The sequence below is a fragment of the Fringilla coelebs genome, assembly GCF_963513975.1.
Source record: "Fringilla coelebs genome assembly, chromosome: 6".
NCBI classification, from domain to species: domain Eukaryota; kingdom Metazoa; phylum Chordata; class Aves; order Passeriformes; family Fringillidae; genus Fringilla; species Fringilla coelebs.
In genome coordinates, this window is record NC_140034.1 from 15,555,678 (window position 1) to 15,627,457 (window position 71,780).

At 43.8% G+C, this 71,780-nt stretch overlaps 2 protein-coding genes across 3 annotated transcripts; one reads left to right on the forward strand and one right to left on the reverse strand.

The window, feature by feature from the left end:
• The first annotated feature begins 3,279 nt into the window (after positions 1-3,279).
• Positions 3,280-35,546, forward strand: ASB2 (ankyrin repeat and SOCS box containing 2). Of its 2 annotated transcripts, XM_084208147.1 has the most exons (10): positions 3,280-3,414; positions 9,290-9,554; positions 12,025-12,129; positions 16,524-16,690; positions 17,406-17,561; positions 19,533-19,778; positions 22,033-22,204; positions 26,887-27,448; positions 31,118-31,271; positions 32,015-35,546. In XM_084208147.1, the coding sequence occupies exons 2-10, from the start codon at positions 9,310-9,312 to the stop codon at positions 32,149-32,151; spliced, it is 1,944 nt and encodes a 647-aa protein (XP_084064273.1). In that variant the 5' UTR covers positions 3,280-3,414; positions 9,290-9,309; the 3' UTR covers positions 32,152-35,546. The 2 variants fall into 2 exon arrangements, with proteins under 2 accessions (XP_084064273.1, XP_084064274.1); XM_084208148.1 differs by lacking the exon at positions 12,025-12,129.
• A 2,990-nt stretch (positions 35,547-38,536) lies between these two features.
• On the reverse strand, positions 38,537-39,406 carry FAM181A (family with sequence similarity 181 member A; the record flags this gene model as incomplete). The annotated part of the gene is made up of 1 exon (XM_084207518.1): positions 38,537-39,406. One exon carries the CDS (start codon positions 39,404-39,406, stop codon positions 38,537-38,539), a length of 870 nt encoding a protein of 289 aa, XP_084063644.1.
• Between the last annotated feature and the right edge of the window lie 32,374 nt (positions 39,407-71,780).

The window sequence follows — 71,780 nt, forward strand, 5'->3', positions numbered from 1 at the left end:
CGTTATTTGAATGTGGGTTGTGTAGCAGGAGGCACAGGAGAGGTGCTTGTGGCTCTGGTGTTGGCATTTAATCTTTGGGACTGTCTGATGGAAGCACAGCATGCCAACACTGAATGCAAAGCTCTGCTCACTGGATATGATGCTAAAGGATGTGTACTCTAGCTCTATGCTCTCAGGGAAATGTGCCACTCAAAATACCTTGCTGTCTTTCTGCAGGAAAAAACTTCAGATTTAAGTAACAAGACAACAGTTAGAGGTAATTGGTGCACAAAGACATACTGTTCTGAGGCAAAGTATTATGAGGATTTTCTGTGCAGGAACTGTTGCTATCAGAACTAGTCATTATTTTCCTCCTTTCAGAAGAGCCACACACGTGCCAAGTGCTTGGATGCAGCAGAGTTAGTCACCATTGGCAGATACAGGCTATGGACAACAGTTAGTGCTGGTTTGTGCTGCCCATTCTCACCTGCACTTCATCACGTGAAGGCACATCTGTGGCCGCTCTGCACACACAGTGAGTCAGTAACAAGCTCACTGGTCTCCTGGGATGCACAAACCAACTTTGTTTTTTCCTCCAGCCTCAGCTGCCAGATTCAGCTTTGTAGCTTAGTAGAGCTGAAGGGCTTAGTAGTGATGACAGGCTAATTAATTCAACTAATGGAAGTAGAGACAAAGGAAAGAAATTTTAAATGTGCTTTTCTAACCTGTGTTCTTCTGGCTATTTTGAGGAAACATGAAGGGGAAAACAATCTTGCTGATTATTTTTCCATTTGTATTTACATGGTTATCCTTCTTTTCTCCTCCCAGATTCAAATCTCTTCTACTGCGCCTTGTTTCTGAGACTCCAGCTGACTCCCCCCCATCAGCATGAGTTGGCCATTTCCATCACTTCTATTTAAAGGAAGAGAACAGATCTAATATGCAGTGTCTGAGTTTGAAAACTGTCCCAGAAAATAGTAGAAATTTGCATATTTATTTTTGCAGGTGACATTTGTAATCTATTGAAATGTCTCAGAGTCAAGCTGAAAATGCAGATCTGTAACTTTGCATGCCCCAGGGGAAATATTAGCCAATCTGATGCAATGCTAATAAATCATGATTGTTATTATTATGCTTTGGATGTGTTGTAATAAAGCCACAATATTGTTTTATTGGGAAAAAAAATCAACTCCCAAATGTATGATTTCATTTCTGCATAGTATTATTTCTGTAATTAAAATTCAAACTTATATGAGGTTGTCTCTGGGGATTTCACAGATACTAATTAAATAAGGTCTTATTCAGCAGTCTCTATCCATATAAGTAGTCCCATTGGTTTCCCATCTGCAAGGAATTTTGGACTGTTCTCTGAAGTTAATGCATTTGATTATTTCCACTTCACTAATGTAGAAAATGATACACAGAGGAGTTAAATGATTTACTCAAGACAAAAGGGAGAGCTAATGGTATCTGAAAATAGATCTTCTGAAGCAGAGTCCCGTGCTTTTATTGGAAAATGGTGCATCAGCATTCATAGCAGCTTCAAATACATCAAGGGTGCACAGAGTTTTGCAAGGAAGCCCAGAAACGTGGGAGGGAAGGGAACTGCAGTGTGCCTGCTGTGAGTGGCATGGGGAGCCTCCTGCAATGCTCACAGCCCATGGGACCTCGAGCCCCAGTGTCTTTTCAAAATCAAACAGGCCGTCCTGGAAAACCCAGACATCTTTACCTTTGCAAAGCATGAACCTGCACCACAGGATCAGCAATTTTTCTTGAGTTCAATGATCAAGGGTGAGATGTTGCCAAAAAGCAAGCGGAAGAGTTAAATGTGGGAGATGCTCGTGGTTTTAAGCCAAGGCTAGTTACAATCTTGAAATAGTATCAAGGAAAAAAGCACTGGGTGTTGTTTAAAAGTCACAGAGGGTTGGCTGACATCTTGACAAGGGTGTAAGAGTTTCTCACACTCTTGGTGATGACATTCAGGGCTCCTTTTGTCTGTCGCAGTTACTGCTGAATGACTTTAACTTTGGACAGAACAGTCCCAGCACTAATTATGAGGGGCAGATTATTTTTCAGACAGCAGGGAAGGAAGATGTGCCATGTACTCACCATGATATCATGCTGGAGCAAGATGGATTCAGCATGGATGGGGGAATGATGCTGGTCCTGAAGGACTCTGAAAACAAAGCAGATGAGTTGAAAGGAACTGTACATGGTTTATCGTATATAAAGGATGATATGGTCTTGCTATGCTTTTTCTCTCCAAGATTGCTCTTGCTAAGCCTTAGATGGGGCGTTTATGCATTGACAGGGTGCCTTCAGTGAACCTGAGCCTCCACAAGGTACTCAGAAAGGATTCCAGACTTACTTCCATCTAGGCTTTATTCTCGGTGTGTGCAATGTTTTGCCATGGAAATGAGTGAAAGAGGAGCTGAAGGAAAATGCATAGGCATAACTTTGATATCCTATTATGGTTTCCCTTCATTCATTGTATTAGCTGGACAAACACATGGAAACCTTCCCAAAGTGAGCACTATTATTCCCACAATCCAGATGATTAAAGTTCTCCTATAAGTGCCTGATTCTTTTCTTCTAACTCATCCCAGGATCAGTGCTGTCTCCTTCTTGGCCAGCTTGCCTTCTTCAGGATGTGGGGAAGCTGGGTACCCCTTCACATTTATGGTTTTGAGGAGTCTGAGAGAGAAGCTATTGTTCACATTTAGGTGGTGTGAGAGCAGTCCTTTTCCACTAGTAAGCTCTTACAAATACTACTTGGAACAGGTTCACAAGTGCTGTTGTCATCTTTTGGAATCCTGAAGTCTCCAATTTGCAGCCTTAAAAATGTATGAACTCCAAGACATCAGTAATATTTGATTGTTTTGTTTAAAATGTTTGGTTGTTTTGTTTAAAAAGCATCAGCTAAAACAAAAGTAAATGAAAGTCATTTCTCCCCAAGCAAATAAAACTCTCCAGGACAGCATATTTTACTTGAAAATTATATGGCAATTTTTTTTCTTCTTTAGGTTCCAGAAACATATCCATATATGGTCTACTTGTCAGGGACAATAAATAATGATGTAATAGAAAGGTCAGCTTTGTGTCATTTAGCTCCAGGATGTTGATGAAGTGAAGTTCTTCAGATAATGCAACAAAGAAGAACTTCAGGATGGGTACAAGTTTCTGCTGTGCATCTTCAAACAGGAAATCTGAGATTGGGAACAACTTATATTTTGGCTTGTATTCGCTGATCATGGGGTGATCCAGAAATAAACTCCAGGCTTCAAAGTGAGCGTGTTTCAAAGCTGTCCTGCAGTTGATCAAAACACCCAGGCAAAGCAGGGAGACAAATACCAGCGAGGATTTTCTGATTAAGACTTAACCAAGGAGATAACCCTTTTCAACACTATTATTACCCTTTTATTTCAGAACAAAAAGGTAATGCAAATATGCATGTTTTGAACTTATTTAGTACTTTCAATCTCTCAGTTCATTATGTCTATGCAAATATTTATTCCTACAGCAGTTTGTAACCTAAAACCCTAACAGTCTTGGGAGCTTTGTGATTTGCTTTTGTTTGTTTTGGGCTTTGGTATTTTTTTCAAATATGCCATAAAACACTGCCTGTTAAATAGAACAGTAGCTCTGTCATTTCCTTACTTTTCCTTTACTCGCAGGTGGTGCCTGTATCTTTGTCCCTAGAATATCTTGCTCAGAAATCAATGCTGTAGCTACAACATAGTAAGGTAGAATGCAGCCTGCAAGGCACAGTGTGAAAGAGAAAAATGACACCAGGAAATAATTTCTTTAATTTTTAAATTTCTAGTTGGCTTGACATGAAGCTAATATTGCACTAATTTCTGTGTGAATTAATATGTTCTGAGGAGAAATAAAAGCTTACAGGTGTATTATTTCCAGTAAAGAATTTGCGCAGAATCACGATTTGATGGCATCAGGGCATATGCCATGCTGATAGGTGACCTGTTTTGACAGCTGGGTCTGAACATGGGGATTTGTTTGCTCAGAGGATTCCTTCGGGAAGCCTGGCTTTGCTCCTTCAGCACTGGGCTAGAACTTGAGTGGCTTGCATAAATGTCACTACAAAGCATCCTTGCCTGTTGCCGCAGCAGGACAGTGTGAGGTGTCATCCTTCTGATGTCTCAGCTCTGGCAGATCTGATGGGCACTGAAATCTTTCTGCTTTTAAAAAAATCATCTGCTTCCTTGTAACAGCTATCCAATATAATACCCTTGGAAAACTACAAAGGTTTATCAGGAAACTGATCTAAAATGCAGCAAAAATGTAAGCGTTTTAAGTGCTGCAAATCAGTCCGGTTTCCATTGTCCGCTGAGGATCTGTCCTGCAAGGTGCCACAGCAAGAACTGAAGTAAGATTCAGTTTGCTGAGAAGACATCCAGCCTCTTTGCCTTTCCCCATGTGTGCTCCTGCTGCTTTCAGAATAAAGACACACATGGAAAGGCAAACACGGATCTGCAGAAGCAGGAGCTCAACCATTCCTCGAAAAAGGCAAAATGTGAAGCTGCTCCTCTTCTCTCTCTTTTGCAGCCCCCAAAGACTTTGTTATGTTTTCACAAATGTGGTTTATTGCACCCCGAGCCATAAATAACAAGGTTCTGTATTCAGTTACAAGCTAACTGGAATAAACTCAGTGCAAAGGCAGGCAAAGTCTGGCTCTGTTCCCTTAATGACCTTGTCACTTATCTGCCATCCTTCTCTGACAGAAATAAGTAATTCTGCTAATTCTGCTGCCTGGGATCTATTGAGGGGGGGCAGGCAGCTAAGCTTTTCTTTAAAAGAAGTGCTATCAACGGGGACCAGTTGTTTCAAATGCTAATGGTATTGAATTGCACGGTTCTGCATGTTCAAAGCCAGCCGTAATCCTTGTTTATTTATGTTGCATCAGGGATCAGAGGCCCATTCTCCTAAGCAGCATGTTGACAGAGCTTGTAGTCCGAACATAATAGCAACCGAATTGTGTTTGTCTCTGGCTTTTGCCATCATGTAGGTGATTAGTAGTAGTCCCTCTTGTGAGTAGTACCTTTGGTTTCAGAGATCTACCAGGTACAGCTGCTCATCAACACAGGTTAGAAGGTCACAGCATGGTCCATGCACAAGTATTTTATTTCCAACCTTACCTTTTGGTCACTGGATGCATCTAAGTTGCCTCTGTATGGCACAGGCCTGATTACACATCTGAATTAAAAAATTCTCAATTAAATCGGGATGGCAAAATTAAAATCAGGATCAGACTCTATGTGGAAATGGTGGTAAGTTTATATTCCAGAAGATCTTGTCAGACTGACTTACTAAATGGCAGCACAGACAGCAGAATCCCAAAACATGTCTCTGCCAAGAGAGATCACTACTGAAGGCATCAGACCTGAAAGGAAAGCACTTTCTAAGAAATAATATGGGCCCTATACCCAGAGCTTTAAAAATCAGGTTCTGCTGTCCCAGTAGATGCTGTGTGCTACCTGCGTGTGAGGATGGGCTCTTGAACTGCCAGAGAAATGCAGAGTATAGCCAAATGTTAAATATTCCCCCAAGACCTGAAGTTAGGATGAAGAATAAACAGAGCATTTGACTTTCAAATCTAATTCCAATACTTTAAACCTACAGTGAGCTGGGTTAGAGCAAGGAAATAGATTCAAACTGCATTTAGAAAGACCACTTTGGCCAGATCTTATTATTCCAGACTTGTTCAAATATTTCTAGCAACAAAGATTGATTTTTTTTTTCACACCTTCATTACAGAAGGTGGAAAATATTTAGCTTACAGCACATTAGCCTAGTGAGCTTTTGTAAGTCTGTGGTTGGCAGTTCACTGATGGCCTCAGATGGGGTAAACTTAGCCCTGCTGTGTCAGCTGAGCCAGGCCACTGCCAGGTGATGCCACTGAGTTTGGCCTCAGGGAAAGAAGGGTAAACTGAATTAGGCTGTTGTGCATTAGCCTCCAGCCAAGGGCATGTGCTCAGCCTGTTACTGCAGCTCAGCTGTCTCACTGCAGCTTCTTATCGACATAGCTCAGACCAGTGCCCCTGTCCTGCAGCTTCAAGCAAAAGCATCCTGAGGTGGAAGGGGAGGGTGGTGGCTCTGCTGTGCTCTGCTCTGCAGGGAGCTGTAGGGAAGAAGGCATGTGCCCTGCCTCCTGCCAAACTCAGTCACAGCACACAGGCAAACTGCACACACACACTTGTCTGAGCAAGTGGAGGCAGCAGGGGGATGCAGGGAGAGCTTCAAGCCCAACTAGAAAGAACATTCTCTGCAGGGGCTCTGGGCAGCCAAGGCTGTCCCCGGCCCTCAGTAAGGACCCGAAAGCTCCTGCAGCCCAGGATGTGACCCCCACACCTTAATTATGTTTGTGCAGTGCCATGGGCAGAACTGAAAGCTTTCTCTATTCTAAGCCCGATGAAGTTTCTCCCTGCAGGATGAGTCAGTCATGGGAGCTGCAGCCAACACTGTTGTTTCTGCACTCTATGGAACTCCTGTCAAAATATTTAGATTAGGGAGGCTCACCAACACACAGGAGAGGTTCTCCCTTTTCTCTGCAAGTTGGTTGGACCCAGTTAACCCCTACAAAGGATAAAGGATGAAATAGGAGTGATCCCCACAAATCTAAAATCTTCCCTTTTGCTCCCTTTGCCTGAAGAATGTGTGAAACAAAAGGAGGGAGGGGAAGAAGGTCCAGAAGCGGCCTTTATGGCTAGATCCATTTGGGATGTAGTGAAGCAGCTGTATCAGTTAGCTCCTCTGTGCCAGGCTGTGGAGCAGTGTTGGCAGAGGTGTCCTGTACAGTACTCAAAGCCCAGGCTCCCACAGAAGGCACTGCTACACCCAGCTTGGATCACAGCAGTGATGGATTCACTGCCATAAGAATGGTGGCAGTGGGACTGGGGGGAGACAGAGGAGGGATCTGTGTCCCAGCCTGCACTGGTGCACATTCCCCTCAGAGGGGAGCAGTTTCATCTCCAGTCTCGCCTTCTCCAAGGATTCATTGTGCACCACCTCCATTAGGAGCTTAAGTTCAGATCCTGCCCTCCCTGCTGACGGCTTTGTTTAGGTTTCTGAGTCACCACTGGGGCCAGGTCCCTACATTCAGGCACTGCAGTGCTGGATGCTGCAGACGACTGCTGGATGTTCCTGCCAGCTCCAGCCGGTGGTTCCACACATCTGCAGCTCACCAGGCACCACGTGAGTTCCTAGGCTGAGACTGTGGGAGTAGTGGCCAGCATGCCAGGGGCTGAGAAAGCCCAACAGCAGCAGAACTTCTGGACAAACAAAGCTGTGTCATGGTTCCTAGCCAGCTGCTGGCTGGAGAGCAGCCAAAGGCAGGTACTGGAGCAGTGGGGGCACAGGGAGGCTGCCAGCAGGGTGATGCCTGGGCTTGGATCTTTGGGACAGCAAGGGTCATAGCAGAACTGAGGCACCAACTGGAAAAAGGAAGCAACAGCAGTCGTGAGAGATCTGGCTGAAAATAAAGGGAAAAAAACCAACCAGAGAAACAAAGAAAAAACCCACCAAAACTGGGTTGCAATTATTTGGTTTGCAATTATTTACAGCAATTGAAGGTCTTATTTTGGCATTTTTCATGGCTGTAAAATACATCCTTTGTTGTTTAAAGTTATAATGTCAATCTGAAATCTGCTGGGCTTCCCTTTAGTCTGAAGTGTTCCCACTTTTTCTGGAGTGGGCTTAGAGCCTGAAGTGACTGTTGATGTGGGAAATATCCCCATATCTGAAGTGAAAAGCCTAAATCAAAGATTTTAAGTTACTTGGCTGATTCAAGCTCTTGCAATTTCTTCAAACTGTATTTGGGCTGCCATTTCCTCCAAGTCAGGACTTGGCTGTGCACACAGCAAGCAAGCTGAAGCAGGGTGCTTTCCTGCTGGTGTGACCTGCTGGACCCCTCTGGTTTCAGTGTGAGTGCCCAGGAAAGCAGGCTGAGCTGGGTACTGGGTGGAGAGAGCAGCTGTGCAGGGTAAGGGAGCTGACAGCTCCTGCTGAGGCAGCTCTTGAGCAGTGGGAAGCTGGGTGGTTCTGCTGTCCCCATGCTCCTGACTCTGCTGGCTGGCCCAGATCAGCAGGAGCTGATCCTGGGCAGAGCAGGGCTGTGAGGAGCTGAGGGCCAACCCTGCTGTGGCACTGATGGGGCAGGGACTGGCAGCCACAGGGTGGGGACAGGCAGCCTTCCTGGTAGCTGCACTGGTACACTCAGCCAGCCCCTCACCTCTCTGCCCCTGGGGAACATGTCCCCACAGTCCTCTCCTGCTGGGTCCCTGTCCTCCCCTGTCATGTCCCTGTCCACCTGAGCAGCTTGTTCCCATTTCCCCTCAGCCCAGTGCCCCCCGTTATTTTACACAGTTCTTGCTCAGCACTGATAAAATCAAACGTATTCTGCACTGGCTGTTATCTTTAAGGAGTCAAGCTTTTCCACCTCCTCCCAGAAAATGAACACTTGGCTCTTGAACAGTGATGGCCAGAGTGCTCCCTGGCATCCAAATGAGATCCTGCTAGAGCATTGTAGCGTTCATGGTATCATTACTACCTATCACTGCTGGAAATTCTGCAGTATTTTGAATTGCCTCTGCCTTTTACAGTCCTGCAGTGGTGGTTCACAGTCATTCTGTGATTGCTGAGTGTGCCCAATGTTTCCCACTTCTCTCATTGCCATCTCACTCATGACCTTGAACTTTGTTCTGTGAAGAAGCAAAAACTCAGAAGTGAAACAGACCAGTGTGGTGTTGCTCTCCTCGCTGAGTGAAACAAAGTCACTTCAAAGCATAGCTTTGTATGTTGCTTGAAGATCTCCAGATAAGCTGGAAAAAATTGCAAAGCCTATTTGCACTTCATGGTGGAGAACCTGTCCTCACAGAAAACTAGCAAAAAGAAAACTTCGTCCTTTAATTTCCTGCAATTACAGCAAGCAATAAAACCAACAAAAAGAGACATCCATTGGTCTCCTAAATAAAATTCAAAAATTTGTCTCTTTAATCTTAAGGGGATTTCCTTTACCTATTTTTCTCTTGAGATATGGTAACTAGAATAAGCAGATAAAAACTTGCCTTGCTTGCAACAACTCCCCCTTTTTTAAACACCAGCTAAACCAGTTATTTCTTTGTAATTGAAAGGAGTTAGTTCACTAAGTTTACATGCAGATTTTAGCTGATAACTTGAAGGATTTCTGAGGGGTTTTCTGGTCAGACTAGTTAAGAGGCAGACCCAAATGACAGTACAAGACAGTTGAGTTTTTTTCATTTTCCAGATTTTGATGATCACAATTTTCCTTTTACAGGAAAGCAAAGAATTATAAAAATGGCTACGACAGCAGCAAATACTCAAAGACAAACGATAGGCTGCGAGGAGTACAGTCTGTACAGCAGCCTGAGCGAAGATGAGCTGATAAAGATGGCCATCCAGCGGAGCTTGGAAGAGGACTCGGCGGCTCAGCCAGTGGCCCAGAGCCCCCAGAAGTCGCTGGCGGCCCGTGCTGGTGAAGCGGCCGCCCCGAGCCGGGCCAGCCCACACAACCCTCCCTACCGCATCTACCCCTGGCAAAGGTGAGTGAGTGCCGGCCGAGCCCTGCCCAGAGAGCCCTGCCCGGCGGGGAAAGCAGGCTGCCTGTGTGTGCCCTGTGGGGAAAGCAGGCTGCCTGGCCGTGCCCTGTGGGGAAAGCAGGCTGCCTGTGTGTGCCCTGTGGGGAAAGCAGGCTGCCTGTGTGTGCCCTGTGGGGAAAGCAGGCTCCCTGTGTGTGCCCTGTGGGGAAAGCAGGCTGCCTGTGTGTGCCCGGCAGAGGAAAGCAGGATCCCGGCCCTGGCCCGGGAAGGGAAAGCAGGCTGCCTGTGTCTGCCCTGCCCTGTGGGGAAAGCAGGCTCCCTGTGTGTGCCCTTGGGGAAAGCAGGCTCCCTGTGTGTGCCCTTGGGGAAAGCAGGCTCCCTGTGTGTGCCCTGTGGGGAAAGCAGGCTCCCTGCGTGTGCCCTTGGGGAAAGCAGGCTCCCTGTCAGTGCCCTTGGGGAAAGCAGGCTCCCTGTGTGTGCCCTTGGGGAAAGCAGGCTGCCTGTGTGCGCCCGGGAAGGGAAAGCAGGCTCCCTGTGTGTGCCCGGGAAGGGAAAGCAGGCTCCCTGTGTGCGCCCAGCAGGGGAAAGCAGGCTCCCTGTGTGCGCCCAGCAGGGGAAAGCAGGCTCCCTGTGTGCGCCCGGGAAGGGAAAGCAGGATCCCTGTGTGTGCCCGGGAAGGGAAAGCAGGCTCCCTGTGTGCGCCCAGCAGGGGAAAGCAGGCTCCCTGTGTGCGCCCAGCAGGGGAAAGCAGGCTCCCTGTATGTGCCCGGGAAGGGAAAGCAGGCTCCCTGTGTGTGCCCGGGAGGGGAAAGCAGGCTCCCTGTGTGTGCCCGGGAAGGGAAAGCAGGCTCCCTGTGTGTGCCCGGGAAGGGAAAGCAGGCTCCCTGTGTGCGCCCAGCAGGGGAAAGCAGGCTCCCTGGCCCTGGCCTGCCCTGCAGGGGAAAGCAGGCTCCCGGTGTCTGCCCGTGCTCTCTAATTAGCTCTGCCAGGCGGCTCCTCTGCGAGTCTGTCATTAGTGTCAAAGCCAGAGCCTGCTATAAATCCAATGAGGTCAACAATCTACGTGCTCAAAGCGAGAGGAGGATTTGCTTGATGTTGTCTGTTTTTAAAAAACAAATAAAAAAAGGGGCACAGCCACAAGCTTTCCTGAACAGCAGAAGCCCTCCCAAAGCCAGCTGCTCCTTTCCCCCGCTGTATGCCAAGCTTAGGTTTTGTCAGAGAGGGAGCAAAGCATTTGTTATGAGAAAACATAAAAGAGGCACAAAAACCAGGTATATAAAACAGTGACACCTGACTACCTGTTAAATACTTCCGTTTTTAAAGGATGTGATTATTTCAGATCAGTCTGACTTCAAGCACACCACTCTTAACCAAAAGCAACTCCAGACACCAAATCGTGGCAGCATCCCCCTCCCCTGCAATGCTGAGCTGTGGTCACAGAGACCTGCTGACAGTTTCAAACCCAGACATGGTTCCCCTTTCATTTTATAAAAGGCAGATTTCTCAAGGGGGGTGGGAATAGATTCCAAAGTCACCTCCAAAGGTTTCCTCCAAGGAAAAATACCCTTTTAATCTTTAAAGTTACTTTAGTTTTCCCCTTTTTAATAAACTGTGAGTTACTGAAGTTCTGTTCCTCCTCCCTTTTCGTAACTCCACCACCCTCTGATGCCTTGCTCATTACTACCTGTGGTTGTTTGGTTTCCAAGGCTGGGAAACAGGGGATAATTTGATGAGCAGCAAGCATGTACATAGGTGTGGAATCAGGATGCTGTGTGGCCAGCAGTCCTGCTGCCACCAAAGGCTGTGGCTTCTCAGTGTGGTAACTGTGCACCTCTACAGCCAGCTCTCCTGAGGAGACCTGATCCAGGAGAGAATAAGGGCTTCCCTGGCCATTTGGTCCTGTCCTTGTTGAAGGTCCTTTGACACCTGCTATTTTGGCAAAAAACAGCATTAGCAGTTTTGTGCATTGTCAGTCTTGCCTCAGCCCAGCAGCGTCCAACCTCTCACTAGAGGGAAAACCTTTGGAGCTTGAAGCACCAAATCTGTAGCATTGCTGAACTCCTCTGCCACCCGGGAGAGCAGAGATGGAAATGGAGCTGACATCCAATGGCTCTGGGTCCTCCTCTGTCCCCACCTCTGACTTGTCTGCCTGGCACTTTGGAGGTGACAAATGTCACCTCACCTCGCTTTGTGCCGGCTTCCTGTGTGGTGGTGGTAGGGTTAACCACACTGTTGTCTTATATGGTCATTTGAATCCCCTGACGCTTCCTCAGAGGGCCAAAAATAAACTCGAGCCGAGTGAGCAGCTGAATCCAGCGCAGAGCAAGCTGTGGCCATCTGCTTTTATTCAAAGCCCTGACCGGCAGGCTCGCTCTGTCTCTGTGGATGTGTGTCTCTGCTTCTGCCTGAGCATGACCTGCTTCTCCTACTCGGAGTATTTCTCCTTATTTCATTCATGTCATCGCCACTCCAGATTGGCGGCCCAGCAGACAGGCCGTGCTCAGCCGTCCAGCTCGGGGGCAGCCTGGGGGGTCAGGCGAAGGTGCGACAGCAGCCAGTTCAGCACATCCCAGTCCGTGTAAGTGTCTCCCTCTCCCTCTCCTGCTTTTCCCTGCAGCCAAAACAAGCCTTGCTACCCACTCTCTCTCCGAGACGTGTCTTCTGGGTGGTGATGGTGCCTGATGGGGGGAAATGTGGTGTTCATCTGGAGGAGGTCTCACTGACACCTGCACCTCACCCTCGCTGCACTCCTGTTCTTCTTTCCAGCCTCCGCACTGCCCCAGGCCATGCCTGTGCTCTTGCAAGTAACCCACCTCAAATATCCCTTGTTCTCTTCTCCCTCTTCATGTCTCTCCATCCCCCCAGTGCTCATGTCCTGGGGACTCTGGTTCAGTCAGAAGCTCTGAGGTAACAAGGACAACAGGGAAGGGCTGACTGCACTGTGGTTAATTTACATTGGCTGGCTCACTTATCAACAGAATAGATGAGGCAGGCAGGTGCTGATAGTAACTGCACCTGCAGATATTAAGTTCAGTACCTGCACCTGCAGGTATTAAGTTCAGGTCTCAGCAATGGAGAAAAGTAGGGGGAAAATGTATCACAGTATATAAACAAGGTGATAAAGTCCAGTCCTTCAAATAAGTATTTTATAAATCCTCCCAAGATGCTATACCTGTTCCCAGCCATACCTGTGCTGCCCAGTCACACAGAGGAGGGCTTACTTGTCCAAGGAGGAAGCTGTCTTGGCTGACTGATCCTCCTGGTCATGTTTTGCTGTTGGCAGAGGCTTCAAATAAGCTTATTTGAACACAGCCATGGATGAGAAAAGTAGACAGTGGCCCAAGCTCTGTCCCAGTGCCTGTATGTAGTGGAAATGTGTGGACCATGATGGGTTTATTACAGCTCTCTGCAGTGCAGAACAGATACATGCCCTTAGCTATCAGATGACAAGAGTAATGTGTTACAGGCAGCACTTCCCTGTGTCCTGCAGAAAAGCAACTCCCTGCCTTTTCTATCTACCCAATAAAAATTTTGTTTAATCCATCTCACAAGTCCCTCCCTGAATGCAGGGACTACCCTTCCACCACTCTTCTTTCACCTCTCACCTAGCTCTACAATATTCCCCACCTTCCCTTGCATCCTGACTGATTCAGACTCTGTTCCTGGCCTTTCACTGGCATTGCACTCCCTGACCTTGTGAAAACCTTTTCCTGTCCTGCTACAACATGAAGCCTGCCTTATCCCTGTCACCTGCCAGCTTCCCCTGGCTACACTGAAATCACATCCTCTCACTAGGTGCTCTGCACTCCTTACATGCCTCTTTGATGCAGTAGAAGACTTGAGGGCAGGCTGTTCTTCTCCACCAGGTAGCTGCATAGAGTTCAATGTACAAGAAAGCTGATAAACTAGCCCTCCTCTGCTGCCAGGCAGAGCAGAAATATCGCTGGGAAGCCCTAGGAGAGCATGATGGCATGACTGGAATTTTTACAGTCTTAGTCTCAGAGCTAGGCAGGGATGATATTTCACTTCACCTGGGGAAGTGGTGTTCCTTCATCCTGCCTGCATCTCTCCAGGCTGTCAGGAAAAGAAGGTACTTCTTGAACCTTTCCATGCTCCACTGAACCTCTTCTTCAACACTCAGAATTGACCTCACCATACATCTCATCTGCAAGGGGTATTTATTATCTTGCCTGCTAGTCTTTGAAATGCAGTAATTCTTTTCAGTTGCCTATAAGGTTAAGACTTGTTCGTATCTTCAAACTTCCTCCATAGTTTTAATGCTTGTATTTTCTATAGCTGATGAAATCCAGGCAGCAGAATGTGGTGGGTTTTTGTAACAGCCAACTAAAAGTCAGGCAGAAAACAAGGATTTCACATGGAGATTCATTAAACCTTCTGTTCTGATCTGGAATTTTCTTGGCTAAAGCCTCCGCAGCCTGGTCCAGCAAACCCCCTCATCTTGCTCAGGAATCATTTAAGGTCAAGGAACCCAACAGAAGTTTACTTCATTCAACATCTGAGGGCTTAAGCAGAATAGTAACTGATTCTTCACACATTTTTAACCCCAGCACAGATCCAAGGTATCCTCCTGCTTTCCCTGAGGTCTCAGATAATGTGATTTACCTTGCATTTGCTGTGAGCCGGCCCATGTGCAGACCCCTGCCATGGCCCACCTGGCATGCAGTAATTCATTAAGCACCAGTAATTATATCATGTGCCCAAATCCTGAGGTCACAGCCCTACATGTGTAACTTGAGCTTTTGCACAGAACAACAGATGGTTTCAGCAGCCTTGTGCCAGAGGTGTTGAAAGATGAAGATCCCCCACCTCCGCCTCCTCTCCCAGCCAAAAATGCCAATAGTTGCTGTCAGCAGACTTCAGCAAAATGCTCAAACACCTGTATAAAAATCCATTATATGTACACAATTAGGAATCTTAGGTTTAGTCCCCAGGGTGCCCTTAGCAGTATAGAGATAAAGCCATGTCCCTGGGACATCCAGCCAGCGGGTATCAGAAGGTCAGTCAATTCCTCCCAGGAGGGCTGTGGCCAGGACAGCAGCTGCCTGTTCTAGCTGTTATCTTCTCAGGCAAAATGCCTGGCCTTGTGTCCCATATCTCTCCTCATTCCAGTGTTGCTATTTTTGTGACCCTACTGTCTTGAAATCACTGCTTCCAGCTATAGAAAAGGAGCAAGTGGCACCAAGTACTATTTCACTTGGGAAATGGTGGTTTTTTCCCATTGTCTGGCACAAGTGTTGAGATCACCTGTTCCACTCCTGGCCCTGAATTTGTCCTTAGAAGACCAGCTTCTTTCAATGCTAATATCAGTGTTTATAGATTTTGTGCCTTTGGGCAAACTGAAATTAGTGAAGCCTGTGTGAGTTTCAGACTGTTGGTCTGTCCAGCTCCTGCAAGGCAACGGAGTTCAGTGCTGGTCCTGTAACTCCCACGAGGCGCAGAGGTTACACCAGTATACTGCTTTGTGAGGACTCCTGTGCTGACCTGCCCCTATTTTTCTGTCTCTGATAGCACTCTTGTGGTATTTTAGACTTTCCTCTTGTCATAACTGGAGTTTCTGGTTGTTCCCATCATCATTAGCCTGCGTGACCTCCACCAGATGCTGTATTCCTGCCCTGGCAATGGTAATAGACTGAGACATGCACCTCTCTCCCGCATCTCTCTGTCTTCAGGACTGCAAGATTTTGTCTGTAGAGCTAGTTCAAACCACAAATGCTCCAGTGCTTTCTGCAACTTCTTGTTTTCTGTCACTGAAACTATAGCCCATATTCATTTTTTTGCAAGTCCCCATTAGCACTGGTAAAGTGCTTCCTTCCTTCATGCTGAATCTTAGTAATTTAGTGTCTCACAATAACAAAGCTGTGGCTGCCTTGTCCCAGCACAGCTCAGCTGGAGCCCAAGCAGATGCCCACACTGGAAGGCACAGCCCACCAGCATGCACAGAGCTGCTGCCCACCATGGGCAAGGGTCCTGCCTGCCTTGGCTGCAGGGTACGAGCTCCCCATCTCCCTACCTCTGCCCTGCTACCAGCAGCCCCAGAAGGGTGGAAGGAGAGTGGCAGGTCCTGTTCAGGTACTGCTGACTTGGGGAAAAGTGGCTGTCAGACAGTGTTGGGACTCCTGCTGTGTGGGGAGACTCACAGGAGCTATCACTGTTGGTCTGCAGTAGGATTGGTGTGCCCAGGTCAGCCCTGCTCTGCAAACACTCGGAGAGCTCAGAGAAATGGGTTGCCGCCCAGAGTGTGCGGAATGCATGCTTGGCAGAGGGATCTGGGTAGGTGGAATTTTTTCAATCCTCCCTGGATAGTGAAAGGAGAGCCAAGACCAACACCCCAGTGTTCACATGCTCTAACCAGAGCTTTCTCTACTTCATAAGTGGACTGGCTAAATTCTGAAAACAGGAAATGTGTGAGGAAATAAGAAGTATCTTAAAAATACAAAAGTAAGATTTATTGATAATTTCTGTTGAAGCCACCTACAAATTGAATCTAAAAATTTCTTCAAGGATGAGCAGGGGTAATTCTCTTCAAAGCTGATCTTTTTTAAAAGATCTCATATGAAGATCATATGGATCTCATAAGAGATCTTTTAAATAAGATCAGCTTTGGGATGGGACACACAGTCATGCACACTCCAGTGTATACAGCAATGTCAGAGCCAGTCTTCCTCAACTCCCGACACCTAAAATATCAGTGTTTGTGTCAGACGTTTATTATACCTACCTAGTTCCCTTACATTCTGAGGAGAGTGATCAGTATCTCCAGACAGTGATTCTTCTGATCTGCTGACAGTAACAAAATTAGAGAAGACAAATTTTACCTTTACAGGCCCTATGGCGTCTCACTGTATAAATATGTGCTATACAGGCTGCAGGGCAAATAAAACAGTGATGTTGCTGCAGAAAGCTTCTCAGTAATGAAGGAAGCAATAACCAAGTTTTAATCTTGTTTTAAAGAGAAATTGACCCTGTAGTGGCAGCAATCAGGGATGGAGATGAGAAAGCAGTATGCAACATGATGAAGTCAGGAAAAAACCTTTCTGTACCTAATAAGGATGGCTGGATACCTCTACATGAAGCTGCATACTATGGCCAAGTGGGCTGCCTGAGCCTGTTGCAAAAAGGTCAGTGAAGTTAAAACTAACTAATTGCAAAAGGGAAAAGAAGAACATGAATAAACTAAAAGGCCAAATTAGCAGTATTTCAATCCTAGCCTGGGGCTGTGTATGAAGCTTCTTTCCAACCTCCCTGCCTGTATACTAATTTCATCTTCTCTTGGAAAGTAGGTTTCCAGACTGAAGCCTCTAAAAGTTAGGATATTTGGGAGAATATGATATGGGATAGATTCTGCCAAGCCCTGCATTTCTCATGCAGCCTTGAAGCTGAGCTGTCTCCTGTTATGAGCTGCTTGGCTGCTGCAAGCTGACTGAAATAACCCCCCTTTCCTCTGGGGAGAAGATCCAACCCGGCATCTCTTTGCTGGTGCTTAAAGTTAATTACTGTAGCTTGTTTTCAAACTTCAGATGAAGAACAGTTGCTCAACAACTTTCTGCATCACTAGTGGCCAAAGCTGAACATTTTAATTTAAACTGAAGACAGGTTTTGATACTCAACCTGAGTTATAGTAACATTATATTAATATACATTATATCTATACATTAGTGTATAGATATAATGTATATATTTTACTATATACATTAGTATATTCCTAACTTACACTGCTTATGGAAATGAATAAACAGTAAAAGCTGAAACCCTCAAGGATTTAGAAGGGTGGTGATGCTGCAGATACTTTGCACTACATGCCACAATGACTTTGGGCTCCCCGTTCCTCCCCAGCGTACCCAGGCACCATCGACCAGCGCACCCTCAATGAGGAGACGGCTCTGTACCTGGCCACCAGCCGGGGCAACCTGGACTGCCTGCACACCCTGCTGCAGGCTGGGGCTGAGCCTGACATCTCCAACAAGGCCAGAGAAACGCCACTCTACAAAGGTGAGGAGCTGCTCTTACAGGGGGGCTGAGCTCTGCTGGAAGCACCAAGGCAGAACTGCAGGATCTCTTGAGATGAGGTGCTGAAAGTCAGTGATGAGCTCTTGCTTTCTGCTTCCCTGTGGTAGTCCTCTATCTTCTATGCCTGACCTGCCATGCCACGGCCTTTTATCTCCTCCTGTCTCTGTAGACAGGAATAGCAGTTGTCCCGCAGGCTGTGATGGGGTGCTGAGGGTGAGGGGCATTTCAGTGGGGCCCTAAGCAAGGGCTGTCTGCACAATGTCCCAGACTTAGAAAAGGCTGGCCAGTGAAGGACTGTGTATGCTATACTGAACAGTAGAACCTAAATAGCTGTTAGATGTACAAGAGATGTACAACTAACATCTCTTGTGGGGAGGATTCCATACACAGTAACTGTAGACATGCCAGTGATTCATATACTATGGAGGTCAGACCAGGCTGTGTGCTATAGGAGAGTCATAAAATTATAAACAATTCAGTGAGGTAGATAAATTATTTAACACAGACGTATTACTTTGCTGCTGGTTGGAGATAACACTTTCTTCTTTTAGCAGACTAGCAATATATCCATGATATCACAAATAGAGGAGACCTCTCACACCTTCATGTCCAATCTCCTTTGCTCCTGCCATGACAGTTTTTAGCACTCTAAAACATTAAAAAACATATATTACAGGTTAAAAGAGCAATCTTGCCTCCAACTTTGGATGCCTAGAATTACAGCTGCTTTTGAAATGCTTTTGTTTTAAAATACTGGCTTTTAGTTGACATGGGAAAGGCTGTTCAGCTGTGCCTTAAAGACACAGTAATGGTTGTAGTTGTAGTAGTAGTACTCATAGTAATAATCACAACAACAATGATATGAAAACACCCTTTAACCAGAGAACTGTTACTGAGAATGGGCTAGCTTTGATGCAGTATCTTCTACACTATCCTCCAACAAGAACAACAAAAAAGAGTTAAAAAGACTGTCATAACAAAATATTCATAATATCATATGTAAGCAAATTAAATCATATGTAAGCAAATTAAACTCTGCAGAGCTATGGACAGATAATTACACAAATATCTAATTACATAGTTGCTTTCAGTATATGAGTGACACCTGTTTATGGGAGAGAACACTATGGAGCTATTGCTAAGAAGAATCAGAACAAAAAGGTGGGACCTCTGTGAGAAAAAGACACTTATTTCAAGTTTCAAAAAACTAATTGCTATGAAATGTGTTTCTCTTCTGTACATTTTACAACAGATGCTAATTGGGGTTTTTCAATGTACCCATCCTATGTACCTTTATGTTGGAGTCCTGCCATTAAGGTGCAAGGGAGGCCCCATGATTTGGGATTCAAAAAGTTATGGGCAAATTGGTAGAATAAAAATCAACAAAATGCTATTAATTATTAAGAAACTACATTTAGCTCGGGATGGTCCTGAACTATAAATTGAGAAAGTGCTACTGACTCACACAACTGTTGGTTTAAGTTTCTTATATTTTCTTGTTTACATGGAGCTTTATCTGCAGTCCGTGGCAGTCAGATAAAGAGTCAGTTGGCACAGAATTTGGAAAGAAAGTGTCCAGGTCATGTGACTTCTCTAACATATTTGTTCTTCATAAATTACTTTCTGCACCTTATCACCTCACTGTGTCCTTGGGATTTCCTGTTGGGACAAAGGTGCTGGGCTGGATTCCCCCAGTACCAGACTTGACACAAGCCCTTGCACAGGACACTTAGCCAGGTCCAGCTAAGACTGGCTTCACTGTCACATCCTTTCTGAGCCTCAGACAATGTCACTTGGCAGCAGCCTTTGCTTTCGTGTAGACCTAAATGGATCTTTGGTCTTACTATGGCCTACTTGTATGACAATGCCTGGGGCTGCATGAAGCAGATACACAACACCCAGAAGGTGTTTTTCAAAAGCCTGTCTTAGTCTCTTCCCTTTTTTCTAAAACAGCTTGTGAGCGCAAGAACGCAGCAGCTGCAAGACTGCTGGTGCAGTACAATGCAGACACCAACCATCGCTGCAATCGAGGATGGACCGCGCTCCATGAGGCTGTCTCCCGCAATGACCTGGAGATCATTGATATCCTTGTGAAAGGGGGTGCCAAGATTGAGTCAGCAAATGCCTACGGGATCACTTCTTTATTTGTGGCAGCTGAGAGTGGGCAGTTGGAAGCTCTGAGATACCTTGCAAGATGTGGTGAGTGCAGCTTACATGCATCTATTCATTTAATTCTTAATAATTCAGAGTTTCCCAGTAATTCTCCCTGACTCAGTTTTTCCGTCTCTGGAGGCTGGGCCTAGCCTGCAGAGGCACTAAGACCCTGCTGCTCCCGATGGTGGAACTGGGTAGGGTCTTTCACAGAGCATGATCTAGACACGTGCTTCTTCAGCATTCATTCATGGTCACTACTTTGAGAAGTCATGTGGTGCTGTCTGACTGCATTTGCTAACAGCTTTCTAAACCCATACTGCTGCACACATGTAGCCCAAAATCCAGTCAGTCATAAAAGGCAGCTTCAGGTGGTAATAGATGGCAGAAGTTGAACTTCAGCCAACCCCATCTGCTCATGAACATGTGCAGTGATGGGCAAGGTTAGCTGTCCTCATAATGAATCCTCTGAAAATTGGTAAAATACTACTGCAGAGTTTATGGGTTTATATCAAATAGAAGCAGAATCATTCTCCCTATGTTCAAACATATCAACAGAGTGAATTTTAATCTAATTTACACTAATTTACATATATTTTACTGCTCCAGTCATGTAAAACAGCTTTACAACAAGCACAATACACGTCACTACTATTCTGAAGCATATTTCATTTTCATAATGGACTAATATCTTCAGTGTATTTAAGACTTGGGTTCTGCACTTGCAAAACAAGAGTTTAGATGAAGATAAGAAAAACTTTTGAAAAAATTAGTATGATTAAGAAAGATATGAGAGTTAGGAAACCAAAAATGTGTTCTGCTGCCCAGCTAGTCTTGTCAGAGAGTTTTGTAAGTCCATCATGCTGCCTATGACTTAAAAAACTAAGCCAAAATGTGATTTGTGTTTCAAATTAGATAGAATTAAGATTTCCTAAAGTGCAATTTTGAGGAAAAATACACAAGAAAGAAGTCCAATAAAACTGCTCAATTGTTGTTCAGTTGTTTCAAGCCCTGGAAATCTCTCCTGTGTATTTTCCTCATCCCAGGAATGAGATCATTCATTATTTATGATGAACAATTTTCATCATAGAAAGGGTTTCTTTCTCATTAGGAACATAGTCTTGTGTTATGTTTTGTCACTGTAATTCTCCTGATGTTTCTAGCTACAACATCTTCAAAGGGCCAAACACAACACAGATGTTTCAGCTTAGGGTGAGAGCCCAGGGAAATGTTCTCATTGGCAGGGAGTTTTCATGATCAAACAGGAGACTGATCAGTTTCTTTATTGGAGTTTAGAAGCAAAACTTCAGTGAACTGTCATTCCCATTTAGGATACACATAGAGCAGCCTTCCTGAGAACACTGTGGTACAGTATATGACAGCCAAAATTCGGGCTTAAGGGCCTTAAATATCTACAACAGAAAAAGCTAGATTCCATATTGTTTATGGCAAAAAAGTGTTGTCTTTGTTTATATTTGCATGCTATTTATTAGGCAAAGTACACATTAGAGCTCAAGAAAGAAATTACCAAATAGTCCAGTAGTTCGTTGGTAATATTTCTCTTTTTTGTAGTAAAACTTACTATTTGAAGCCTAACTCCAGCCCTCATGAGGTAAAGAGATATGGCATCAGGTGCTGAGTTTTGAAATGCAATATTCATTGATTGAGGCACTCCCAAATAAAACCTTAGAACTGTGGATCATCACCATGCAGATGTCATTTTATAGAGTATTATTTTAGCCTGGATACATACTAAAATTAAAAGGAAGTATAAATACTATAAATATGTGTAATACTTACAGTGTGACTATATAGAGTATAAATGATAAATATAAATAAATATGCAGCATAAATACATATCCATAGAATTTTGGAGAGCGCCTATTGAAATAATCTAATCCAAACTCCTGCTCAGGAATAGTATACCTATATAGTGTAAACACATAAATATTAATGGAATTAGTGTGTTTGAAGGAACGACCATGCCTTTATATAAAGAACAGCCCATTTAATTTTTTTTTTTACCTTTGAGCTGAATGGAGCCTGGATTCATGATTGGGACCTAATAGTTGCCACCCATGATACTGTCCCTCATAAAATTCCCATCATATTATAGACCAATGTAAATCTATAATATAAAGGTGTATAACTGATATGACTGTGCCACCTGTGATATGACCATGTTCACATCCCCATCCTGCACATTTCATAGCTCTGGTGTCATGGAAATATAAGTATTCAAAGTATGTTCCACCCATCTCATTTTAACCTTTTGGTGCTAACAGGGTTTCTTCCTTCCTAGGTGCTGATATAAACACACAAGCCAGTGACAACGCCTCTGCTCTTTATGAAGCCTGTAAAAATGGACATGTGCCCATTGTGGAGTTTCTTTTGTCCCAAGGAGCGGATGCTAACAAAGCCAATAAGGATGGCCTGTTACCTCTTCACATAGCAGCCAAAAAAGGGATTTGCGAGTAAGTTTTAGTTAGTTTCATGGTTTCATCTTTTAGACAAGAGTCCAAAGTCCTTACAAAAAAAGGAGAATGTAATGTCCCAGGACCAATTCTGAGCAATGTGAGCAAGGCAGGTACCAGCTGAGAAGTGGGCTTTCTGCTTGCAGAGCTCAGGATGGAGAGTGTGTTTGGAGGGTGGGATGGGATGGGGTGAGCAGGAATGTGGGGTGAAAGATTCCTTTAATTTTACCAAGACATCATCTATTACAGATAAATGATATCATGTATCTTGGAAGTGGATTAAACTGAAGTCCTCAAAATATTCTTAAAATATAATAGAAAAAGTATTGGTGGGGAGTGTTAGTCCTTAATAGCATTTGCAGCATGGTGTGCAATAATTTTCCTACATGGGCCTGTTGTGATTCTTCTGCACAAGCAGAAGATGCTGGATTCTTTTCTGGTGTGTTCAGGTTTTAATAACAATAATTCAGTTGCTGACAGCAGGAAGTGGTTAAGTGAATCTCTAGGGCATTAGTGAGATTGTCACTAGAATATGGTGTCCAGTTCTGATATCCTTCCTTTCAGAAACCTTTCAGGAAATTGTAAAGGCTTCAGAAAAGAATGGTCTGGAAAATATATTTTATTAGTGAATGATCAAATAACTCTTATTTGTAACAGACGAATTTATAAAAAGACCCCCTGCTTTCTTTCTGAAATGAAATGTGTTTGGGACAGAGCTAAGCATATTTTTTTTAAACAAGGAGACAAGTAACTAGTGGAAAAAATAAGCAGAATTACCAGTCCTCTGAAACAGAGATTTTTCTGGGAATGTGACAAACTGTAGTCTATGATAAAGAATATCAATTTAGAAGATGCTGCCTGGGGATGGGATGTTGCACAGTCATGTAAGTAGCAACCTGGGACATTGCAGCCTGCTTCTGAGCCTGAACTTCAAAGCATTTACTTCTGATCCTAGAGCAAGTTTTAGTTCCTGCTTTTAATCCCTCACTGCTGGAAGAGTGAGTGACCCACAGCTAATTTTTCATTTCAGTAACAGATCCCTTTGGTGACTGTACAGGACCCTTCTGACTATCACAGTTTCTACCAAAATGTTTCTACAACAGGCAAATGAGAGTGTCTGTCCAACTGCAGTGCCTGTTTCTGGGCAGGACAGCTGTCTTTGCAGTGAACTGCTCCACAGGATTCCTACATATTTCACAGTATCTGAGGAATAAAACCTTTCAACATCACTACACCTTCACATAATGTTTTTCATTCTAGAATTTAGAATGCCAATTAAACTTCTCAAACCACTTTGATAGACCAGAGGATATTAATATTAGTTGGAGTAGGCCTGGTTCCTTGTGCAAGCTGTGTATTCTAGAGGGCGGCTCAGTGTCAACTTATGTAACAGGTTTATACACTTACATCATGTACATGAATACACTGCACTGACTAACACATGCATGATTCAAAATTTTCTCCAAGGTTTGATCTATAGTCATTTTCATGTGTGAGAGTCAGAACTCAGCTTCAGTTGTTCACTTTCTAAAAGGTTTATCTGAAAGTACAGTAAGTTGATCTGAATTATATAGAAGGTGGGCAAGCTCTCTTTCCCTCCCCTCAGTAGTTTCATATTCTGACCTGAAAAATTTAGATGGAAACTCCACAGCCTGGGTTCACCCCTGGCTTATGAAAGGAAGGGCCTGATTCAGGGCTCATATCTATTACTCCCAGCAGCCAGCAGCACAAATGAGAGCAGAATTTAGTTCAAAGCCTGCCTTCCTTCACTTGTAAAAGACTGCGCACAAATTTTGTGCATAACTGCTGCAAACTAAGTAGAAAAGAAAGACAAAAGAAAAAGATTCTCTTATAAATATTTATCTAAATGACAAAACTTTAGCCTGTTTGGCTGATCATTCTTAATTCCTCTGGTATTCAGTAAAATAACACCCTTCATGGTGACCTCTGTATTCCTGCAGATTTAGTACGTAATTCTGCAGGAATTCCACACTTCAACTTTTTGCCAGAGCACGAAGGCTCCCTACCATCAAAAAGCCAAGAATGTGGTCCCAGGGCTCAACTGTCAACTCTTGTTGCTTGGTGTTTGTTTATTTTAAATGACACCTTGTCAATACTGACCTGAAATTCATAAGGGTCATCTCATGAACTGCAAGCAGTCATTTAACTCTTTCCCCCTTAGAACTGAGGAGTTGGAAGTTGAAAAGGGAAGACTTCATGAAGCGTGGGCAGATTTATTAAGTAAATACAAGTCAGTAAACTTGGCATGCTCACACTAAGGATGCTCTGCCTCCTCCTCCATATAACCTCTAACAAATCGAAAACACAGAAGCAGGTGTCAGGGATTAGGGAAATCTTGGCACTATTTAAAAACTGTGCATGAAGCTCATCCCTGTGACAGACATGGGATGTGGTCTGACTTGTCTGGCCTTGGCTGCCTTTACGTGAGTTGCATTCTCCCTCTAGAGAAACAGGAATGCTCCAGGGGCACCGTATTACTGAACTGACCCACTTTGGAGGGTGAGAAAGAGATGCAGGTTCAAGCTACACAATTAAACTGGTAACAATTTGATGCTTCCTGCTTGTCACACCAAAATAAATGTGGGCAACAGGGACTGTACTGAGCTCTAGGACACTACAGCATTTGGACACAGAGCCTCAGTGTGGCACCCGTGCAGTGAGGTTCAGGTTCCCCTTGCAGACAGAAATGATCCAGTGCCTCTTTAACTCAGATGTGAAGAGCTGGCTGAAGCACATATGCTGGAGGGAAAGAACAAAACAGACCCTTAAATCTTCAAAACATTTGATCATGGGATGAGTAATGCTGGTACTTGGCGTAGTGTCCTCACAGCGCTCTGTGCCCTTTTTGTTATTAGGCTCTTACAGAACATTTGCTGAGGGTGGGAAGTTGCCAGCTCACCAGCACCCAAACCTCCTGCTCCCTGGCAAGTGTCACAGTGCTGGAAAATTAGTGTGATTGCTTGGAGAAAAAAAAATAATTTCCCAAGATATTTACATAATTTTAAAAGCCTTTTTGTTTAAAAATGAGATGTAGAAGTAACTTGGAGACATCAACAGTACATCACGTAAATAGGAACATAATCCTGTAAAATTACATCTTCAACCCTTATTTCAGCTCCTGGGAGCATTGGAGGCTCAGTGTTTCACAGGATCACAAGATCATCACAGACAAAGGTTTTACTGGCTTAGCTCATTATGTAAATATATGTTTGAGGGCCCAGTGTTGGGACCAGCAATTGCAGTCAAGCTGAAGATATGCAGCATTTTAAAGGAGACACACTACATGGTAGGAAAGTGAGCTTTGCATGTTTGTCTGTCACCAGCGCTGATGACTGCTAGCTAGAGTAGTCTGCATGGGAGGAAAGGAAGTGGAGAAGGTGTGCTTGGCTTCCCAGCTCTCACAAGTTCCTATTTAAGATATCACCCTCTTCACAGATATTACAAAGGGAGTGTGGGCAACTCCTGACATAGCAGGCAGTCTCAAGCTGGATGATCCCTAGGGTCTTTCTAAAAGTAAGTTTCCTTGAGGTGACTTGTCTATTTCTACAGAATCAGCCTAGGGCCTTGGCTATGTCACCCAACTTTATAAGCAGGAAATGAAGGTTTAACCCATAGGCTTGGTCATGCAGCTCCATTGACACCTGTGCAGACATAAAAATGATCATGGGTTTGTGTCTGCAGGGCTCCTGTGCATCATATATTTGAAATTCTTATTAAATATCAGAGCAGCTTGATTTATGTTGTTGTGTTTAAGGCCACATCACGCTTTCCAACAGCAATCCCTCATTACTGGGGTTTAGGACTTGGCTGCACAATTTTTCTCCCTCAGCTCAAACATGGAAACCAGCCTGGAAAATATTTTTACTTCTTTTTCTCCCTTTTACTAATTGTCTTTTTGGCTCCCTGTGATCTGGGATGGACATTGATAGCCCCATGAACTTGCCATAACCAAAAGCTGCACCGTGAAGATCTACAGGATAAGGACCAATGCAGGGTAATAACTGAATTGTAGAAAACTTATAGGAAAGGCCTGGGAACCAAATCTGTAGGTTATCCTAGCTCAGTCCTCTAGACATGGGGTTTCACCTCCTGTCTGGTGCCAAGCCTGTTACTGTGGCTGTGACCCACAAGACCTGTCAGCACTTTGTGTTGGCACCCTTCTCTGCTGAGCAGTAAAGCAAAACCTGAGAAGGGGACATACCTTCTCTCTGCTGGCACCTCAGGCTAGAGGTTGTGCACCTTTTCCTCCTACCCACAGCATGATGATGAAGGTGCAGAATATCTGGTAGTTCCTGGTTGGTCATCTGCCACTTGGGCTGTGAAACCTAAGAGCAGTTACAACAGGGTGGGTGAGTGCCAGCATGTGATCTCATAACTGCCCCTGTAGCTGCCATTACATCACAAAAAGTGGGTAATAATCTCAAAAAAATGTGTTCCTCCATGCAAGTGGAAAGTCAAACAACTCATATTTCTGACAAGGTCGGTGCACAGGGAGTTGCTGACAGGTTTGAGGTTTGCGGTCTGGTTTCTATGAGTTGTTCCTCTGCCTGAGTTAGAGGGCTCTGCCTTACGGGTACAATCACAAAGCTCTGAATAAAGCTTGCTGCAGGGTTGTAGATCCCCTAGAGCTCACTGCTGCTCACTGAGTCTCCCCCTGGCAGGATTGTGTCCATGCTGATCCCTGTGACCAGCCGCATGCGTGTCAAGCGCAGTGGCATCAGCCCGCTGCACTTAGCGGCCGAGCGCAACAATGACGATATCCTGGAAGAGCTGATCGAAGCTGGCTACGAGGTCAACACTGCCCTCTCTGATGAACGCTCCTGCCTGTATGAGGACAGACGCACCACCCCACTCTATTTTGCTGTTTTTAACAACAATATCTACGCCACAGAGCTGCTGCTGCAAGCTGGAGCCAACCCCAATGTTGACCTCATTAACCCATTACTCATCTCCATCCGCCATGGCTGCCTGAAGACCATGAAACTGCTCCTTGACCATGGGGCAAACATTGATGCCTATATATCAAGTCATCCCACCACGTTTCCAGCTACCATCATGTTTTCAATGAAGTACCTTTCTGTGCTGAAGTACCTCCTGGATCTGGGCTGTGACGCAGGCTCCTGTTTTGAGTGTCAGTACGGAAATGGCCCCCACCCTGCATTAAATTACAGGCGGGAAAGACTGAATGATCCTCAGGTGACCAGGGAGCCAGCTGTAGTACAGGTAAGCACTGCCCAGGCTACCTGCAGGACTTCTAAGGACAACTACCAGTGGGTTTTGACCACATTAGTGTATTTTTTCTTTCAATTTTTTTTGTGAGAGAAAATGCAACAATCCCTACTTTATTTACAGAAAAAAAAGGCTCAATATGAGCCAGCAAACATTCCAAGTTTGTGTCCAATGACTGCAGGAAGGTAGGGAACAGCCACTGTGGCCATAGCTTGAATTTACAGTGAATTGTAACCATCTTGACAGTCTTACCGACATTCTACAATGCTCTTTTCCTCTGGGCCTGAGGTGCCAAAAGCGAGGCATATTTTCTTGACAAACACATGGTTTATAGCATATGGGAGGTAGAAACCTTCTTTTTTAACTTGCCCTGTAGGATTTGTTTTGTCTGATACAGAATGTTAGCTACTGGTTACATGAAAACAGTCTAGTGCTTCACTCTGTGAGGGTAAACCAGTGAATGTGAACAACTGCAATTTCTGAGTCTACTGGAAAAGCAGCCATGGAGAGAGAGCATAAATTATTACATTAGCTATGTGACTGAGTTATATTTTAATATTTCATAAGAGATTAGGAGATTTAGGTCTATGATTTCATATTTTTGAAGCTACTTACAGGCTTCAGATATCTACATTTTATACAAGTATCTTTGCAGTCCTTTCTAAAATGCAGTTGGGCTTAGCTTCCATTGGACTGGAATGGGACTCTCAAACCCTTAAAGGACTTTGCAGAATTTCATATTATACTTTTTTTTCTGATTTCTGTATCCCCTCTCCTTCCAATGTATCTCAAAATCTAATGCTCCACTCAAAATTTGCTGTCTTTCAACATGCTATTCAAAAATGAAATCTCAACATGGCAGTTTTTCTATTTTGCAAAAAGTCGAGGACAAAATCAATCAGCTTCTATCTAGTGTAAATGCAGCTTTGAGGGATTCAGCAGAATCCCACAGGTATGGTTACCAATATATGTACTTTTGTGGTGGAAAGAATAAAGGAAAATTCTAAATGATCCTAGAAAATTTTGGCCTTTTTATCAGTCCTGTCTTCCAAAAGACTTTACCCTCAGGTAACATATCTGAGGAAAAAAAACAACCAATAAGAAAATCTTATAGAGGGAATTTTAGGAGTCCATCACAATAATCTCTTCTCCTAAACAGGGCTTTACCCTCAAGAGTCTTTTGTCACAATAATATTCCTCCAGTATACCATATTTTTTGTCAAAGAAAAATTTATTAAATACATAATCTGTAGTTATTGATCTGTGATATGGTAGCACACTGAGTGAAGAAAGAGATGGAGTTCCAAGACAAGTAGACAGAGTTTGTCTGTAGCCCTCTATGGTATCCTAGCCACTGAAAACCAGATCTCACCTGAAACTATTGCCTAAGAAAATATTAGGTCACTCACACAGAGTCATTGCCTCAAAGGTCACATCATATGAGGCAGAGATAGAAAAAATTGTATAAAAATTTATGTGTCCAGAGAAAGCAGTGAGGAGAGATGCACACAGAAAAATAATAAGTAATCCCTTCCCTCTAGTATTGTTTTTTATTTGCTTTTACTGCTAGGATTTTGGCTAATAAAAGTGAGGCTTCCGTGGTAGCTTCATGATATGTATTTACGATATGATTTATATTCTGAAATATGGAGGATCTTATGAAACTACAGCCTTCTCCACACAAAGGATGTTCTTCTATTTTCTTGTGTACGATTACGTAAGGATAGTAAATATTAATTATTAGTCTTTATAAAGGCCACAAAGTACTGTAAATGGATTTGGAAAATGCACAAATATAAATCATAACTGACGCTACTAAATGAATGTGTCCTGGAGAAAGCAACACAGGAAAATGGTTGCTGACCCTCTCCACGTTTGCGGAGCTGCTGCTGATCCCGGGAAGGTGGGGACGGGCAGCAGTAGCGTACTGCCACGAGAGGGCATTCGGGCTTCTGCCGAGAACGCAGCCTCAGAGCCGCCTGGTCCGAGTCAATCCCACTGCCTGCTGTTGCCGTTTTGCATTATTTTTCTTTATTTTGCTACGCTTATTTTCCTGCAATGTGTTTTGAAACGTGCTTATTCCAGAAGATGTTTTTGTAAGCCGAGCTTGTGGACTGGGAAGAGAGAAAAAGACAGGCAGCGTCTCTGGTGGAGACAAGAAGAGAGCAAGTACATGTGTCTTCATTTCAGCTCTCCTAAAGCAGTCACTGCAAGGAGGTGTTAGTCAGGTGCCCAGTCTGTGTCTCGCACGGGTAACTGCATGGCCGTGACACAAACACTGCAGAGTGACAGCCAGACATACAAAACTGCACTCCCTATAAGCAGCCCAGGTAGGAAACTGTGGGTTGTCCACTGCCATCCTTCTAACACTACTGTCTCTAGTTGTCCTGGGAAACATTACATGGTGATGTTCGGTGAAAAATAAGAGTCAGAAGAGTAGTAAACACCTCTGTGAATGCTCTCACCTTGAACAAAATAACCTTATTTTGCCCAGCTCTATTTTACTAGGTGAACTAATAAAATTTTACTTCTGAAGAAGAGTATCCACACAGGAGTCTAATGATTTTGTTAGGACTCATGCATGAATAATCAAATTTGATCTAGTTAAAGGAATTTAAACTGAGAGAGCTTTAGGCTCGTGCATTTTCTTTCCTGTTTGGTGTGGGCTTAGAAGGTGTTTGCAGACAGTCTGAGTGACTAAGTTGATGGATGGTGCTTCAGCCACCATCATTCAATAGGGTTCAGCCCTGTGCCTGAGTTCTTACCCACACAGGATGATTTAATTCATGTTAAATTTCCTGACTGCTTGCATGCAGATTGTGTCCACAGATATCTTCATCATATGCAGAGCCCTAAGAGAGACAGATGACACTGACTGGTATAATATACATATTTAGATTAAAGTGGGCAGATTTTTTTTTTAAAATGAGACTGCTTTAAGTCAGGTTTTAAAATCTCTTCTTCAGTATCTCCATAAGAAGCCCTCCATGCAATGAATGTCAGTACTCTTCAGCTTACACTGGAGACAATAGAAAATTTGCATGATCCAGGACTGAGTAAGGAAGGCACCCTCTATTAAGCCCAGGATAGTTCTCACATGAGTAAAATGGCCAGGGATTCATCTATGCAGAGATTTCTCCACATTTGTTTCTCATAAGATGCTTGGTCCCCCAAAGCTGCAGATACTAGCAGGTCTACAGGAAGCAGGAGGTGCTGCATTCTTCTGAATCTCCCTCTTCCCCAAGATTCCATTTTGCCCCACAGAGCCCCACCCAAGAGGGGAAAGGACCAAGCATGCTATGTCACAGGGCCCTAGACTGCATGGACCTTCCAGCAGCCCCTGACTAGCTTGGAGCAAAGTTCCTCTGCCCTTGCATTTCTGTGGAAGTAAGATCTTAGGACGAGCAAACAACTCAGCATTATTGCATGCTCCAGAGCTAGGACTTTGCCAGGGATTTGTGTCATCCTGTGATTGCAAAGAGGGGGTTCTGCCCCCAGATGGAAAAGAATAGGCTTTAGTTGAAGTTCTCTGAAGGGAAACTGATGATTGCCCTCACAGCCGGTAGAAGAGGGTACATGAAAGCTATCAGGACTATTGCAATTGCTGTTTCCACAAGTGCATTTATGTCCTACTGATGGCAGTCCATCTGTTTTTCCTTGAAGTTTTGTGAAATGGTGTCTACTCCAGAGATAAGTCGCTGGGCTGGGCCGATCATCGATGTTCTTCTGGATTATGTGGGAAATGTGCAGCTCTGTTCCCGGCTCAAGGAGCACATTGACAGCTATGAGGACTGGGCTGTCATTAAAGAAAAAGCAGGTATGGTCCCCCAGAAGAGAATCCAGCACAAATAGTCCCACTGTTGGATTCAAAACCTCAGTCACCATCTCCTCTTAGTATTCATCCCATAAACTTGAAATCCTTGAAAGGATTTCCCTTCCGTGACTGGCCAGGTATGAGTGTCAGGAATTTCTGGCATGTCACTGGCCCTGTGGTGTGAAATGCACACCAGCCATCAATTTGACCCACTGGGAATGAACATAGCAGTGCAGAAACACCCATTTGGATGTAGCTGGGGTTCAGTCAAATCAGGACAGGTGGGCAGCACAGCCATCTCCACAGCAGCCTAGCAGGCACCAGTGGCCTTTAAAGCCTTTATTATTATTCCACTCTCCTAATATCTTTTCCCTCAAGAAGAAGTCTTCCATAGATATTATCAGAATCAGTTTTCTAGCACCAAGCTAAATTTGGTACCTATTGCATTTATTTTCAGTGAGAAGGCTAAACACTTTGAAGTAGCTTTTTTAAATTCTCCCAGAAAGCCCATTGCTATGGCTGAGATGGGTACAGCACCCCATCCTCCAGGCCCACATCCTTCCCCATGTCATGCCTCAGAGTACATGTTCTGCCACCAGACATATTATCCCTTTGTTACAGGAAAAAAACCTTTTTTCATTCTTCCTTCTCTCATTTTCCTCCTGACACTCCCCTGCCCAAGCTGAGCTCAAGTCCCTCAAGTTAAAACCTGTTCTGCTCATGTTTCTGACCCGCCTGTCTTTCAGAACCTCCACGACCTCTTTCCCATCTTTGCCGCATCAAGGTACGGAGCCTGGTTGGAAGGAACCGCATTAAACTCCTGGACACGCTGCCCCTCCCAGACAGACTGATCCGCTATTTACAGCATGATTACTCACAGTGACCCCAAGCACACTGGATATGCAGCACCTTCCCAGCGTGGCACCCAGTGTCACCACCGTGGCACAGGTGCACACCAGGGAGGAATTGCTGCCTGGCTTGGTCAAGCAACCTCCCATGACTAATCTAAGAGAAATGCGCTTTTAAAGCAGGAGTGAGAAGAAATCAGAGGAGACAGCTAACATAGGAGACTGCTGTTAGGTTTTCAAGAGAAAACACATACAATTCACCTCAGACCTTAGTCTGCAAAGAAGAAGAAATGAAAGCCAATACTGACAGATGAGCAGTGCCGAAGCAAGTATCAGTGAGAAACTCAAAAGTGAACTGAAGCTGTGGTAGAGTTTAGCATCCTTGCTGTGGTCACAATTCAGAACTTGTCAAGAATCAACTGTTTGGGAAATCAATCACATTACCTGCACTGACTGAGATTTTTATTGTAGTTTCTATTCTATTGTTTGAATTTCTGCTAAGTGTGTTGGTTGCTAATTCTCTGATATTTTGACACCACCTTGCTAACACCTTTACTTCTTTTTTTGTACCTTTCTTATTAAGTACTTGATTTATGAACCTTCAAATCTCAGAACTCTTTAACAGACTAAAATCCAGAAATGCTGAATCCTTTAAAAGTCAAGGAAAGGTTTATTTGAGGAGGATGGAAGAATTATATTTGCACATAGTGAATACAGTTCATTCTGTATTATATTTGCAATAGGAAGTAAGTGAAATTTTGCTTGGGAGAATTTCCTAGACTAGGGATTTGAAAGCAACCCTTAGCTCTTTCAGGTTTTTTTGGTGTAAATTAGAAGTAGCTGCACTGTAAACAGTAGGTTTATGCTTTCATGAAGCTGGTGTCAGAACAGAACAAAGCCCTACAGGAGCAGAAACAGAGAGTGATGTGAAGGAGAGAGGCAACACTGCTGAACCAACTTATTCTCTTCCTCCCCCAGAAGATCTCATCTCTATAAAACCCAGCCTCTCCGACCTCCTTGGACCTCTGTGGCTGTAACAATACCATGACTGAAAGTAAGAGAAAAAATATTTCAAAATTATGGAATTCAAACTGCAAAATTTATGGAAATGAATATCCAGAATTAGGTTTCCACATCCTTATTCAGGTGCCTAAACAATGGCAAGTTGCTTGAACCAGGTGTTGTTCCACTTAAACCAGGGAATCATATACAGTATCAGATAGTATTGAGGCAGAATAAAAAATCTCAGAATTTAGCCTTGAATTTTCTGACTTTGGAAGTTTGAAGTATCTTTTAGCTTCCTTTGACACTGATAAAAGTTATTATCTCAGCTTCTTTGAAAATTAGGTCACCTATTTACAGCTCAGATCCACAACTGATTTATGGCAGCTTAACAAGTCACCATCTATCTGCTGAACCACTATAATTGTCCGTGAAATTCTTTTATTGATGTTTTTAACAAGTCACATTCCCTCACAGCTGGGGAGGCCAAGGAGCCCATGAACAGTTATTGGCAGAGACTACAGATCAGTTGACAGGTGTGACTCGGTGAACTGCTTTGATGAGTGCTTTATTCCTCACTAGGCACCTAAGAAAGAATGGAAGAAACTAAATTTGGAACTACATCTTTGCAGATCTTATGCTAGAAGCACACTCCTTACCTTAGGTGACAGAGGAGCTGTGCACCATGGTCTGCTTGGTGTCCCTACCAGAGACCTTACACTTCTGGTTTTGTTTGTTGGTCTGCATACCATCCATGGAATATGATAGAATTCTAAGTAGGGAAAATACATTGCACTGAGTTTTATTTGTGTGGAGTTTTATACCTTAACACAGGACTAAAGTGTGTTGCACAAATACAAGTAATACAATCTGTCTGGGCACACAGACTGTGATGAGTTTGCATGAAATGTCATCACTTGTGGGACAGGATGTGAGCAGAAGAAGCTTTGGTTACAGGATTGCTTACTTTGTCCATTGCTGTCCCCTTTATAAATGCAAAAATTAAAAAACCAACAGAGTTTCAATTCACACTGAACACTGCTCTTGTAAAGCTTTGGAAAGTCAGGTGAGATTCCTCCACTGGTGAAATTTCATCCAGTAGCTTCCTTTACTGCCAGTTTAAGATCTACTCCCTTGTCTCCTGCAGGGTAAATTGGTTTAGGTTAGGAAAACATTGGGTGTAGAGAAAAGGAACAAGAATTTGCTATATCAGTTCTGCGAGTGAAGGCCCTGTATTGGTAAGCAGTACCTGGAGAGATAGGAAATATCTGTGGAGTTCATGCATCTCTCACTTTCTGGGGCTGTGCAACAAAGGTCTGGGTCTTACATCAATATAAATCAGAAATCCTTGAAATCAAATAAGTGTAAAAAAGCAGAGTTGTAGACAGTGATGGATACAGACAGAGCTTGGTGGAGACCACTTCAGAGTTTGGTGTGCAGTGACAGCCCTGGAGACCCTGGCAGGTAGAAGGGTTCACAATCACCATGTATAACTCCAGAAGTGGGATTTCATAAGTATCCCAAACTGGGAATATCCCCTGAGCCAACATTTCTGTGTCCACAAAAGTCTAGCAAGCAGCAATTTCTTTTTATGTCCTTGGAGAAGCTGAAACTGGGTTTGAATGGGATAAATATGGAAAGCCCATTTTTTCTTTCAACCAAGAGACCTTCATTTCGATTGGGAGACCCATGTCCTGGTTGCTGTCAACAATCTGTCCTGAGCAGGAGTCACAGAGCCAGAGAGCACTGGTCTGATGGGAACATAACACAACTGTGGGAAGGATAAGTGCATGCTGTGCACAGAAACTGAGGTGAGAAGAGTTATCTGTTAGAGGGGGAGTCTGGTAATTACAATGTTGTTAAATCCTTTCTGCTTGATCTTTAAAGCAAACCTTCACACACTCAGTTTACATTTATTTGCACTGAAATGGAGCCCACTACCTCTGCACTCCAGTCACTGACATACTATTTTGTGCACAATACTCAATCTGCACAAATTCAGTGTGCCTTTAATGCATCTATTTACGTTTACTGTGAAAAGAAAAATACTCCAAAACCTAGGCAAGCCAGGATTTATAAGCAGATCAGTAATTCTAGTGCAAGGTAAAGTGGCTTGTTTCGCTGAGTGTGATAGTTAGACTCCTTCAGAGATGATGACTTTATGTGAAATGTTCTAGGAATATTTCATGACCAGGTTACTGTACTTTTTTTTTACTGCAACATGTGCAATTCACTTGATGTTCTTGTGCACTTTTCTGATTTTATATTTTGTATGAAAGTTTTTTTCATTTACCTCTCCCCATTATTTATAAAAGCTATTGTGTTTTTAAAAGTTTAAATCTGCACTGTTCTAGTAAATAGCAGCTCTCAAATGTTATGTTTCCATCTTTCAAACAACGTATGAATAAACGAGCAGATTCTTAAGGACTATCAGCTGTCCTGAATAGCAACATCAACCATCGACCAGCCAAACACAAAAATATCCAGAAAAATTCTGAATCAATCCAAGTTTGACTAATTAATAATTCCATTGTTAATCTCAGGGATAAGAGAACAGTAAGTATTGCTAGAGAGGAGACAGAGTTGCTATTATTTGCAAACCTTTTGCAAAGTCTCACACATCCCCATTCAGGGATTTTGAATATACTTAACAATTGTCTTCTGTTCATTTGTGTTTTACTTCACTGCTGCTCCAGTTCAAAGCCCCAGCAAGGGCCACTGCCTGCCTTGGGCTGGGGGGAAGCTACCACGTCACAAAGGATTTTGAAAAAGTAACATTAGTTTAAATCTGAGTGTAGGAGCATAAATATTTGAATCAGAGGTCATTTAGAATGGTCTGTTTCAATCCTTCATCATAACTTAAAAACACACTATTCTACTACATGGAAAATGTGCAGCAATATACATTCAAATAAAAAGGCATTTAAAAGAAGTAAAAAAAAGAAAACTAGGAATTTAATATTCAAAAGATAGAAACTTGGTTTTAACTCTCTTCTTCCTCTGGATTTCTTTAAAAATAAAATTTATACAGAGGCTATCCACTTTGCCAAGTATTTTAATTTTTACTAAAGTCCTTATTCTGGTGTGATCCACAGCACTTAGAAATTTCCCTAATGATCTCAAGGAGGAAAACCTAAGCACAGCAACTACTGCAATACCAGCAGTTCATCCCATGACCTGGTCTGACCACCCAGATGGAAATCCAGACCAATTCCAAGGATGCTGCTCTGTATTGATAGTACTGAAACAGAGTTCAGCATCTGGCTGCATCTGGATTACAGCAGCAACACAGCTATTGATGTGAGAAAAGCCCCCCATTTTCATGTAACAAAATTCCTTACCTAGAGGACTGTAAATGAAAAGCTGTTGTTCTCCTACCTTTAACTTCAATGGCTCTGGCTTTTGTTACACTCCTTTTGGAGAGAGAGTTTCCTCATGGATTTTTTCCAAAAAAGGGAAGGGCATCTAAGTATGTTCCTATCTTTACTTCTGGATGAAGAGCTAACCTGAAGTCTTTAACCCCTAGCTTTAGTTCCTCACACCTTGCATTTAGTTGCAGGTATGTGCTACCAAAGACATTTCCTGCTCTCTCTCCTGCAGTCCATACTGGCTTGATACATATCAAGTGCCATAGTAGGGAGAAAACAAGGAAAGCCATCTCTATTCCTACTGTTTACCTGCACTACAAACACACTGCAGACATTGTTTCCATAAAAGTGAACATTGGTGGGATATGTGAGGTTTGAGGAAAGAGTAAACCAGTTTTAGCCCGGGAGTAGAATCATAGAATATTTTAATTTGGAAGGGACCCACAAGGATCAAGTCCAGCTCTTAAGTGAATAGCTCATAGAGGGATCAAATCCACAACCTGGGCATTATTAGTACCAGGCTCGAACCAACTGAGCTAATCCCAGTGGTAGGTCATATCCTAATAAAAGTTGCAACCTGGTTATATAATACCAAGGCCATCAGAAGATACAAAAGGATACTCTACAATTGCTTCAGATGATAATTTTTTTAATGACTGCAATGCACTCAAATGAAACATTTTCTAGTTTTCCCATTGTAGAGATATCAGGAGTCATGGAGAGCTATGCTAGTCACAGATCAAACCAAACAAGGCCACTTTTTATTGAGTCCTGGGAGAAGTTCCCCTTAGCTTCAGCAACAGCAGGTTCAGGCCCTGGGAGATCATGGGTGTCCATTCTTTGGCCCTTTTTTGTCCCAAAATATACTTTTCTTGACTTCAGTGATTTACTCCAGTATAGCCAGACACATATACTTGCAGCATTAAACCTCTCATATCTCAAGTTCTGTGTCTTAGTACCATTTTCTCCATGGGTTGAAGAGAAACCTAACTTAAAAACACTTCCTAATAAATTCTCCAATGCCAATTTGTTTTAAAAAATTAGGAAAATGCTAGGCAAAACATTTACAGCAAGGTCTTGTGAAAACATCTTAAAATCAGTCAAAATAAAAGATATTTCTCAGCCAGAAATCCATGCAGTCTATTCTTTACTTTTTTCTTCCATCACACCTAATGGTTTTGTGTTAAACTAATAAGATTTCTCATTTATTCTGTTGATGCAGAGCAATTCCTGATGTGGAAATTCATCCCGTTTTCATTTGAACCAGCTTAGCACTAGCTAATTACTTAGTAATTAGCTAAGATTTACTTATGGGAAAATTACTTCTATTTCTATAAATCTGAATAGGCAGAGATTTCAGCCCTCATATCTCCCCACCAGTTGCAAATCAAACCTGTGTCTACCCAGTAGGGCAAAACTAAGACTGCATTTGCAGAATCACCAAAATAAAATTACCTTCTTTCGTCCCTTATTTTTTTTTTAATTCTGTCAGTATTTACATACAACAAGGGCTTGAATCAATCACAAGTGGTTTTTATATCAAATACCACCCTTCCAGTCTCTTGCATGCAAAACGAAATGACCTGAATATCTTGACTTCTCTGGAATTACTTTAAAATACAAAAACTCTTTGAATGCATTTAATTCATTCCATTTCACTGCTGCTGCCGCAGGGCAGCCCCAGAAAAGATGTTCCCACGTGGAGGAGGTCTCCTAGGTGTTACAAGTGCGGCTATGAATGGCCCGCAGCCCCGCTCGCCGCGGCTCTTACAATGCCCATCGATGAAAGAGACCTGGTCATGCCCCACGCCACCGGCTTCGCAAGGTTTATTCCCGATGTAGCCCCGTGTACGGAGAGGAGAGTGCAGCCCAAGTACCTTCCCAGCAGTTACTAATTCCCTGCAGCCCGCCCACGAGGCACAGGGTGCGATCGCCGGCCTCCTTCCCCTGCCGCTCCGCGCTGCCAACAGCTCATGCCCGGAGGCTGACCGGGCGTTTCAAATCGCCCTCGGGAGCTGTCGTGTTCGGCATGACTCCGACAGCCGCCCCGCTAAAGATAGCCAAAAACATTGAAGATGGGAGGGGGGATGGCGGGCTTGGTGGGGATGGGTTTCAGAACCATGGGCCTGTAGAGTTTCTGCCCCGGGCCATCGGCCTCCTTGCAGAAGGGCGGCACCTCCGCCGGCAGCGTGGCCGCACTCTTCCTCCACAGCCCCAGCCCCGGGAAGGGCGACGGGGGCAGCGCGCCCGGGGGCTGGAACACGCCCGGCCCGGGGCAGGGGAAGGGGCAGCAGGTCCAAGCACCCACTCGGCCTGAGAGGGCCCCGGCGGGGTCCTTCTCCCCGGCATGTGGCGCAGTGTCAGGGGGGCTCTCCGGGCCAGCAGCGTCTGGGCTCCTTTTGCTTTTCTTCCCCTCATAGGGTAGAGGGTCTCTGGGGGCTTGCAGCCCCTCAGGGCTGGCAGCAAAGGCTCTGGCCGTCAGGCTCTGGGCCGGCCGTGGCTCTTCCCAGAAGGAGGCGGGGAGCTGTCGCTTCCTCATGGGCACCTGGTCGGGTCGCGCAGCCTCGGGTTTTTGATCCTGCAAAACCCGCTCCCCCGTGAGGCTCTCCTCTGCCTCGGCTGCCTGCATCACCTTGTCGGCGGCAGCCCCGCCGTGGGGGCTGGGCTCAGGTGCCTCGGGCAGGGGGCCGCGGGCCCGGTCCTCTGCTCCCCTGCGCCAGCCGCACTCAGGGGGTTTGCTGGGGTGACACCGTGGGATCCGTGAGTACTTCTGAGAAAACCGCTTGAGCTGCTTCTGCAAATATTTTCTGTGGTCAACTGACCGGCGACAAGGAGCTGATTTATCCAGAGCCGCTTTGATGTCGCTCGAAGCCAGGTTAACGAAGTTCAGTAGAGTTTTTACCTCGCTGTCCGATGCCATCTCACTGAATGCACCGCGCAGAGTTTCCCATGAAAAGTTTATAATCCTTCTTCAGACAAACCTCGGCAAACCTGCGAAACACGACAGGCAGACTTTTGAGCAAGAAGCATTGGTTCAAACAGCACTAAGCAAACGGAGGGAGGACACGTCAAACTTCTCAGCCACACAAACAAGTTGTTCCTTAGCTCGCTCCCATGCAGGGAAGCTGCCGTGGGAGCGGACGCGTGCCCGCAGCCCACCGCCCCGCACTGCTGCCCCAGCACACACCGGCACGGGGAGCGGCTCACAAGAGCCAGCAGCTCAGCGCCTAATCCCGTTAGAGAGCGCTGAGGTGCACAGAACCGGGGTGGCCGCCCTGTAAGCAAGCACGGACACTCACCCGGCGCGCGGCAGCTTTTCTCACCGGTGCTGGCGGTAGCGTCGCTGCAGAGGGGAGAGAGAGAGAGGGAGAGAGAGAGCCCCTTCCCCGCTAATCTCGTTAGGCAGGTTACACACCGCCAACCTCGGCGGAGGCAGCCAGGGCCCGCCAGTGTTTGGATGTAGTTTAGCAAGCACTTGAGCAAGCTGAATGAATATCGACTCCAGCGAGTTCGGGGCTCTCCCAGGCCAATCAGAAGCCACTTTGCCAAATACAAAGCATCCCAATCAGGCATCAGCCTCCCCTCCTTGCATTCTTTGCCATCACAAATTGTCTCCATGGGGACAGCCGCAGAAAGACAGCTAATAAATACAATCATTTCCCCATGATTTCTACCATTCTCCCTATCCCCTTCACCCCGATGGAAATCTCTCATTTTAAAATTACACAATCCAAAGCAAAAATGCTGAAGATCAGTTACAAAAGTTTAGACACCCTTTTCTCTGCATTCTCGAAAGCTGTCTGGGGGTGATACTAAACATGCTTCATTGGCACAGGACAATATAATACGGGGGACTGGACTAGCCTACTTTTAACTGTTCCCCATCGGAGCATTTTTTTTTTTAAGGGGAGGATGATGTCAGAAAAAGGTAGGAAAGGAACAAATCTCTAAAGAGATGTGCAGATATCCATGGAAAGGGAGTTTGAGCGCTCAAGAATCTTGTCTTTATGTTTGCCCCCTCAATTGAGTTACACAAAAGCTGAATTACCCATTCAAACTACCCGAACAAAAGGATGGAGTTGGATAGTACTCTTGCATCTGTAGTCAAACAGTTAGAGACTTAAATCGAGTCGTCATGATGGAGAAAGAGTTAGACAAAGCCCATAGAATTGCCATCAGCAAACATTTTCCTGTGTCATATTAGTGGGTCTCCATGACTCCCCCTGGCCTGGGGACAATAGCACAAGTTTGCACACTCGACTACTGTCACCCTGCCAACGCTGGCAAGGAGCAGAAACAGGACAATCCTTTAAGGGGAAAGCATGCCCGCTGCAGGGAAGGTAAGAAGAGAGGAAAGAAAAGGCGTGTGAAATGCTAATTGAACTGCTTCCTTTACTGATCCAGAGTTATGTGAGCCCTCTGCCTTCTCGAAGGCTTGTCCCTAAGGGGTGACAATTACTTAAAAGCACAGTAAAACCTAGAGCTGGAGGAAGAGGAGAGCAGAAGAGCTGCCCTTGGCGTGCACTGATGACACAGAGCTGGCAGCAGCTAGCACCCGCTGCCTCCTACAGCTGAAGAAGCTTTGCTCCTGCTCTCCAGTCCCCAGTACCCTGGAGATGGGAAGAGTGGACAAGGGCACAGCACCTGTGCACCCATCATCAGGGAGATACTGCCAGCTCTGAACCAAACACAGATGTGTGCTGAGGAAAGCAGGGACTGAAGTCCAAGACATTTTGCAAGTAAAATCTGTTTTACGATTATGGAGCATCAAAGGCCTGAGCACTGAGGGATGAAAACAGCCACATTTTACACATATTTTACTGACTGGGCAGAGGCCTCAGGGATGACTCTTCATGGTCCCTGTATTGGTGCACTCATCCCTAATCACACCTTTTCTCTCAGTCTGGCCTGAGCCATACGTGGTGGTGCCCAGGCTAAGGTGTTTCTGGTCTAGGGAGACCCTGGGTCAGCAGCAGAATGTGCTGCAGAGCTGTTGGCAGCATGGTGGGCTGTAGCACGGTGGCTGATTTGCAGGTGTGCCTCTCTCCTCCTAGTGTCTGTGTGGCCTGCACAGACACTTCTGTGCAGCTGAGGCTACAGGGAGAGGTTTTGTTCAGCTCATTCAAAGAGATGCATACTAAGGCATCATGTCTCTCTTTGCAGAAATAAACTGACTCCTGTGCTTGAGGTTTCAAACCCAGCCTGGGACACCACAGTTCATGGTGCAGTCTCCCACTAGAGGTAGTTGGTTTCCCAAGGCAGAAAAAGGGAAAGATAGAGAGCTAAGTGACAGGTGCCTGGGAGGCAAAGATTATCTCTGGATATTAATGAACTATGTCCTCAGAGGCCTGGGAAACTCGTGCCATGTATTATAGCACCTGCATCCAATCATGGGGGCTCCAGAACCCTGGGCTGTGCTCTGGGCCTGAGGGCTAGTGGCTTGGTTGGATTGAGGAGGGTGGATGTGACTTGTCTGCTTACTGGGGCATAACAGACCTGCACACCTCCAACACACTCAATGCAGAAGCCCTTTCTAAGCTCCTGTGCTACAGCCATGCCCATTTTCTCCCAGGAGGATGCTCATGCAGGATGTGGCTCCTTGGACACCACAAGGCAGGGGTGGAGGAGCTCCCCACGCCTAGCTATGCTCTCTGCTCTGCCATCCCATTCCCCTGCAGCTGAAAGCAGTGGGGTGCCAGAGGGGAATGAACCAGCAAGCAGGATTTAAAAACCAGAGCAACCCACCCTTTCAAGGTCAGACTCAGGTTGAGCTGCACAGGGTTTTCTCTAAGAGGCCACCGGAGCCCTTTTGTTCCTCGCTGCTCTCGCCATGTTCATCCCAATGTACATGTGAAAGGAACAATTAACAATAGGGCACTCCTCTATGAGGATCCAATGCACTTTGAAGTGTCCACCAAGCAAAGGCTCAAGAATGATACATCATTTTCCACTGTGAACATGTCAAACTAGTACAGCAATTGAAAAAATGTCTCCACATGCCTTCCCAGCATGCAGACAGGGACCAGCTGGAGAGCTACTTCATATCCGACATGTCACCTCCTGACAGCTGTCTTCTTGGGAATTTTGGGTATGTAAAGTTTTCTAACTCCTTTTTTTTAAGTAAAGCACAAGAATAAATTCATTCACTTGAAAACTGCAGCCAGGCCTTTTCTAAAATGAAGCATTTCTTTTGAGAATAAATGAAGAAGAGAGGAAAGAAGATTTTCTTGCACAAATATATCTGCAAAAATTTTTTAAAGTGTCACTAATTGTAAGCGATGTCAACTTTTAGTCACTTCTACACCAAAATCTCACAAAGTTTTTTCCCAGGCTGAGGGGCCCATTTGGCAAACGTATTCCAGCATTAGGTTATCCTGAGCCATGTGAGCACAGCCACTAACCAAAATGCACACCATTACCTGGGGCAGGGATCCCTCCCCATAAGTGCCACAAGAATTTCTAATAGCAGGAACACCTAAATCACGCTGGTAAAGCAAAAGGCAGCTCAGTGAACAACTGAGCAGTACAGAGGTGATACAGAGGAGGAGAGGAGAAAAACAAATTTCCATTGTTTTATACACTTTTAAACTTTTTTTTTCCCATTTGGGTGACAGTACTGTGACTCTTTGTTGAGCCTAATGGATGTGGATGTGTGAAGCAAAGAGAAAATGGGGCTCCAACTGTTTTGAAATATTAGACAGTTAGCTGGAACATCTCAGATGTGCCACGTGTGAATTGTTCCTTTTCTTAGTCCAGTCAACTATGGGAAGTTAAAAGCAAAGATAATTCAGTTGCATGATCTGTTTTCACTCACCTGCTGCCTCCTAAGCCTCTGCTTCGTCTTTATGCTTGAAAAGGAGAACCAAGGACCTGAGGGGAGGTGATGATGATCCATGGTGAAACCAGAAGTACTGGCCTGGAGAGGAGTAATATTGGAATGGAGGAAGACCACTAAAGCTCTTCCTTGGGAATCCTGATTTTAGATTGCATGTTGACATTGACTGAAGTGGAAAGACATTAACGATGCACTGATGGCATAAAAATGGAAGATGTTATTTAATATCATACTGCAAGAACTGGGTGACCATAAAGGTGAATGCAATGGGAGAGGAAAGGATTGCAGTAACTGAGCCAACACCTCAGGAACTAATAGCAGGAATTTCTGTCATGAGGAAAAATGTCATTGTAAATGAGAAGGGAAATCAGTCATAGAATAAAAATGAATTTCCCTTCATCTAGTCTGACCTTCAAAGTGTGTGGAGGGGAGAGGGATGAGGGAGAAAGGTGGTGTGCTACTGATGGCACTCAGGATCTCAAACTGGCTTAGAGCCTGGCCCCAGCCTGGGATGGAAGCTTGTCCATTCCAGGACCTGCAGGTTTGAAATTTGAAAGGGATGTCTGACAGTGTGTGACTGCAAAGGGGTGCAGCCAAAGGCCTTAGCATTCCTTCCTTCACCCCAGCACGCAGGCGCTGCAGACAGCAGCAGGGACATCTCTCCCTGGCACTGACACTCACACAGCCTGGTGCTGCCCCACAGCTCAGGGAAAAAGAATTTGGGATTTCTCCCCATTCTCGTGCAATCCAGTTGTCCCCTTTCCTCACCCTCCACACCTTCTTTTTGAAACTAACACCTCTGCTCCCAAGAGAACAGCAGCCTGGCACTCCAGCAGATGAAGCTTTGACTCTTTCCCCACCCTCCTTTTTTTTTCCCCTTTTGACAGTCTGCTTTGACCTGAGTGACATCCTCTCTTTGCTTTCAGTCCCTGATTTTCTGCACTTGGGGACAGACTTTGAGCAGGCAGTAAGTGTTGAGGCCGTGCAGACAGCGCGGGGGGGCCAGTGCTACCCCAGAGCCTGCCATTCAGGCAGATGGTGGAGGGGGCCGATGTGAATAGCTCCTGTCAGTCTCATAGAGAGGACTTTACAATTGTGCTACGTGTTGGACTGCACGTGACTAATGCCATTCTTCTGCAGGCTGCAGGCAGGACACAGCTGTTTCTTTAAGGAGAATTTTGTTTTTCTGGGCAGAAAAAAAGCACCCATGACAATATTGTAACCATTTATCCAGTATTACACTCCATAATTCAGCATGATTAAAGCCCATCCTGCTCTTCTCTGTCTCTCTTTCTGGTAAATACGATAATGTTTTTAAAAAAAGCATAGCCTTGGTTTGGTCCTTCTGAAGGTTTAAATTCTATCTCCCCACATGACAGGTATGTACTGAAAAAAAGCAACTGGGCCAAATATAGGTTTCTTTACATAATTCTGGAGTGAATAAGTATTTCAAGAGCAGGATGAACTCCGTGACAAGTGGTACAGGGTGTGTCTGTTGAGGAGAAACAGAATTAAAAAGAATTAAAAACATACAGACATTAATATGAACATATGAAAGAGTGGCGACCTTCTCTTAAAGCTGCAAATAGGAAATACACAATGGGGTCTGGACAGGGAAAGCGTCTGGATCTTGAGTGCATGGTACAGAAGAGCCAGGCCAGACCACAAGGGTAGTGCGTTCCTCCTGCCCACATTAGGGCCAGGCTGACAGCCCTGCTCCCTGCTCCACTCTCTTTGGCAAGGCTTCTCCTCATGGGTGTTTCTGCACTGAAATCAGTGCTGGGCTCCTCAGCCCAGCAGCATGCTCCTGACACTCCTGCACCTGCATTCTCTTACCACGGGGCATGGCCCTGTACCACAGCCTGGCTGGGGCTGCACTTGCACTCGGCATCCTCAGCGCTTGGACAAGGTGCAGGCAGCCCCAGGCAGTGCTGCCTTGAGCTGGCCCCCATGTCAGGATGACCATAAGGCTTCAGGCAGGCAGCAATTATCTAGCAAGGCACAGTGTGTGGTTCTATCCCTAACATTTCCTTCTGGCTGCCTCCCTTGTTGTATTTCCAGACATGGTGTCTGCCCACCAGCATGGGTGAATCATCCCATGGAGTGTGGAGCAGGCAAGAACCTTGGTTTGGCTGGTGTGCGAGCATCACCCACAGATGTGTGCAGGAACTGGCTCAGCACAGGGGGAGTTCAGAGAGGATGAGCTTTGCTTAAAGCACTTGGACCATCCCCTCTAAAGGGTGAGCCAGGAGGTATCTGAGCAAAAGGATGCCTTTGATCTCTTTCTTCTCCTTCCACTAATGAGCCACTGAGCCACCGTCAGGTCTGCCTCTCAGAGCGATGCATTTGATTCCTACGCTCTGTTGACCCAGGTAGGTGGCCATCACCCGTGGGAAACGCCGGTCCGCCGCATGCCTTTGCCGCAGGGAGCAGCCAGGCCGCCCGTGCGCCCGTCCCGGGGGCGGCTGGGAGAGCCCGAGCGGGGCCGTGCGGCGACCGGGCCGCGAGGGGGCGCTGCGGGAGCCCGGCTGGGCCCGACCGCGCTGCTACGAGCGTGCGCGGCGCTGCTGCTGCGCGCCCGGGGCCGGCCGGCCTGCGGTCCTGCAGCCTGCGCCTGCCTGCCTCCGGGCCTGCCTGCCTCCGGGCCTGCCTGCTTCCTTCCCTGCCTGCCTCCGGGCCTGCCTGCTTCCTTCCCTGCCTGCCTCCGGGCCTGCCTGCCTGCCTCTTTCCCTGCCTGCCTCTTTCCCTGCCTGCCTGCTTCCTTCCCTGCCTGCCTGCCTCCTTCCCTGCCTGCCTGCCTCCGGGCCTGCCTGCCTCCTGCCCTGCCTGCCTGCCTCCGGGCCTGCCTGCCTCCTGCCCTGCCTGCCTCCGGGCCGTGCTGCTTTCAGGCCGGGCAGTCGCAGCCTTTACTCCGGCCAGAAAAACCAACATCAGGCGTTAATTGTTATTTATAACAAATCCCCTCCCCTCTTCTCCGCCTTCACTCGGCAATGCAGGGTGCGGTCGGGAAGTGCGCTCCTCTCCCCGCACGGTGTTGCTGCTAAAATGCACCAGGGGAGAAGGAGAAGCCATGGCGGGCGAACAAACGAGCTTTTGTGTCCCTTGCTGGGCTGAAGGTTCAAAGACTCCTGAGCAATCCAGCCTCAGAGCTCCCTCAGTTCAGTGGTGCCTGGGCACGCTCAGTACTTTCCAGGTGCTTGAGTCCAGTTCTTCGGGACCAACCCTGCATAAAGCATCAGGAACATGGACAGAGGAAAATGGGGTCTGCAGAACATACTGCGCTGAAGAAATTGAGCAAACCACAAAGCCAATATTAATCAAAGTATTGTTGATCAGAATCAGTCTCTGCTGGAGTCAGTATTTGATCTAGGTGTTCTGGGCTCATTACTGAAGCCAAATTTTAAATGAGCATGGATTTTTACAGTTACCAAATTAGGTTCCATCATGAGCTTTCATTAAAAATACAAGAGCTGGGTACTTGGAGCAGATTAGCACTCTGCTTTCCCGGGATATAAGTGTGTTTATATCCACTGGGATCCTATAGTGGGTGTTGATGGGAGGCAGCAAGGTTTGGTATGTGCTTCTGCAGAATGTAAAGGACTTAGAAACTCCGATATGATGAATTTTAAAAAATCCCCAAAGCCGCCAGAAAAAAAAAAATTACGTTTCTTTGCCTTAACACAATCTTTTCAACCATCTTTTGCAGAGAGAATGCAAATTAAAATAAAGTATTCCGTTGTTTATGACAAATAACAAGAATACATTGTCTAAAACCTAATTTTTTCAAGTCGGATGTTAGGTGTGTTATTTTTTTTTTTTCTTTCTGCCCTCAATGAACCTGGTACATCTGTCAGCGTTGCACAAGCTAGATCTGTGGCTGAAACTGCCAGGCATGAGCAGAGCTTCATAGGAGAGCCAGTGATATTGGGAGTCCTGGTCTGATCCATCATGGAAACCAGGGAAATTAATCCAGGTGGATGGTGCTTTTAAGCAGTGCTTCACAAACAAAATTCTATAATAAATAGCTCAAGGTGAATGAGAAGATTTGAAGCTATTTCTGAGAGTAGCTTAAATGTCTATTACTTGCAGTAAGTAAGGTGCAGATATAGGTATAGATATAGATGCAGATAAAGTGCAGATTTGCATCTTGGCAATGTAATGTAATAGACTTCATATCTGATGAGACTTTTATATCTGAGGAGGCTTTTATAGTTAAAATACTTATCAGAATTTTTGTTTTCTTCATGAAACCATATTGTGAAGCTGCATTCAAGGACATCAGAGAGTGATAGAAGCAGCACTATGGCACAACTTTTGCAATTATCAGCCTAGTGACTGCTGTTTGCTCTAGCACAGAGGGATGACACGAAGTAAACTAGAAGAGACTCACCAGTTTGCCAGCCTGACTGAAGCCAAGCTGTGCACCTGCTTGTTAGAGGAAGACCTGTAGACTACAGAGCTGCCTGTGCTGAGAATAGATAGAAGGAAAAGGAAGGGTGAAAATTCAACTTGCTGTCCTGCTAGAAGTCTCTTCACTTACAAGAAGAGGTATAAGTATATTATCTGTGTTGCTCCAGATCCCATTTCAGGGGAACACATGAGCACAGATTTTGTGCACTATACAGATGTCAGCACAGACTTATTTACATGGACTCTAGTAAATGAACCTTTGATTAGCAGCAGTCAGCTCTCCCTAATGCACTTCTTTGGTACAATACAAAAGGCTACTCCACTGCACTCCCATGCTCAACAGAATGTTAATTCTTGGATACTGAAGGAGTCCCCACACCTGAGCTGGTAGAGAAATCACCCTCAGTCGAAGAGCTGAGTCTAGGTGTACAGGACCCTTCTTTTAAGGATTAATTTTGCTGGAAAATGCAAAAGGTTGACATTTCTGCTAAACAAGTAATTATACCTGCATCGTTGCCAGAGCTGAAGCTTTGATGGTGAGGTGGAACAACTGTGGGCAGAAAGAATCACAGACAATCTCTGTAGAGCAGACCCCTGTGGATAAATTGACCCAAGCCAAACTATGAGGACAAAATGCCATCCAACTAAGTGTGCTAAAAGAGGTCAAATATGCAATTGCTGAGCTACCAAAGCAGAGCTTAAACCAACCACCATCTCAAGGAGTAGAAGTGAGTAATCTGATAGGTAGTTGTATAAGTGACAGAATAAATAAAGCAACATTTTCTCTGGACCGGTGGTAAATTTACAAAAGAAGTTTCCAAGGGCATATGTTGGACTCGGTGCTGTTCACCACCTCTGTATGTGACATGTCAAAACATGTGAATACTGGCAAAGTTTGCAGATTATATTATTCATTATACAAAATTATTCACAATAATCAAAGCTAAAGCTGACTGTTGAAGAAGGAGCATGTAATACCAACTGACAGTGAAGTGCCAGATGAAATTCAGTATTGACAAGTACAAAGTAAGGCACTTAGGGAAAAAATAACTCTACTTATACATGTGCAGTGAAGTCTCTAGATAGAAACACTTAAGAAAGATCTTGGGTGACTGAAATTAAGGTATGAGGCTTTTGAAAACATCACTTACTGCCCTGCAACAGTCAAAAGGCAAATTGGATACTAGGAGTTGCTGAGTGAGGGAACACAAAAAAGTAGAACAGAAAATAATATTACAGCACTGATCTGATTACTTTCAAAAAGAAACAGAACAGGTAGCAAGGATGGTCAGAGTTTTGTAATTGTGTATTTTTCAGGAGAGACTAAATTAGAGCTTTTCGGCTTGGAAAGAAGACTACCTGAGGGGACTTGATAGAAGTGAGCAAAACACCAATGGCATGGAAAAGGTACACAGGACAAGGTTTATTTGTGTTTCTTCAATGCAAGAATTAGGAGTAACAAATTGAATTATCCTACAGTAGATCTAAACCATAAGGAAGGAATTTTCCACATCATGCATTAAATGATGGAACTTGTTGCCAAAACAGCAACTTGTTCTTGCACAAGTATGTTTAAAAAAGACTTAGACAAAATCATGTCATATAGGATCAGTATCAAGATGAAATATCCACCTTCAACCTGTAGCTCAGAGGCTCCTGAAAGTATCGATCATCAGAAGCCCAGACCACTGTGTACTGACTGGCCCTGTCTTTGTGCACTTCTTTAAATATCCACATGGGCTCACATCTGAGATCAGGTTCTGGACTGTAGAGACCTTTAATCACAAGCAGTAGAGCATTTTCATTTGAAGGAATGGGAGAATACATCCTGGATGTATTATACAGTAAGAGGCAAGGAAGTGTATACTGGAACCATTTGAAAAACAAGGTCCCATTTCTCTCTACCTACTATTTAAAAGTTTGTTTGGAACAATTCTGCATTGATAGCAATTTCTTTTTTTGATCCTCATAAAAGGACATATGCAACTCAGAAAGGATTAGTTATGATTTCTTTAGAAGATTAGGTTGTTCTAAGGGGAGCTAACATAATTCAAAGTGTCATCCATCATGAAAAAAAATATTTTTTGAGAAGATTTTGTTCTTGCAGTTGTATTATGGTCTCAGTCACAGCATCTTTCCTTACACCAGAATATACAGTACAAAGCCCATCAAAACAAAACTCCCAGTCCAGTTCTGAAAGCAGAAACATCCTGCTCACCTCTGAAGCCTCTCTCCAGCACAGCTGAAAGTCAGGGTGGCCATTCATTTCCATACACTTGAGTGTGTGTGTGTGCTTCCAGATTTGTGGCACAGGAGAAAATCCGAGCCAGAGAGAGAGAGAGAGAAAATAACATTCTTATTTGTTTGTTTGCAGGCTCTGTCAGGGGTTCAGATGCAGTGGTTCAGTAGCACAGTATCTGCACCCAGACCGAATATGTGGTCTAAGACATAAAGTACGCGGTTGTTGAGGGCACCACACTGCTGCCAGCAGCCAGATGCAGGCTTAACAGCAGGAGCAGACAAGTTCCTGGGGCAACACAAATTCAATTTTGTTCAACTTGCTGAGTCTCACGTTGCACTGCCTGGTCTGCAAACACAGGAGGCACATTCCCAATGGAGCTAAAACCACTGAGATGGAGCTCCTCCTGCTGTCCCACTTTAACGCACAGATTTCATGACCATTTTTGAAGACATATTTGACACCTAGACAAAAGCCAAAGACTTTAAGATTTCCTGGAATGAGACAAATACCCATCCTCAGCCCCATGAGCCTTCAGATACTGCAATGAAGTGTTTGGTAGAAAAACTTTGGTTGCTTTCTGTTCCAAACAGCTCAGCTTTGATAAATGCAGCAGGATTGATCTGTGCTGTGCATCCCTTAACTGAGTTACATGTATAATCCTCCCTGGAATGGAACATTTACATTCCACTGACCTAGTTGAAAAAATGCATTAATTTTAATTTATGCAAAATTGTCCCAATAGAAGAGTGAGAGGAGAGAGGCTATGTCTTATTTGCAGTCCTTGCCTGCTTGGAGCTAGAAGTAAAGCCAACTTTTTAATCAGGATTTTTTGAAAATGCTGAAGCATTTCAATGGGTGTCTTGTTCATATAAATCCAGACAGAGCCTTTTTACCTCCCATGTATCTCACACGGTCACGGATACAAAATGTGCCATTAACCTGTCTCCTCTCCATTGAGTGGTGCCTCTCTGCCTCTGGAGACCCTGGGGCAGTGGGGCACCAAGGACAGTTTAACACAAACGTCAGCCAGACATCTCATTTCAACTCCCCCTGTTGCACACCATTCTGGAGGTTGATCCCATATGGAGATGATAGAGAACTTTATTGTTGAAGAAGGAAGTTAATGGTGCATGTTCCTGTATCATCTGACCTGAAAAGCCCCGAGAGCATAGTTAGCCCACAGCCCAGCCCCACTGCTGCAGCTCTCTCAAAGGATAAAGGGCCAGTAGTGTTTATGAGAACTGGTTGTGTAGCCCAAAATTTGACTGTATGGTCACTTCATCTCTTTCAGTAAGTCAAACACAACGGGTACATGTACAAAAGGGACTGAGGTGGTTTAATATTGCCTCAGCATGGAAAATCAGAGGGATAGATGTCTTCATGGTAGAATTCCCTTTACTAAGGATTACTTTGGGGTCTTGACTCAGAAATGTTGCTGCTACTGCAGCCAGCCAGCCCTGTTTCCACACAGGAGGTTGTCAGAGCAAGGAACAGCTAGGAACCATCATTTCTTGTTCAGCAGACTTTTGGGCAGCTCCCAGCATTGCTGTAGTCAGTGTGAAGTAAACCAATTAAGTAGCTTTTCATGCCAAAATGGCCCAGGAAAAGGAGAGCACCACAACAGCTAAGTCATCTTCTTCTTTACTCCTGCTTAAAGGGTAGATTTGGGGCAGGGGATCATGAAGTCCTTTCTCTGTCCCTGGAGGCTCAAACCCAGCCTGCCTTATTCATGCTGACAGCCCAGGGGTAGCTGAAGGACTCTTCTTTCTGTGCCCAAACCAGGAGCTCTGCAAGCCTGAACAATGCCACAGCTGTCCATAGGAGCATGTATGTGACCTGAGGGAGCAGCTCAGAAAGCTGCTGATCAGGAGAGATGTTCAGATCCAGACTCTGCCATGAGCCGTCCCAGAAACATCAAAGGCAGCCCGTGCTCATGCAGTATTGCTGCACAGCTTGTGGTCTCATGTAGTCCTTGACAGCTACCATGTAAGCACAGGAATGACAACCTGAGCAAGGGAGAGGAAAAAAAGTAAACATAGAGGTAACTGCAACTGTGTAATTCTTACCTCTCCTTATCATGTAGTACCCCTGCTGTTTATAGTCTTGCATCTTTCTTTGTTTCAAACTCACCTTTGTTGTAACTTTAAGAATGAGAAAAACATCCCTTGTAGATGCAAGTAAGCATCTGTGTTTATTGGAGTATCACAGGGATGAGTTTTATTACTAATGTGTAAGGGCAAGAGCCACCATGCTTTCAGGAGATTGCTGCCCACCTGACATGGTATTTTTTCTTGGTTGGTGGTATCTTTAGCTTACAGTAAAGCTCATTTCAGATGGAAAGTACTGTAGATGTTTTGCTCATTACCAATGGAAATGTGATGGCGTGTTCTCAGTAAGGCTCTGAATGTGATTATCTCCAGCTGTTTAACACCACGTATTGCTGAAGAAGGGCAATCCCTACACTAGACTGCAGCTGCTCTGAGAGATATAGTATCGTAAAATGCAGACAGTGATTTGTAGCAATAGAGAAATTTTTCTTCTTTTCCTCAGCCAAAAAGCAGTCATTTTGTCCTCCACCTTATGCAGAATGAAAAAGCTTTTATGAAAAGTAACTTTTCCTATTTTCTAATAAATGAATACTGATAACATTAGGGGTACAGTATCAAGCAGGTATAAAGAAAGAAAGGCAAGGGAAGCAGGAGGAATAGTGCCCAAAAAAAGTACCCCATCAGTTCCCAGAATATTTCCACAGATTTATTTGGTAATTAAACCAGCAATATTAATTTCAGATATTAGAACCCAATTGTCAACTTCTCAAGCCTGAATAACTCACAAGCTGTCAGATGTCCTTCTGAATATACATCCTCTCTCACAAACTTACATTTTCTGCAGCTGGACTTTGGAGCAGTCTTAAAACAATCGTTTCAAGACAGAAATACAGCTCTGCAATGATACAACTTTTGCGAAAAAGTAAATAGAAATAAGTAATATCATCTCTCTGTACAATTTAAAATTTGGAGAACTCTGTCAGGACAAAGAGAATTTTATTAACTATTCTTCCAGGCCTGGAAGTGTTGAGAAGAGACCAGAGTTGTTCACTAGCATTAGTAGTCATGGCTTGGTAAAAGCAGTCTGCAGGTGGAAATATTCTCTCAGAAGAATCTTTATTTTCCATGGAATTGCTCATGATCTTCAGGAATTTGATTAACTCCTAGTTTATATGGATTTGCTATTATTAATCTTAAAACATTAATTATGTTTTAAGAATCAACATGTCATTCTGTAATGTCACTCTAGAGGCAAAGCTGACCAAAGACTTGCTTAAAAGAGAAGATTGTTCCAAGGTTTTGAAGACGTCAGGTGTTTTGTGCCATCTCATCCAGACAGTAGCTGAGAAAGCTGCACAGAATCATGGGTGTTCTCTGTCACCAGGTAGGATTGCTTCAAACAGGGATAGTCCCCTGTGCCATAGCCTGGCCCAGACCCTGTTCTCTACAGAGGGTCTCTACCAATACAAGCACTTGGCAGACCAAACTGGAGGTGCTGGTTTTGAAGGAAGAAGTGATCTATCAAGAGACTGGCAAGGCTTTTTATATGAACTGAACCAACCCATGTTATCCCACAACATCTAGGAACAAAACTATCCCTAAACATGTGTTTTGTTTGACTTTTGTTTGCCACTTTTAGAACAGGCTTGGTTGAATACTGCAAGGGTTTCTGGCATGGTAGCCTCATTGGCTTGATGCAGATGCATCAGTCCCTTTCTTCTCTTCTTATATTACTTTAGTTCATATATATGTGAGCACACTGGTCAGAAATTCCTTGGGACTAAACTAAAGCTTTTTAAATTTTTTTAAAATAAGAATTAATCAATAATTATCCATACATTATTTCCTGGACCATTTGGGTTACTCATGTTCAATCTAATGGGTTAATTCATTTTATGTTAGTTCAGCTGTGTCACATCATCTCATGTTTGTTGATGGGTGAATGAACCTCTGAAATGGGGTGTAACAAGTAAGGAATACCTTGTTCATGCAGCATTCTCGGATTTGTGTGTGACTGACTATTGAAATGATTACATCCAGGCCAGTGCAGCCAGCCACCACAGGGTGAATGCAGCATGTCAGCTGCACAGAGAGTAAGTGTAGTTTGAAAATGTCATGGCAGACCTGGTCACACTGCTTTGAATGAAACATCTCCTTTTTACAAAGCTTTTGTAAGAAAAAAAGTTAACTGGCCCTACAAAATGATCAGCACTATCATCTGCTTGTTTGTTTTGATGTAACAGTGACTTTCTAAAACCTTTTAAATGCCTGTTTTCACCACTGGACTGAGTCTGATTTTGTTATCTGAATGCCCTTCCCAGGATAGTTGTTACCAAAATAAAAAAAAAAAAAGAGCAAAAATAAAGAAAATCACAGTAAAATAAATTCAATTGAACAAAGTTAAAAATTGAAAATTGAACTGATTCATAAGAGTTTTTTTCTAAACTTGTTTTTGTATTTTAATGCACAAGCATGCCCATCAACTATTCATCCTTATTTCAGCAATTATAGTCCACAGAAACCTTAACATGCCAGGAATTCATTGTCCTTCCTTTTAGTCTTCTGTCCAGGCTGAGCTTTAGCTTCTCCTCTTTGTATTTTCCTTCATCATAGATTTGTTTTATTTCTATCATCATCTTGCTAACAGCTCTTACTTAGATCTAGAGAAAAGTAGGATCTCACCCATATGTTTATCTTGCTACTGGGAATTATCTGAATAGAAAATGAGCAGAAGCAACACTCATTTACCACGAAAAAGCAAGCTGGAAAGTGTCAGAGAGCTGCAATGAATGAACTCCTTTTGCTAATGACTAGCTGGCCTTGTTATTAATATGGTTGTAATAATGTTAAGCTTCTCTATTAAGTCAGCAGACAGGGGCTATTGGTTACACTTCATTTCTAAGAAACAGGCCCATCTTTCAATTATGTTGTAATTCATGGTGCCTTAAAATGCCTGGAAAATGCAAGTTCAAGAACATGTCATTGAAGATGCTGCAAGTTTAACTAAAACAAAAATCTCTGTTTAGAAAGACCACGTTTGCTGGCTTGTGATTAACTTCTTCCGTGTTCCCAGATGAAGGGAAGAAATTGATTACCCCTGTGCAGATTTGGAACAAAAATTCACAACAAATAAAACTGAAAGTGAAGATCATCCTAAGGACGTGACTGAAGTTGTGTTCTTAAAACCCTCTGCCAGAGCCCTCAAAATGCTGTGTTACCTGGTTGTGCTCATAGTCACATACTGGTGTGCAGCTGAAATTTTGGTGTGCCTGTTAGCATCAGAGGACAGGTGTTAGAGCACCTTTATCTTCCTCATGTCTCTGGTCCAAGGGTCCATTTTCAGGACCATTTCACCATATCTATGCCCCTACCTATTTCTGGGGCATAGGTATGTTGCAGTCCATTCTGGGGCTGTGGGCCACCCAGGGGAGCAGGGCAGCAGGATCCTCATGTCTCTCAGGTTTCTGGGTGTGCAGGGAAATAGTGTTACCTCAAGGAGGCTTTTGGACAGTGATGAAAGCAAAACTCAGCCCATGCTGTTTGCATCCCTGTACACACACACTGTACATATCTGAGCTCCCAGCCTTGCCCAGGTCCCAGCAGCACTACTGCCCCTTCCTGCTGTGCACACACGGTGGGGACTGGCTCCAGGTACAGCCTGCATCACCGTGCCTGTTCCCAAGGGAAGCGCTGTCTTCTTCCCTCTTGCTGTTCTTGTCAGGTGCTCTCTGTCTCTTTCTCATTTTCTTTCCATTGCTCCATGCTCCTGCCAGCATGGCAGCAGTGATTTACTGTTCACATTGTGGGTAGGGACAGGGCCTGAAGTATGTCCCTTATTCCCCCATCTCTTGATCTTTCAGCTCCAGTGACTTGCACTGCACTGTGGACATGGGAACACCTTTGTTTAAGGTGTTCAGCTCTGCAGGACTTATGGGAAGAGCCCTGGTCCCAGGCAGTGGGAGCTGTTATTCAGGGTGTAGGAGTGTCTATATTAACAGTGAGCATTTCTGACACTCTCAGGACAAAGCACTGGCTGCAGAGAACAGCCTGTGACATTTCACCTCCCTGTTTAGAATGAAGCAGTCTTTTGAATTTGAGAGTGACTGATATTCATGACTTTTTCATCTCAGAAGTAAAGGACTGTCTTTAAAATATGCTCTATCTGCATCTTGGGATGTGCAGTGAACTGGCCTGCCCTTGAAAACAGGACTTCAAAGGACTTCATTTCCCAGGGTCTTGGTCCTGTGAAGGGAAGTGAGTTGGGGGTTTGATCATTCTGGATAAGAAATTTCACAAGGGATCAGGGGTAGGCAGTTCCACTTTCCATCTTGCTCAGCTGTGACCAATGCCAGGGCATCCTGCATCTCAGGCTGCTGATGGCAGTAGGGCTGGCTGGCTGGAGGGGACATGCCAGAGCCTGTCTGCAGGTCCCACCAGAGGACACAGGACAGGACCTGCCCCAGTACCAGCCAGGTTACAGTAATGTGTAGCTTTTTGTCCTCCCAGTGTGTCGTGTACTGCCATTTTGTGGTGGGAATTGCCTCACCCACAGACAGGGTTTCAGAGTTAGTGCTGCCAACAGCTTGTCCCACTAATGGATTTGAGACCACCTGAGTGGTCATGAGGGTTGGAATACTGAAACCATGTTTTGTAGAGCCACCAAACTTTTGCAGTTGCTGCAGAAAGAAGAGCAACCCCTGTGTAAGGCGTAGGGAAAATGCTTCCTTAACAGGGATGAAATTGAATTTAAGATATGTGCTGTCTCCATGCACAGTCTTATAAAGACAGCATGTACAAATGAGCAAGAGGTTTGAGGTGTTTTAATCACAGCTACAGGGCTCTTAATTTCCTACATACCTAAATACAAATATCTGACAGATTTAACTGTGGGTCTGATTCCAGTTCCTTGCAGGAAGTAGCAAGGCCAGGATTGTTGCTTGCAGGCTTATGAAAATTACAGCAAGACACAATTCTCTATTAAATGATTGAAAAAATTTTAAAGAAAATAGAATGAAGGAGTCGGAGAATATGATCATAGCAATCTTATGATCGTAGTGAACTTTTTAAGCTTTAAAATTATGATACTATGGATATTATCGTAATATATATTAATATAATTATTATATAGCAATACAAAAATGTCTGCTAAGCTTTATTATTTTCATTATATCACTAGTAATGCCTAAACCAAGGCAGAGTTTGTTTCCTCTCTACATAGCAGAAGTGAAGCCCTGAGAACTGCAGAGGTGCAACTGAGAAGTAAATTCGATTGATGATATTTTTGCAGCTTTTGGCTTCATTTAGTGTACCTCCTTTTGCATGAATGCTCTTTTGAAGCTGGAGCTCTGCAGCTGTATGTAGGCACAGGGAAAAAACCAAGAAAACTTTCTCAAGTATATGCATTATCAGCTAGTCCTGAGGCTCATCTGAAGCTGTTGTACCTACTTAGGCAGTGTTGAAGAGCTTTCAGTTCATAATGAATTCATGCACCCTAGTTCATTTAAATACACGGAGATGCCTTTTTAAAGTGCATAATCCTGAGCTCTCCTGTTTTGTTCTGCGCATCAAACAGGAAGGTAGTTGGGATCAGTCCCTATTTACACTGCCATTCTGAAGGAATAAAAACTATTTCAGTGAACTCACTGCAGGGGTGACACCTCAGAATGCAGTGTTTGGTGCAGTGAGCAGTATCCAGGGGATTAATCCAGGGACCCTGATGGCCAGACAGGCTGGGGAAAAGGGGAAAAGGGGAATAGCCTCCTGCAGACTGTGCCAGAGGTACCTGAGCAGGTCCAGCAGGTCCACCTCACTGCAGATAATGTAGTTGTGGGAGATGGAGAGCTGACAGTACCGCCCTCTCCTGTGCAGGGGATTGTGGATGGTGAGCTGCCTGGGAGGGGTGGCTCTGGAGCAGCACCAGCAGAGCCCATGCTCGTGGTTGTCAGAGACCACTTCTGATCATGTACCGCCTGCAGCTGATTTGTGAAAGTGAGCAGCCTGGGCGTGAATCACAGAGTGTGCCTTCCCGTGGAATTTCACCAGCCGTAAATGACAAGTCACAACCAGGCCTGCCAAGCATTGAGGTCTGTGAGAGCCCCTAGACAGGGTCTGCACTTGAGAGTCCCAGGCTTTTAGCATTTTGAGCACAGTCTTTAAGCCATGTTGTCCATAACTTGGTGTTTTGCCCTTGGCAACCTGCTTGAAGAGGTTGTCTAAAGCACAGCAGATCTCCTTCCCTACATGTGCCCCAGTACTCTCTTTTTGAGCTAGAAGTATCCAAGCCTTCCCAATGTCTTTCAAGAGACTTTTTCTCATCACAAATGGGGAGTACCGTTTGTCTGTACATTAAATTTAAAAATTGAGTAAAAATTAAGTAAAAGTTAAATTTAAAAGTACAGAAAGTAAAATTGTACCTCAGACCTAGTAAGTCATCGTGCTTGTCAGGGGACCATCCAGATGAAATCTCATCCATGCAGATGAGGCTGACACCTTCCCTGTGATCTGAAGGGAGGACAAGGCTAGAAGATGTCCTGTGACAGTGACACTAGGAGCTGGCAAAGCAGTAGCAAGTCTGGCTTGCACAGGGGTGTGCATGGTGTCAAGCTTGCCCCAGCAGGCTAGTTAAAGCCACCTCGGGTACCCCTGCACAAGACGGCTGCCATGCCAGGAAGTTTCACTCTTTTGAAAGTACTGACTTCAGCTTGCTCCTCAATACACACTCTGGTTGCCCTCCTTCTAAAGGATGAAATCCTTTCACAACCCCCTTGCTTCCCTCCCTGACACTGCCCCTTGCCGGTAATTAAATAAGGGACTAATGGAACATGTCATGATGGTAAGTGCTTAAAAGATTTATCTTTCTGTCTTCGTTTGAGACATTTTAGTATCAGCTAGCAGTTTCCAGCCATCATGATAATTTATTTAAATGATTTATGTGGAAAAACAAGACATTCCACAATACCTCTAAGACGCATCCTGGAGCGTGGCTGTTGCTGGCTAACACGGCCTCTGGGAGCAGAGGTACTCATTTACACTTTGTACCTCTCATCTCTGCGGGGAGGTGATTACCCCTGACAACAACACCTCTTGCCAGGGATTTTAAGCATTTCTGCTTGAACAAATATGAAGCTACATGGAATTTAAAAAGTGCAGTGCACAGGAACAACATGGGAAAGAATTATTTCAACAGTGCTCAATGCTGCAAAATGAAACAAAAAGAAACAAAAAAATGCAAACAAACAAACTTCAGGAATAGATTTCCCCAAAGAAAAACCAAAACGTATTTAAGGACTTCAGAACAAAAAATGGGGGACACGGAGACTGATTAATCTGTGGCAATAGTCAGACAGGAGACTCTACCCTGTTAAAGCTTTCAGGAGCATTGACTGAGAGCTGCTGCAGAAAGCACATTTTTGACCATAAAGCAGTAGCAACCCATTTTGCAGAAACATGTGAGCAGTTTATGGGCGCACCATTGCCTCTAGAACTGCCTGGTTTATCCATTTGCAAAGAAATATCGCCAGTTAAACATGACTGCAGTGCACTAAAAGTTGACTTATCCTATTTCTGATGCTCTTCAGTGAGCAGTGCCATCTGTTCTTCTCTGGACTCAGTGATGTCCCTGCAAGTTACATTAATTTGCAGTCTTGGAGTCTGATCCCAGTCACCTCCAGCTTTACTACAAATGCTTTCCCAATACCAAGGATGTGATATATGCAGACATATTCTGACTTCATTGTCTGCATGCACAGATCTAAGGTGATTTTGAGATTCATTCTTCTGGCCAACTGGAGTCAAAAAAATGCTTAGCAATTCCTGCCTTGCAGACACTGGGAGCAGGAACAGAGTGCAATGGGCTGGCTCTCCTGGACCTCCCTGGAAAGGGAGGTAGGCTGAGTGGAACAAGGGGCAGAGGCCAGGGTCAGGATGTTCAGCTCACACCAGGGCCCGAGGGAGCTCTCCCATGCACCCACAGATGTGTGTGTTCAAGCTTGCTTCCAGTGTGGTTGTAAGGTGACACTTCAAACACCACATCAGAGGGCCCTGGAAGGACCTTACCCAGCTGCCTTCTATGTACACGTGTTTTCCAAAAGTCAGTAAGGAAATTAAGACCTTCAGCAGGTGACTGTGACTTTATTAAGGCCTTGAGCCTGTGCTGCTTCAGTAGGAAGGAGACAAGCAAGAGACCCTCCTGCATGAGGCAGTGTGCCCCCACTGACCCTTTTCCCAGAGCACGGGTTGCCTGGCCACTGTCACACAACTCATGGATCCAGGAGGCAGAAGGGAGCATTCCACCTTGCTGTGTTTACAGTCAGACCTATCAGGCCTGCAGGGAACATAATAAGTAGGAGTATTCTTATATCTAAAGAGCAAGTTATTTTCTCCCAGGGACCAGGAGGCCTGTTAAGCATTACAGAGAGCACAGCCTGTCAAGTCAATCAGCAGATGCAATGCCTTGCCACAAACTGCCCAAGAAAGGGGTCTCCACACCAAGGACAGAGCGCACAAGCCTGAAGGGAGTATGTCCTTGTTCTCCTGCTCTCTGCTGGTGTAATGGAACTATCCAAGCTTTACTGCTACAACCTGAGCCAGCCCAGCTGCACATGCTCTGCAACTTGGGTAAATGCTTGCCCTTTGTCTCTCCCCATGTCCTCCCACCCCCAACCCTATTTCTCCATCTCTGAGAAATTTCAACAAAACCAACCAGGTATTACCTAGCAGTAACCTTGCTAGGTAATATCAACCTTGCTAGTATTATCAACAGGTATTACCTAGCAGTAACCTTGCTAGGTAATACCTGTTTCCCAAGGCCACTGCCAATGTGAACAAAGTTAAACAGCCTTCCATACTACTAGGGACCTTGTCTCTGAAACACTGAAGGTTCAGGCATTTGTTCTCATTACACTTTGTAAGGTGCAGGCTTTCTCAAAAGCAATAGGTTTTTAATAGACTCCTTAGCTTTGATGAAGTGATGTTTTTTGATAAATAATAAAATACCCAACTCAGAAATAGCTATTAATTATTCACTGAAATAGCAACTACAACCTTGGTTGCCTCATTGCCAATGCTCCATTGCAGTCTACAACCTCCTTGTGAGGGGAAGAGAAGTGGCAGACACAGATCTCTTCACTTTGGTGACAGTGACAGGACCCAAGGGAATGGCCTGAAGTTGTGTCTGGGGAGGTTTAGGTTGAATATTAGAAAAAGACTCTTTACCCTGAGGGGGTCTGAACACTGGAACAGGTTTCCCAGGGCAGTGGTGACAGCACCAAGCCTGACAGAGTTCAGGAAGAATTTGGAGAATGGTCTCAGGCACATGGTGTGACTCTTGGGGATTTTTCTGTTCAGGGACAGGAGCTGGACGCTATGAGCTTTGTGGGTCCCTTTCTACTCAACATACTCTTTGATTCTGTGGAGAACTGGTCTCTCTGTAAACAGACACTCCCCAGGTGACCAGATCATAATCCTGTTGATTTCGTGAGTTTTTTTCCCATGTAGTTCAACAAGAGCAGGAGGAGCCACTTTGTTCACTTAAGTTACACTTGCAGACAGGTCTACCGATTCCATGGAAGTTACATCAGTCTCTGATGTCAGAACATTTGATTTCATGCATGCTGGTGTAACTCAGCAATAATCTAAGTACATAGAGTCCAACTTATGTCCATTATTTGCAATGATAAATACCTGCATTATTTGTCATCAGAACACTGATTGCTGGTTTATAGGCTGAGATGGGCAAATCACTACCAATAAAATATCATTATGCCTCTAGCTGAAAATTTGATAGCTGATAGACAGTTTGGAATATTAACTGGTGCAAATAAAAAGTAAAGAATACTCTGAGGAGACATCCTAAGGACAACTCTGGACAGACATAAAATGAAGTCAAGATACAGGTGTCAAATAGGTACTAAGTAGGAAAAGCAGTAGGCCTGTGTAGCTATGATATTTTATGAAATATGCTTTCCTTAGGATTTTTCCTCCTGAGAAGCTGAGAGGCCTCAGGAACAAAATGTAAACAATGATTGTTTGCTGCTGTGGAATGCCACAGGTGGATCTGGAATTGGTCTCATCTGGTTGTTTCCAATTAATGCCAATCACAGTCCAGCTGTCTTGGACTGTTTCGGTCAGAGACAAACCTTTGATATTCATTCCTTTTCTATTCTTAGTCAGCCTTCTGATGAAATCCTTCCTTCTATTCTTTTTAGTATAGTTTTTAATAATATATATCATAAAATAATAAACCAAGCCTTCTGAACATGGAGTCAACTTTCTCGTCTCTTCCCTCATCCTGTGACCCCTGTGAACACGGCCACAGGCCTGCTTTTACTAGTAGCAGAGTGTTTTGATTCAGATGCAGTAATAAAATGACATTAAGAGGATGGATAAAAACCTGAAGTTCTGGAAAAGGGTATCTTAGGTAACAGAAAGGCTTGTTGATTCCCATAAGAGTCATATTCACCTGTAAAATCTTATAATCTTAACATTGTTGGTTTTTTTTTTTAATAAACACAAATGCTTTTTTACATTTTTAAACAGAATTAATCTTTTATCTGTAAAGACTAATAGCTGGTGGAAAACTGAGTGATCTCAAGGAATACAGGCTGTAGGAAAGGTCCAGAAGGTAAACCAAAACCACAATTTACAGAGCTCAGAGTGCTTAGTATTATTCTTCTGTTTGCATACATGGCCGTAACTGGCTTTATCTTCCTTTAACACACAGCAGCCTCTGAGATACAGCACTTTCCTCTTACCATGCTATCTCCTGAGCATAGGCAGCACTGGAGATGATGATTCCTAAAAACTACTGATGTGGCCTAAATACTGGACAATATTGTATTTTCTTTGTCCAAACCAAGCAAAGAGTCAGGATTGAAGCAAACTGACATGTCTGGCTGAGATAGGGTGGTCCTGCTCATGGAGTCTGGACTGACAAAACCACTGAAGGGAAGCCCAAGTAGAAAGCACGTGATAAATTCATACCCACAAAATTGTTATCAAATAACAGCAGCACTGCTGTGTTCTCCAGTTTGGAAGGAAACCATACAACCACAGATTTGATTGAGCTTCTGCTGGGAAGTCAGTGTAATCATCACCTTCAAAACAGGTCTGTTGTCTGTCACATAGAGACAAATTGCTTATGACACTTTGCACTGTTCAATTATTCTTACTATAACAAGATTGAAAAGAAGTTTCTCAGGGTGCTTTTTATCCCTTTCCTTCCCTTTGCAGCACTAGTGAGGGTGCTTGGCTCTAGTATGTCTTTTTGACTCCCTGCATTGAAGAAATTATCTTTTCCACACAACTGGGCCTGAGGCTTTTTGCATCACATGTTGCTGCACAGGGACCTTTGGGAGCTGGCCACAGGAAGGTCAACATGAAAAAAGGTGGCAGAAATCTGCAAGATGTCATTGGCTTCGGCTCTTCTATCAGCACATATTACACAAAGCAGAATTTGCCCTTAATATTCTTTTGTTGTTCTTACATCAAAGGGCTAAATTATGCCCACTAATATGTGTAAGAGGCTTTTCAGTTATCTTTCTGATGCAAATTATATAATTTTGCATTATCCACTGATTATCTGCAGTTGAAAAATACCACAGATGTTGAGCAAAGCCTGTACATCAGATCTCTCCTCCTCTGAGAACGGCATTCAAGTAAGCAAAATCGAAATAGTCCTGTGGGAATTCTAGTTTAGTTGTAGCTCAAGAGGGAGAGAAAGTCTGGGCTTCAGAAAGTTTGTCAGGTATTTGATGAAACTGTGATTAAAGGACTGGGTGTGCCCAGCTCAGCACCTGAATTTATACCAGGTTATCTCCAGCACATACATCTTCTCCCCTTGCTAGACGCTGGTATTGAGCACAGTGCACTGTTACATTTAGCAGGTGCTTGAGGTCCATTAGATGACAGCCCAGTGTGAGATCTGCCCTCAGCTCTCATTGCTCAACATGGAATAAATTGTATTTGATTGTGGCAACATGCTGACAATGCCAAGGATAATGAACTAACAAAGAATACTTAATGAAGTCAGATTATGAGTGGTTGTTTTACTAGGTGGCATTTAGGATTTAGAGTAATCATTACAAAGTAAAACCTTTACCCACCTCTGGGCTCTTGCAGAGGTGCATAACATTTCAAAATGCAGTTGAGCTGAGAAAAGGCAAGTACTCAAAAGGTCTACAAAGCAGCATCAGCCAAACATGATGTTACTTACTGTTTTTAAGGAGCAGTGACAGGAAAGTATGGGGGCAAAGAAGGAACTATTTCATGACTCTGCCTGGTGTTGTTATCATAATGTAAGTAGATCACCTCTCTGGTTGTGCCTGTGTTAATTCTCAGTAACCTGGCTCATTTGCAAGTTCAAGCTTTTGTTAGTCTGTAACATAGCCTGGGACTGTAGTCTAGAGTTATTAATTTAATGGTGCTTTCTGGACCGTATCTTATTACCCAGTCAGATATATTAAATTATGACAGAAGACTTCTCCAGAAGTCCACTGAGGTCACTCACAGAACACTGCCAGATGGTCAGATATCCAAGACAGGAGAGAGTAAGAGGAGCCTTTTGACCCAATCCCATCTATCCCTTTGAAAGTGTGAAGTTCTGTCAAACTCACCCATTCCTTAGCTTGTGAAAGTTAGGGAAGATGTGGCTTTGTAGGACTCTCCTTCCTCCTATGCTGAACACCCTACAAGGTTGCAATGGGGCAATAGGCAGGCCTTGGTCACACATCAAAGGGTACAGTATGAAAGGCACCTGCCAGAGTTGGAAGAATCAATGTCAGTTCTTTTTCTTTGCCAAAAAGACTATTGATTCTCTATGCTTACTCCTGTAACTTGGCTGACAGTTCCATAGGACAGCAAGAATCTCAGCTAACAACAGTGCTGCTTCAGCCAGTTGTTCTTAATAACCCTGCCAAGGAAAGAAGATTTATAGACAGGAGCTGAACAAGGCAAGAGAATACTTTTTTTTCTTAATGTAAGAACATATTTCAGGACAGTTTGCTTAGGTACCAGTTGTCTCATTCTTTTCCACAAAGCTTCAAGAGCACAGTCTCTCTGGAGTATTTGATGGGTAAGAGGTGATATATGAAGTAGGTTAAGAGGATATACATAAAGCTGGTTGGTCTGTGTGTTCCTTCATATAGCAGCAGCTGTGCAATAGCAAAGGTTCTTAAATCATCACCTTCTAGACTCACAACTAACCCATTTCCCCTTGAAGTTAATTAGAAAACCCTTGCTGGTCTGTATGCAGGTTTTATGCTTAACACAGTCAAGGTTTGTCCCTCTATACATCCTCTTTACCTAAGGCCATCCTCTTGTTTGGCTATTACTGACATGAACACACATTCTTCTTCAAAATTAATAACCATCTCTTTCCACATGACCTCTCTGCTTTGTCAGACACCTATATCCTGACCTGCTGCTTCAGAGACACTACCAAATCTGGAACAATGCACTGGCAAATAAAATCAATACAACAAAAATAGGAGTGAAGGTGATTGGTTGGGTGTTACTGTGTGGTAGAATGTATGTCACAAGAAGGAATGTGCCATGCTGACTGTAGGATAGCTCTGATTTACTATACTTTCAAACCATACATTAAATGTGCTGTGGTTTTTAGGATGTCTGTAATTTTTTTCCTCTCACCTAAAGCAGTCCCTTCTATCCATTATCTTTATGTACTCTCTGTCCTCCAGAGAATATCTGGTGGGAATACCAACCAGCCCAAAGCACCACTCAGGCTAGCACCTTGGGCTTTACTGCTTTTATGGGAGCTATAAAGAAGACACCCAAAAAACAGAATGATAAATGAGATAGTCTGCACATGCTTGTTATGTGACTGTGACAATGCCAGATGATGGAAGCAGATATTTGTCAAGCTTTACTCATCAAAAAGCAGCAGAGAGAAGGCCAAGCTTCTTTCATTTTTTTCTTTTATTTTTGCAAATCATGCTTCAGTAAACCACATGAGTAAAAGTCTTGTTTATATTTAACTTTCAGTCTTATCTATTTGTTAAACAGCATCAAGCAGGTGATGTTTGGAGGACTTCTGAGGACTTAGAGCTTCTCAGTTTGGTCTTCCATCATATATTCCATACTGGAACAAAAAGTCAGCGCCCTTGGCAAGAAAAAAATCACAGTCATGTAAAAATTTTACTCTTCTTGAATTCTGGAAATGCACTGACTAGGAGTGAGCTTTGAGCTCTGAGATGACAAGGTGTGCCTGGTGAGCCTTAGTGCCAGGGGGAGAGAGTCCCCTACAGAGAGAATTTAATCACTAAGGTGTTTTTAGGCTGAAACACCTAAATGGTGGATTAGACTGAAATTCAGTCGTAGAATGTGCTGACAGGTGTTCTCCAAGTAGGAACCAATTAAAGAAGAAAGGACATTTCTTTCTGTAAGTACAAATCTAATTTTTCATTATTCTCCTGAATATACAATATAGAAATTATTCTACTTTAATAGATAGGGCTGGATTCTAAATTGTGCCTGAGTCTCTCCCAGTACTAAGCAATTATTTCTCCCTTTTTCTCACCCAAAAGCCTTAGGCTAGTTTACAAAAAATAACAATATTCTAAAAGATTTGGCTGTCACTTTGCTGAACAGTGGTTTCTAGATAATAGCACAGAGTTCACAATCAACCTTAATAGGCCTGTGGTAGAAACTATTAAATACCCCAGTTAGGGCTGAGATGGAACAGTCCCCAAGGGACCTTTGTGCTCTGATCTCACTGCCACTGGAAGAATGAATAAGTGCATAGCCTGTCACCCTGGCTAATAACTCCCAGAGACAGAGGTTACCATTACGCAATGGGAGTTAGCCTATGTTTCTGTGATGTCTTGCTACTAAATTTGCCTTCCTGAAAGGCTTTTAATGACTACAAGAAAAAAAGAGATGTCAGACTTGAGGCTTATGACCCAGCAGTCTGGGTCTTCTGACAGCCAGCCCTAATCAAGCATAGAAGAATATTTTTAAAAAATAATATACCAATAGCTTTTCTTTGGGGATATGAATTATAATTGTCCTTTCTACAGTGAGTACAAATATTTCTTGACCAGGCAGTATCCTGGACTGTACAGGACACTGCAGGGGGTCACCAGATCCCCCGTAACCATAACAAGGAGGAACCAGAGGAAGGACAAAGATTCAATATGCAGTGTTCTATGTCATGTTGTAAGGCCACAAAAAACTCAATGAGACTTTTAGAAGGGCTTACAGTTGTTCCCGTACTCTGAGTTAGATACATGGGAGAAATGCTGATAAAATATTCTCAAGAGTTCAAAACAGAAAAAAAACTCCAAAACTTTACTGCCAACCTCAGACAGTCAGAGGAGTTTGGCAAAAGGTTTAGAGCAGCATTCAATAAACATAAAACACTTCTCAAAGCATTACCTTCACAACCTCTCAGCCAGTTTGATTTTAAATTGCTCAAAAACTCCAAGAAGATGGAAGTAGAAAAAGAAGGAAGACAGAAAAGAACAAATACAGCCACGAACTCCTCCAAATCTGAGGTTCTGACCCCTGCTTGAAAAAAAAATAATTAGAAATTATTGAAGTTACAACACTTCTCTAACACCTTTTGCATGTACAACCCTCAAGTGTTTTACAAACATTAACTTACTGCAGATCCTAGAAAAGCTTCATTACTTTTCCCCTCCTCTCTATTTTACAGGTGAAAAAACAATGCAGAAGTGAAATGTCTTTCCCAAGATCACATATTTTCTGCCTTGCAACCACCAATTTTGATGCTCCTGTTCATACCACTATATCACACTGACAAGTTAGTGATACTCCCCAGTGTGAAATGGTCTGCTGGGAATAAAATGTGTAACCCATCAAATACACAGCTTGTTTACTCTTTGCTTACATTTAAAATACCTCTTTAAATAATATGTTTTCAGGGAGCAATTTGAACATCTCATTATTTATACCATTAAATCATGCTAAGGTATTTTTGAAGTCAAATTTAATTAAATTACCGTTAAGTTCAAGCAAGAAGTTGAGCCAGTGGTTCGTTGAAAGATTTATCTCTGTCAGATTTGCAATTAAACATATTGATCCATTTATATATATTTAGCTCTAGTTAAACTATCAGGGTTATAAATTCTGAACGTTCACCATACTTGAGGTGAGGAATACCAGTTTTAGGAAGACAACATTCAGAATAACCTTTCTTTTTGCACTAAAAAGCATTTTTCTCCACAACCTGCATGTTTAACCTCTGAGGTTTTTCCTTCACAAAACACAAAGAATTCTGTTTTACTTGTGTTTTAAAGACCATCAAGAGGCAGTGTACCTTCTTTTTCTTCAGTGAGTGACTGCCTTTGAAATCACTTTAAGTGTAAGGCATGAAATATTTCTTTGTGAGTTCACATACGTCTTCCAAAAGCAGCAGAAATGCCAAACTAACACCTTCAAAACAGGTTGGTTTTGAGGCTGTTTCCATATTTAGGTGTCTGGTTCAAAGGGTGGATTTTCAGCTTGCTATGTTTCCCAAAAGTTTGTGTATATTTATGTATGTAGCATGTGTGTGCCTATGCACTGAGCTCTCTGAGTGGGAGACTGGTTTCTGCTGTGAATGTTCCCAGTCCCCTTAAATGGAATCAAGCTTCCAGATTTAAAATTTTGTATTTTGATGGGAAGTGAGCTCAGGTGTCCTGGGCTCTCATGGTGTTTAGCCCCACTGGGTCACCTCTTGGGCCACAGCTGCTTCCATTCAGAATAAAGAGCACCATCCACTTGAGCATCATCCGTGGGAGCTAAGATTTTTCTCTTGCTGCAAATTCCTCTGTCTCATTTCACCTAACAGTTCATCTCAAGCCTTCAGATTTTTCTCACTCTTGGATCTATTTTTAAAACCATTTTTTTTCTATAATATCTAATCAGCACTCACCTGACAGGAGAGTGTACTCAAGACTTCAAGAAAGCTGCTTTTGGACCACGTGATAATAATTCTCCTTAATCCCAAATATAGACAAGATACAGAGCAGGGCCTACAACAAGTTTTATAGAGAGCATTAGTGTCAGCAGTTTAGGGAGAATTAAAAAGAAAAATAACATTCCATCCCTGAGGAAAAATCCAAGTAGTGCATAAGACTAAAAGGAACATTTCTATTGGGAATTGCTTATGAAAGAGATTTTTAGTTCAAAATAAGGAAATCAGTCAGCACTGCATAAGGATTGTATTGATCAAAAACAGTCTTCTGAAATATCAGGATTCAAAGAAGAGGCCAAGTAAAAGACACAAATGAAAATAAGCAACCCAAATGCAGGAGAAGCTAAATCTTGCACTTGCAGCAAAGATTGTTTGTGTTCAGACTCCAAATAAGACAGATGCTTCTTGCAGTTGGGAAAATTTGAAACCTGACTTACAGCTATGATCCATAACAGTGCTAGATTTATTGACCACCTGCTGTGAAAACAGAGCCTTTTTTTGCAGCAAAACCTCAGCTCACCATTTGTGAAGTGTCTCCTGTGTCATTTTCACCATTTCCTAGAAGATGTGATTAACCCAGATGCCAGTGCTGCTCCCTTCCTGCATGCTCACCAATCAGTGCAGGATTAATAAGATGCCAGGTGAGACCACTGAACCTCCTGGTGAGCCATTGAAAGAAAAGTGAGTGTGCTAAAAATATTTAGAGATTTATTTGATTTCTCCACATGAAGTCCTCTATAATTTATCACTTAATTTCACACTTGTTCTGTTTTTAATTTTAGAAGGGGGCCTTTCTCTCCTGTTTTTTTACTGTGACCACATCACAGGTTTGAGTTTGTGACAGCTATCGGAGCACTCCAGTCCCTTTGTTTAGCAATTTTTCTATCTGCTACACTAACAATCTCTTCCAGTTGTCCTACTGAGCACAGAGATGCTTAAGTTATATAGATCTCAAATGCATGTGCACTATGCTTAAGTTATATAGATCTCAAATGCATGTGCACTGAGCAATAAGGTCAGCATTTTGTGATTTGTGAGTAATGCTTTTCATAAGTATCCAGAGATATGAATGGGCACAGAGCTGGAACAAGCAGGGGATTGATTCTTATTCTTCTGAGCTGCAGAAGAAGCCTGCTTTGCTTTACTAAATCACAGTAAAACAACCCTCTCATCTAATGGTAATTTTAATTTTATCCAGGTCTCCTTAGAACAGGCAGATTTTCTGTGAGAATCTGAAAGCAAAATCAAACATGACATTTTGGGATGTTCACCAAAAGCAGTTGAATGGATGAATGAAAACACCAGTTTTTCTCCAGTAATTCAATACCCAGGGATGGAGACATGGCAAGTTTTATAAATTAAAAAAATCATTGGATTTTTTTAATTCATAAAAAAAAATGTAAACTGCTGACAAATAGAAGTGATCTGTTAAATTTATTTGAAAATTTCTGTTGACTTAGCATTATAAACATAGAAACAGCACCGTGGAGCTGTTGGATGCCATGTAGGCACTAACAGCAACTATATCCTCTGTATGAAAGTCTTCCAAAATCAGTATGGACTGCAAAGTGCAAAAGCAATGTAGGTACATGAACATACAGGTAGTGGATGTCATTGCCACTCTGGATGACCCTGAACTGGGTCTCTCTCTACATTTAAGCAAGATAACAAGGCATATTTGTTTCTGATTCTTCTAAATAGACATCAAAACTGACTGCAACACAAGGATGAGGAATAGAGTGGTTGATTGTACAGAATAAAATCAAGTTTTTACTACAAATCTGTCTCAAAATGGCCAGGTTTGGCCAGATTGAGAAGTCAATATTTACCAAGCTGCCTTGCAGGTGATGTTGAGGTAGAAAAATAGATAGGTTCATATATACCTGGGAGGAGAATTATCTGGAAATGTAAGCAATCAGACTAGTACTGATCTGGTATAAAATGGAAGGCATGAATGATACTCAGAAAAATGTTTTGGTGAATGGGCATATTCACCTGCTTGATCCTTTATGTGGACAGCCATTTGCAGATGAGTAGGTTTTTTAAAAAACACATTGCTATATCACATTAAAAATACATTACATTATATTCCATTAAAATACAGTTATATAGCTATGTAAATAAATACATAAATTAAATTATTCCATTCAAGAGAGAGCCGTGGGTATGTTATATTTATCTCCACTGAGCATTGAATAAAAGTTTAAGAGCCTGTGGAAAGAAGGGTTGAGTACTTCTGAAAGGTAGAAGCAGGCATTTCCTGTTCTGTGTACTGCTTACTGCTGTTGTACTGCTCAGTCACAGTTTCACAGGACTTAACCCCAGACAGAGATTAAGTGGCAACTTTTTATGAGTTTAGACAAACTTACTGAGCTGACTGCATGCGAGAGGACATTTTCTTTCTAAGGTGATTTATCTCCTCTATGTGGCTGGAGCAATAAATACTCTGAAAATTAACGCCATGCTCGCTTGTAAAATAAAATCCACATTAATCTCAACTATCAGAGACAACTATATATCAAATGAAAGCAAAACAGGGTAAAGAGGGGTTGGAAACAAAGCCCCATCCCTGGCAACACAGCCCCAGGCAGACATTACAGCAATGTTGGCTGAGACTAGCTGTCAAGAGTCCCCAGAGAACTGGCTCTTGGGGCACCTGCCACAACGTTGAACATGAATCTTCAGGTCTCCATCAGCCATATGCAGGTCCTGGATTCCACTGTGGGGAATAATTACCTCTGCTCCAGGAAGGAGAACAGTAGGAAAGCTGAATCTTTTGTCAACAGAAGGAGGAATGAGTAACTGGAGAGCAGAAATACAGAATGC

Excerpts from the sequence above, each read along its gene's own strand:
- ASB2 (XM_084208147.1), top strand. The coding sequence starts at position 9,310 with ATGGCTACGACAGCAGCAAATACTCAAAGACAAACGATAGGCTGCGAG. Across the intron at positions 19,779-22,032 it reads GAGATACCTTGCAAGATGTG|GTGCTGATATAAACACACAA; the intron begins GTGAGTGCAGCT and ends CTTCCTTCCTAG. Across the intron at positions 22,205-26,886 it reads GCCAAAAAAGGGATTTGCGA|GATTGTGTCCATGCTGATCC; the intron begins GTAAGTTTTAGT and ends TCCCCCTGGCAG.